At 41.4% G+C, this 72,089-nt stretch overlaps 1 protein-coding gene across 1 annotated transcript; it reads right to left on the bottom strand.

The window, feature by feature from the left end:
• Positions 1-14,451: 14,451 nt before the first annotated feature.
• SPTLC1 (serine palmitoyltransferase long chain base subunit 1) lies at positions 14,452-63,128 on the bottom strand. The gene is made up of 15 exons (XM_065406233.1): positions 63,032-63,128; positions 57,460-57,567; positions 53,745-53,839; positions 47,459-47,552; positions 45,061-45,133; positions 40,089-40,221; positions 34,937-35,066; positions 31,002-31,091; positions 30,076-30,183; positions 26,230-26,325; positions 25,836-25,932; positions 25,000-25,054; positions 19,234-19,351; positions 17,055-17,128; positions 14,452-15,271 (listed from the first exon to the last, which is right to left on the bottom strand). Exons 1-15 carry the CDS (start codon positions 63,095-63,097, stop codon positions 15,178-15,180), a joined length of 1,431 nt encoding a protein of 476 aa, XP_065262305.1. The 5' UTR covers positions 63,098-63,128; the 3' UTR covers positions 14,452-15,177.
• Between the last annotated feature and the right edge of the window lie 8,961 nt (positions 63,129-72,089).

The raw sequence follows: 72,089 nt of genomic DNA, 5'->3' as shown, positions 1-72,089 counted from the left end.
TCACCTCTTTCTGTTCACCAAATATCTGCAAACAGCTTAGGACTATTTTCTGAATAATTTCTAACAGTTTGTGATGTGTAGCTTGTCTCTGAACATTCTGAGGGTTTGCTCTAAAAATCTGAGTTATTTTGATTGGACACAAGTCACATGGTATGTTTCTGTTCTCTGAAAATAACTCTTACAAATCAGAGTCCCCATGCGAATACTCAGGAATCTGAAGTTTGCTTTCTGTGAATATTCTCCAATATTTATGGTTTCCAAGGTTATTAGAATATTCACTGGGGGCAAAATTCACTCTCATGCAGAGGGCCAGCAGCAGGCTAAAAAGTCCTACGTAAATCCTATTAAAACCCTCAAATTAGGGCTTAAATAAGATGTAAGTAAAGCATGGGCTTTGCGCTCACCCTCCACTTTGAGGTGAATTTCACCCAAAATGAACACAAAGTACATACGGCTTGTCTACACTTACATTTTATAGCACTCTAACTTGCTGGCTCAGGGGGATGAAAAATCACCCCCCTGAGCGCAGCAAGTCTGAGCGCTTTAAAGCGCTAGTGTAGACAGGCTCTCCCAGCACTCGGACCTAAACCCCTCGTGGAGGTGGATTACCAGGAGCACTGTAAGAGCTCTCTCCCAGCGCTCACGTGCGACTACACTCGCACTTCAAAGCGCTGCCACAGGAGCTAATTCATTTACAAATTCTAACGTAAATCATGGCAGAATATTTTTAAGCATTCATCCAGATCTTATAATGACTGGCTGTACTTAGTAGCCATTCCATCATCTTACCTCATCACACCCAAACCTAGCAAAATTATTAAAGGGAATCAAATCATTGAGAAGTTTGTCTCAGAGTAACCCTTCAGGCTTATAATTGTCATCCTTGCCTTCCTCGCCTCTCCCCACACCCTTCAATGTCTGTCTGTCTGTCTGTAACACATGTTTGTAGCCTCATGTTGAAGTTGGATTGAGCGTTTTTCAGAGCAGGAACAATGATTTCACTTTATAGCATGAGATAGCTAGCACATTTTTGGATGCTTGAATAATAGTAAAATACTTGTTCTGATGGAAGACGTATTTTGAAATTCAAGTCTGCCTTTGCAGCAAGTGCTGTGTCCAAAAGAAGCTATCTTTCTTCTTCCTCCCAGGGCCACAGTCATCCACTGTTTTATTTGCTTGATGCCTCACAGACTCACAGCTGCAAACAATGAATCCCTAGCTCCTGCATTTTATGATCAAGCCCAGGGAAAGTCCTCAGTCTACACAGTTTAGCCTATGTTTGGCCTTGTCATGTGACCTTTTGCCTTGGGCAGTGGCTCATTATTGTTTCCAGCTATCACTACATAAGACATTTAATTGCTTCCATTTAGCTTAAAAGAAAGGTGCTTAGCACCCTCATCAACTTTAACAAAGTCTGAGATTGTCTATTGTTAGCCATCAACACCTCCCAGTCTAAAAAATACAGCTTACCCTGACACTGTTTAGAAATAGATTTGCAGTCTTTGCATGCCAAGTTTCAGCCTGCATTGAATGTGCATGTACTTTGGTAAATACTATTTCTAGTGGAAATATGCATCTGACCAAAACACTGGCAGTGTAATGAGACAGTACTATAATATGCTCTTGAGGTGCTAGGGGAGATGTATCTTTTAAGATGCAGTCTACTCTTACTGTGCTGGGTAACTGAAGGCCTCCAAACTTATTTTTCTTGTAGTCTTATTATATAAATTACAGAAGCATCTAGAAATCCCAACTGAGATTGGGACCCATTGTGTTAGGCTTCATGCATACATGTAGTAAGAGACAGTCTTTGCCTCCCAAGAGATTTTAGTCTAAATATGGTGGCATTCACCCAGATCTAAATAGATCTCTTCAAGAGTTTATAATCTAAATGGATATCTTAAGTTTGAATTTTACCTCTTCCCAAGTTTTAGGCCTACACAGCCACCCAGATCTCCATGCTTGTGGTGGTTCTGTGTCCAATACCCACTCCAGGTGTCATAGTGCCATTCCAATTCTACCTCCTCATTTGGCTCCAACATCAGTGGGCTACAGCAGAAAAAACTGCCTTCCCCTGCTTGGAAGGGTGACTTCAGTTCTACCTCTTGGCTTTCCAGTGTGCACACATGCCTAAGTGGGGTGTGTTTAGCCCCATAAACAGATGAGGTGGGAAGGTTTTGTAACACCCTCATGGGTGTTGGACGGTGGATCATGAGTACAAGAAGATGGGGAGATGTGATCACAGCTGGCAAGAAAGTTGGGTGCAGGTCCATGCTACATTTTCAAAGGGCCCCTCAAATGGTTGCTTTGTTACTGAGTATCTATGATTTCTATTATGCATATTTTAGAATGATTCTAGCATAGAGGCCAGGAAACTAATGTTTGAACAATCCAGTTAGTATCAAGACAGAGTAGACCTATTTTTTATTAGCACAAAAACTGCCAATGAACATAAAACACAACAAGACATGTTCCCCCAAATGTTTCCTTTTATTGGAACACAAACAGTTTAATGCTCAAATGCTTTGGGTTAACCCTAAATATTATCTTTTTTAAGGAGCTTTCACAGCTCGTGTACATTTCTTGTATCTTAGGATGCAAAATACTTTTGCAGTAGCAGCTTCATAGATCAGTGAATGCCAACACCCCGCAACCTAGTTTAAAATAATTAAGTCCAGATGGAGTGACAGAAAGGAGACAGTACACCATTCTCTGCAGTGACCTAGATCATATTTCAAAAGTGTAAAATCAAAGCTACTCAGCCATACCTTCACTTCTTTCTTAATATTTTCCTTATGTATTTCACCTCCCATCCAAAAAATAATGATCTCTACCATAAACAGAAAAGGGAATTGCAGATTTCCTTAAAAAAAATGAAACTAAATACAATCACTTATTTTCAAATGTTGAAGTAAATAATCTTCTTTGGGTTTATAATCTTTGAGAAACTAATGGCATTAGGTAGCATGGAATTATGGCATTAGGTAGCATGGAATTATGAATTTTATAATGTAAATATAATTTTGCAAAGGAAATTATCTGGTTGCCATCAAAAAAACACCCAATCTATATTATTGATCACTAGCCGCTTTAAGAGGACAACTTCAATAACTCATTATTGAATTAAGGTGTGTTTTCCCTAGAAACCAGATGCTAAATTTTACTAAAAGTGTTGATGCAAGTTATTCTAGATCAGCTACTTTTAACCTATTTTTATGGAGCATCAACCTGCTATCCCTATTGAGGTGAAACCCTCAGGGACAGAACATTAGGTGCTGTAAAAAAATCAACATATCTTCAAGAATCTGGACCTTTAGCTTCAAAAGCAGCATTGAAATTTAGGATGAGACTCACGTGGATTTCACCTTAATCCCACCTGAATTTGATGAATGCTTTTCCATGTACTTTAATGGGAACAAGACTGGGTCCTATGTATGTTACTTGAAGAAATATGCCTTATGATGAAATACATGAACAAACTGATTTCATGCAAATATAACAACAAAACACCTTTGCCCATAAAATTGTCTGTATATGGTTCATGCAAGCCTAAAGTACTGAAATGTAAAGTGTCCCAACTAAATCTTGCAATCTGTTAACTTCGTAGTGTCAAAAGCTTAAACAGACTCCCCAACCATCATTATCACCATCCCCTTGCCCTGGCCTATATAAAGAAACCGGGCTAGAGTCAAAAGAGGGACTTAAGAAGCCTGTTGCCTAATGGAATTCACAAGCCAAGTCAGGGGCCCAAGCATAGTATGGGGAGAGTTAGGCACCTAAAAGGGGATTCATAGAAGCCAGCTCACTGACTAGGGAGCTGCCTAACCTACCCAATAGGAAATGCCAAGAAGAGGGATGGGTCTCACAATTATTTTTCTAAAAGATCTGCTCTAGGAATTATTTTCAGGAAGTTCTATGGCCTGTGCTATACAGGAGGTCAGAGTAAACTAGAATGGTCCCTTCTGAACTTAAAAATCTATGAGTCAAAGGGAATTAGGCACCTAATTCTAGCCCAGAGGGAGTTGCCTCCCTCCCTTCAGGATTCACAACTACCCTGAAGTTAGGACTGACCTGGGTTAGGCACCTTTCTCATAGCCAGCAGTGCACCGCCCCTCACACCCAAGAGCCCTATGGTTAGAGCACTCAGACAGAATGTGGGATACACAGGTTCAAATCTCCACTCTTCCTGATCCAGAGCAGGGACTTGAATCCAGGTCTCCCACATCCTGTGGGAATCCCTTAACTAGTGGTCTTTTGGGTGTGGGGAGGCACTGGTGGTAGCAGCAGCACCACCATCTCTGCCTGTGACAAAAAACGGACCCAGTGAACATTTAAGTGTTTCATACAAAGTGGAACAGCTTCAACAGGGGAGAGTCCCACACTAGAATACCCTCCATTAGGCCAATGGTCAGGGTTCATCGCAAAGAAAAAACGGGTAATTGAATGGACATGAGCAACACATCTCAAAGAACAAGAGTGACGAAAGGTAGGTAACCATTTTTTCTTCTTTGAGTGCTTACTCATGTCAATTCCATTCTAGGTGACTCACAAGTAGTATCCATGGAGGTGGACTGGGAGTTCATAGTCGTGCGGCTTGCAACACTGCTCTACTGAAGCCAGCATCATCATGGGCCTGCTGGGTAAGTGCATAATGAGACGTAAACATGCGGATGGATGGCCAGGTAGCAGCCCTGCAGATATCTTGAATCGGCACTTGGGCCAGGAAGGCCGACAACGAGGCTTGCACCTTAGTTGAGTGGGTAGTTACAATTGCTGGTGGAGGCACTTTTGCCAGATCATAGCAGAAACGGATGCAGGCAGTGATTCTCTAGGCGGACACTGGAAGACCTTTCATCCTGTCTGCCACAGTGACAAACAACTGCATCAATTTATGGAACGTCTTGTTCTTTTCGATGTAAAAGGCTAGTGCTCTCCTGACGTCCAGAGAGTGTAATTTGCATTCCTCTACTGACTTATGAGGTTTTGGAAAGAAGACAAGTAAGTATATGTCCTGCCTTGTATGAAACTGTGAAACTACCTTGGACAGGAAAGCCAAATGCAGTCTCAGCTGGACCTTGTCCTTGTAGAACACTGTATAGAGTGGCTCCGAGGTAAGCACCCTAATCTCAGAGACCCAGCGGGCAGACGTTATTGCGACCAAGAAAGAAACCTTCCAGGAGAGGAGGAGAAGGGAACGGGAAGCCAGAGGCTCGAAGGGGGAACCTATGAGCCGCAACAGCACAAGATTCAGGTCCCAAGAAGGGATGGGGTCCCAGATGTGGGGATAGAGTCATTCCAGACCCTTCAAAAAAAAAAAAAAAAATGAACCATCATATCATGAGCAAAGACCGACCTGCCCTGGAACAGAGGATGGAAAGCTGAAATAGTGGCCAAGTGGACCTTAACTGATGAAAGGGACACGCCCTGGAGCTTGAGATGTAGAAGATAGTCCAAGATCGACTGAAGCGAGGCCTGCTGAAACCGGATACCCTGATCCGAGGCCCAGCACATGAACCTTTTCCATTTGACCAGGTAGGTTGCCCCAGTGGAGGACTTTCTGTTAGCCAAAAGGACCTGCTGAACAAGGGCCGAGCACTTCCTGCTCTTCCGCATTCAACCACGCAGCAGTGAAGCCATCAGGTACAGTGCTGCCAAGTTCGGGTGTAGCAGACCACCGTGGTTATGGGACAGCAAGTCCGGCCAGAGAGGCAGCTGCAGCAGGGCAGCCACCAAAAGGTCTGGCAGTGTGCTGAACCAGTGCTGACGAGGCCATCAGGATTACATTGGCCTTGTCCTGTTAGATCTTCATGGGGACTCTGTGGATTAGTTGCACTGGCAGGAAGGCGTACACTAGAGCCCTGACCACAGGAGCAAAAAGGAGTCTGACAGGGAGCCTCTGTCAATCCCCTGAATTGAGCAGAACGCATGGCACTTCCTGTTCTCTTGGGACGCAAACAAGTCCACCCGGGGAGTCCTCCACCGCACCTTTGGAAGATCACACTGACCACCTCCGGATGGAGTGGCCATTCATGGCGAGAAGAGAAGGACCTGCTGAGGTGATCCGCTAACACGTTCCTGGCCCCAGGGAGGTGCCCGGCCACGAGATGAATGGCATGCTGCACACAGAAGTCCCAGAGACGGACAGCTTCTCGGCAAAGGGCTGACGACCTGGCTCTGCCCCGCTTGTTGATACAAAACGTTGCGGCGATGTTGTCTGTCAGGATCTGTACCACCTTGCCTTTCAGGTGGGTTAGGAAAGCCTGGTAGGTCAAGCGAACCGCTTTGAGCTCTCTGACGTTTACGTGGAGGGAGCAATCGTCCTGCGACCAGCGGCCTTGTGTGCTGAGATCGCCCAGGTGGGATCCCCAGCCCAGGTCCAAGGCATCGGAGAGCACAGTCAGCGACAGGGATGGGGCCACAAATGGATCTCCCTCCAACACGGAGCCAGGGTCCAGCCACCATTCCCGGGATGACCATATGTGATCCAGCACCTGACTACCAGGTCTCGACTGTGCCTGTTGGGGATGTAGACCGACACCAACCACGCTTGCAGTGGTCGGAGATGGAGCCAGCCATGACAGACCACGTAAGTACATGCTGCCATGTGGCCTAACAACCTCAGGCAGGTGCAAGCAGTGGTGAGCAGGTGGGCCCTCACATGAGAGATCAAGTCTGACATGGCTTGGAAACGGGCCTCTGGAAGGAAGGCTCTGGCCTGCATGGAATCAAGGACCGCCCCATGAACTCTCTCTGTTGCACCAGTATTAGCGTGGATTTCTTTTTGTTTATTAACAGGCCCATATTGTGGCAGATAGAACATACCAGATTGAGGCTCCTCTGCACTTGATCCCGAGATCTGCCCTGGATGAGCTAGTTGTCGAGATACAGATAGACGTGGACATTTTGGCGCCTCAGGTAAGCGGCCACTGGTGACATGCATTTTGTAAACACTCGCAGGGCCGATGAAAGTCCAAAGTGGAACGCTGTGAATTGGAAGTGGCGCCAGCCGAGGAACCGTCTGTGACCTTGGAAGATGGGAGATATGAAAATATGCATCCTTCAAGTTGAGAGCGGCGAACTAGTCTCCCGGATCCAGGGAGGGAATGATGGAGGCTAGGGAGACCATGCGAAACTTCAACTTCTTGAGATATTTGTTGAGGCATCACAGGTGGTCGAGGATGGGTTTTAGACCCCCTTTTGCTTTCGGGATTAGGAAATAGTGGGAGTAGAATCCCTTCCGCCTCGTTTCCCAAGGGACCTCCTCCACCACTCCCAGCTGTAGGAGGCTTTCCACTTCCTGAGCGAGGAGTTGCTCCTGAGAAGGGCCCCTGAAAAGGGACAGGGAAGGGGGGTGGGAGGGAAGGGCAGCCGAGAATTGCAGGGTGTATCCCAGAGATATAATGCCGAGCACCTAACAGTCCAAGGTTACTCGCAACCAGGCCGACTGGAAGGGATGTAGGCGGTTGAGGAAAGAGTAGGGTGGATCTGGGAAATTCACTGGGGCGTCACTCTCGAGCACACCCTTAAAACGAGCACTTCTGGTCCCCATGGTGTTTCGCCGGGCCAGGCTGAGCTGTGAACAGGAGGTGGAAGGGCAGCGATGACTAAAACCTGTGTCTCTGTCTCTTCTTCTAGAGAAGCCCTGCCAAGGAGGCCAAGGCCTAGTAGGAGGGGGCAGCCTGAACTGCTTCCTTGCTGTTTGCGGCGTATGCAGGCCCAGTGAGCGGAGGGTGGCTCGAGTGTCCTTGAGTCCATGCAGCCTCACATCTGTCTGCTCAGAGAAGAGTTTGCTCCCATCAAATGGGAGGTCTTGGATGGAGGACTGCATCTCCTGGGACAGACCCGCGGTTTGAAGCCAGGAGCTGCGCCTCATTACCACGGCCGAGGCGATGACTCTGGCCATCAAATTGGCTGCGTCCCAGGGCATCTGGAGGAAGCTCCTGGCCGCTGCTGTACCCTCCTCTATGATGGTAGTGAACTTTTGGACCAAGTCCTGGGCAGAGAATCTTTGAACTTCCTGAGGGAGTCCCACAGATTAAAGTTATACGTCCCCAATAAAGCTTGGTGGTTTGCTACCCTAAACTGAAGGCTGGCCATTAAATAAACTTTCCTCCCAAAAAGGTCCAGCCTCTTGGCATCTTTATTTTTGGGGTAGAACTTGCTTGCCTTTATCTGTCTCTCTCATTGGCCGCAGATACTACCAGCGACCCTGGGGCAGATGGGTATATAGGTATTCGAACACTTTAGCAGGGACAAAATACTTCTTTTCTGCCCGCTTGGAGGTGGATGGGATAGAGGATGGGATTTGCCAGAGGGCCTTAGCTATTTTTAGAACCCCATCATGCATAGGCAACACGACTTGCAAGGGGGCTGCCACCATGAGCACGTTGAATAAAGTGTCCAACTGTTCTGCCATTTCTTTCACCTCCAGGCCCAAGTTCACAGCCACCCTTCGGAGGAGGGCTTGGTGTTCCTTAAAGTCATCAGGTGGGCTGGCATGAGAAGGCCATGCTTCTGCCTCGTCTGATAATGAAGATGAGGATTAGACCACCAGGGAAAGGCCTCGGTGGGGGGACGTTCTTTGGAGCGGGCATCCACACCTCTGCCCCAGGATCCGATTCTGCTCCGCACTCTGAGCCCAGTGCCATCAGTTGCTTCTCCGAGGCAGCAACGGAGAAGTGGTGCAAGAAGGGCATCAGCATAACCGATATGCTCCACACATTCCAATGTGGCCACTGGCCTTGCTGCCAGGTCAGCACTGTGAAAGCTGAGGTGGTCTCAGGTGCCCACAAGGGCCACTGCTGTTGTGGCAAGAAGCTGAATTCCCGTTCCAATCCAGACGAGTCCCCTTCCGGTGACCAGGATGGGGCCGTCAAAGCTTTTGTCTGGCAGCTGACCGTAGCCAGGGGAGAGTGATACCTTGAACAAGAGGACCGTTTTTCCAGAAACCGGTGCTGGGAAAGGGAGATCGTTGCCATGCCAGTGACTGGTCCTGTAGTCAAGAGGAACGATGCACCAATGGAGATCTAGGCCGAGGGATCAGCTGGCGGGAGGACGATCGGTGCCGGACGTATGGAGCCCGACGTCTCCCTATAGATGAGCCGTGCCGATGGTGACCGCAAGCACGGTGCCAGCACCCTGGGTCGTCTAATGGGCGACCTAGGCTGCGGAGCCAGGGAACACTACCTCTTCTCTGGCAACTTATGGTGTTCAACTGCCCTCTGCGGCAGTCTCATGGCTGGCTTACCCCCATGGGTAGCCTTAGCCGGATCCAACACCGTGAGCAGTACCGGCAGTGCCAGGAGAGCTCTCTGATCCCTGGATGCTGGGAGAGCCTCAGATGTTGACAGCCCCGCCAAATGTCTGAGTCCCCACCACTCCTGGGAGGTGGAGACGGATCCCTAGGAGGATCTGGGGGGGCTGGCCGGAGAGGTATTGTGGCTCCGGAGAGGGCGGGCGGCCCAAACTTGGTCCCTTGCCCAACGCCCCTTTGATCTTTCTTGCTTGTGCCGGGGAGTACTTGCTTCTTCAGCTGTTTCTGGGCCACCGGCATAGGGGAGCAGTGCAGTGCACTGTGCACCGAGGCACTGTGCTGGGCGTGGAATCAGAGTGGGAAGATTCCAACGCCGGGTGAAGTGCGCCCTCCATGAGGAGGGCCCTTAGACGAATATCACTCTCCTTCTGATTTCTAGGACGAAAGTTCTTGCAAATACAACACTTGTCCTTCACATGCGACTCCCCCAATCACTTTAGACAGCTGCTATGGGGGGCCGCTAACAGGCATAGGCCTATTGCAGGCAGAACAAGTCTTAAAACCCAGGGACCAGGGCATGCCCCGCCTTGGGGCTAAGTCCTTGCTGGAACTCTAGTTCACTGACTAACACTACTTAACCCCTACTTAGGGGTGGTCTACACTAGGTGGGGGGCTCGATGCAAGATACGCAACTTCAGCTATGGGAATAGCGTAGCTGAAGTCGACATATCTTATTTCGACTTACCTTGGGTCCTCACGGCACGGGATCGACGGCCGCAGCTCCCCCGTCGACTCCGCTACCACCGCTCCCCCGGTGGAGTTCCGGAGTCGACGGGAGCGCGTTCGGGGATCGATATATCGCGTCTAGACGAGACGCGATATATCGATCCCCGATAGATCCCCGATAGATCGATTACTACCCGCCGATTCGGCGGGTAGTCTGGACGTACCCTTACTGACTAACTACTGTAAACAAACTTTATATAAAGCTAACAATGATGAGAGAAAACTGCTATCCACTTCCAAGGCGAGGGGAAGGTGCTCCGACTGTCACAGGTGGTAAGAAGGGACTGAGAGGGCATAGGGCTGGCGACGCCTAAAATACCGATGCATGAACGCGCACTCCAGAGGGTGCCACTGCCAACCCTATGGATACTGCTAAGGCAAAAATCTCCGATGACTGTGCACGTGGGAGAGGAACCCCTTATTACATCCTGGATGAGCACTCTAAAACGCTAGACTATTGGGAGCTCCACCACCACCACCATCTTTTGTACATGTCACACATACTCAGAGCATGCCTATAGATTGAGCCTCAAAGGCAAGATAGGTAGGGGAATGCCTAGTTTGTAAATCCCATAGGGGCTAACATGAATTTAGGTGCAAAGTAGTTGGGTAGCGTCAGGACTCAGGTGGCTTTGTGTATGCCCACTGCCTGGAATGTAGGCACCTATACGATTAGATGGTAGCGGAGCAGTGGTTATGAGAATGTCAGTGGCATCTAAAAGTTGGACTTAGAAGTCTAAAGGAGGAGTTAGGCACCTAAGTTCTCTGTGAATCTAGCCCATAATGCTTTTTAATAAATAAATAATTAAATAAATAAAAGCTAAGATGCAGCAGGCCAGATCTGCCTAAACTGGCACAGGAACATCTATTCCGGTGACAGCTAAAGCCCCTATACCTTGGGGAAGAATTTACTTGAACAGTAAGTGGCTTTGTAGCCTGTCTGTAGTAACATTCAGTACCAAATACCTCAATTAATGCTAGCTGTAACAATTCTACTTTACATCAACAAACCACAGGTGAACTATTTTCTTATTACACACTATCACTACTGGAAAAAGGATGGTCTGATGATCTCAAAAATAGTAATGTCAGGTTTTCAGTTGAGAAGAGAAATTTTACTTTTTTAAATAGCATGCAGAAGTGAGCAAAATGGGCCGACTTTTAATGCACATTAAAAAGAGGGAGAAATAACCCATGATTAAGTCCAGGTGTATTCCTGGACTTGGAATTTGTGGTGGAATTCCCTCACTTACTACCAAATGATGCTTCAGAATCTGAGCTTTAATTATATATTTTTTTAAAAATGTTCCTAGCCCTTCTAATTGCAAGGAAAAACCTTCCAAAGGTGAACAGAACATAAATCAATAGTAACCTTTGAGTGTGCAGATAGCCCGAAATAAAAAGTGTGAGAAGTGAATGGGGTATTGACTTGGATACCTAATATTTCAACATTGGTCAGTATTATGCTTACATGTTAATGTGTTTATTCTGAACTCCCAAACCATTTCCTACCTGCCCTTGGTGTCAAATGCCTCACATGTCCCCCACCTACTGTCAAATGCTTAACTTTGCCCCTGACAAGTTTAACAATTCAGTTGTGTGTTAATACAAAAATATGGCACACTGAAAACTGAAAGCCTAGTGGCAGGATAAAATTAACTTAAAAAGAATACTGTGTGCTTATTCATTTGTACATTTAAGTCAGGAATGCGTTCCCAGAATGGTATAGCATTTGGGTCTAGCTTGTTGCACAGTAGAAGGGCCTTTTATTCTGGTGCTCTGCCAGAGAGATTTGGGAGGTAGGATGCTCATATGATTTAGACATAGACATTGTCTCAAGAGAGCTGGGTTCTATTCCCAGCTGTGTCACAGGATTTTTCTGTGAGAGCCTGGGGTCTGTGCCTCAGCTCCCATCTTGAAAGTGGGGATAATACTCCCTTCCTCACAGCCAGGCCTATTCAGATTGTCATCTCTTCAGAGTCTTTTACTGTTTGTCCAATACCTAGCACAATGGGGTCTTCAGTAGTTAGGGATCCCTGGAGTGCTACTGTAATACAAATACTTAAGCCATCCCTTCATATTTGTGTGAAGGCCTCTATATGCAGTCAACTTCAGGTTACTATTCTTGTTGCCAGCAGCAAATAGTGTCAGTCATGAAGGTGTGCTAAACCATACAGTGTACTAAAACGCTTCTTATAAAATCGATTGCCCTTGTAAAACACACTACAGTGGGATTCACCCTCTTTTGGGCCAATGGTTTTCTTTGAAAGGGTTGCATTAGAAGTAGATGTTGACCTAGCTACAAGATGTGCAGAAACAGATTCTCCCATATCTGACTGCACAACAGAAGGTAAAGCACATGCACTGAATTAAGAGGGAGCAGATGAGGGATAGTGAAGTTGCAAGCTTGTTTCCCAGTGGCTGGACACCTCTGATATATAATGGAAGCATGTATCCTGAATGATGTGGTGAAACCTTAGAGAAAGCTCACTTGTGGGAGGAAATTCTTGTGGTGTTAGGCTACGTCTACAATATGAGCTAAGGGAGTCATTCCCCGGCTTGTGTACACATGTTAATGCTAGCTCAAGTATAAATAACAATGTAGCCATGGCAGCATAGGTAGCAGCAGCACTGCTTAGGCACGTCATGTACAAGCCTGCCTGAAACGGTGGGTACCAACTTAGGACAGCTAAGCCATGCCTTTGCTGACGCCACCTGTGCTACCATGGCTATGCTGGTATTTATACTTGCACTAGCTCAGTGAGAACTAGCGTATGTATACACGAGCAAGGGAATCACACAGTCTGAGCTCGCAGTGTAGGCACAACTGAAGCCCAAATTTAATTACTGCACACACAAACTGCTCCTATGACCACACCAAATGGCATGTCAATTGCATAAGCAGAAATTCTCTAACCAGTTAACCCCTGCTTATTTGCAAGTCTTCCCCATTCAAAGTGGTTTGTTTGGCAGTTGAAAAAATAAGATGCAGGACCTGAGTATCACAAAGGTTTTGGAGTCTAACAATGTAGAGTAATTGACAAGCAGCATTTTTGGATTAAGTTTTTTTTGAGGTTTTTAGCACAGTGTTTTCATCCCGTGCAAGTTTATTGTTGGGAGCACACAGGCACTGTTCTTAGAGCATGCTCCATTCACATCCTTAAAAAATATCTATGTGAGCTACCTTTCCATGTTATACAGTTTCCTGTAACCCAAGGCCTGTAGTCAAAAAAGGAGAGAATCTGTCCTTGTTCTGAATCAGGATTTTGGCAATAGCTGCGGATAAAATATACTGTCAACACTTGCAGAAGTAGGGCTCTGAATGACTATAAAATATTCCAAGCAGAACACAAACACCACACGACTTTGGTGGTGTATCTGAATGCAAATATCTTGATATACTTGGAAAGGCAGCACACAGACAACCTCACTATGTACTGAAAAATTTGACTAAAAAGTGTCTGATGTAGAACATTCCACACGAAAATTTAAATTTTGTAGTAATTTAACTGTGACACATGAAGTTTTGAATCAAATATTTTTAACTTTATTTAAACAAGGTTCTTTCCCAAATATAGCACTGTAGTCTTTGTAGCAGCAACCAAAAAAAGGCATTATAAAACAACCCAGAATACAAAAAAAGTGTTTTCAAAACACAATTAGCCTTTCTAAAAAGTCCTGGAGTACACAGTAATGGTTCAAATGTTATAAAAAAGTTACAATAAATTATGTCACCCTCCCTCAGTTGTTGTGTTCCAAGTGATTGGTGTTATGTTTGTACCCTCATCTGTGTTTACTGCAAACCTGCACATAACTTTAAGGTGGAGATTTTCAAAAGCTCCTAGGGGAATTTAAGTACATACGTTCAGTTGTATCTCAATGGGACTTGTACAACTAAAATCCTTTAAGCATTTCTGAAAATCAAAGTTTAAATTATAGTAATTGATAAGTAAACCAATAGCATAATTTAGAGATCAGAACTTTCACGTTGTTATTGTTGGTATACGGTGGGGGAGAAGGGGTCAAAATTTTGGTTAGTTTCCCCCCCGCTATTTAAAATCTCTCCTAGATCTCTTCAAACTAGTAGTTTTTAGCCCAGTGGTGGGAAACCTGCAGCCCGTCAGGGTAATCCGCTGGTGGGCCGCGTGACAGTTTATTTACATTGTTTACATAGCACATCCCTGAGGCCCGTGCTGCTTCCTGCAGCTCCCATTGGCCAGGAACGGCGAACCGTGGCCACTGGGAGGTGCGGGCGGCTGTGCCTGCGGATGGTCAATGTAAACAAACTGTCTCGCGGGCCGCCAGCGGATTACCCTGACGGGCTGCAGGTTGCCCACCACTGCTTTAGCCCCTTGGCTGCATACAGTATGTGAAAGGTAGCAAATTCTAAAACGAGATGTGAATTAATCATAAGAAAAACCTCATCCATAACAGTCAAACCTACATATACTTACAGATCGAATGCATTAATCAAACTGTATTTGGAGGCGAATCTCTCTTTTTGGAAAATGGACTATTAAGGGACAACGATTAAGAATTGGTTTCAAGGAATGGTTAACCAAAGAAATTTTTAGTATATAAATATAGGATGTACTTAATTATTTTAATAATAAGTACTTAGTATAGCTCAAAACCAAGAATTCCTTAATACATTAACTATTTAGCTTTTAAATATATTAGAAATATCTTGAAAGAGGTAATATTTTAAACAAAATTAAATTTACTTTATCGAGATTATATTAAAAAGTTCCTACATTCTCATAATGCTCAGCAATCTTTTGAGAGAAATGGAGTGATTTTCAGGGGACTGAGGAAAGTAAGGCCTTTACGAAAGAGGGGGGGGGGAAATCAATATAAAATACTGCTGTACAATAATGATATTCAATTTAAAACAGTACTAATAAGTAGAGTTTGTACTCTTTACATATGGTGTATGTCATTTAGTAATTCCAAAATTCATCATTCTTCCCCTCACCAGAGCTACATGATTCTGGAATGACCGTGTTAATAATCAAAGTTTCAAATCCATCAATAGTTGAGCCATAAACAGCTGGAACCTTTGGAGTGGATGCCAAGACACCATACAGTGGAAAACATTTTTTTCATAATGTCAGGATACAAATATCCAAATCAGCAGTTTAATTCAGTACAGACTGTGCAGCTTCCCTGATAATCGATGCAGCTTTATCCAATTCTTCTTCTGTTTGTTCCACTGTTACCACTACTCGAATACTGAAAAAAGAAAACCAGAAGAGTTGGCTCTTGTAATGGCAATGACACTTATTCCTTGCTTTGTTTCTTCTGTACCAGTTTTAATTTATATCAGAATTGTTGGGTGGAAAACTTGGTTCACACCAATTTAACAAGCTTTAATGTAAGAATTTTAGAATATACTACCACCTTAATTAAAACATAGTATAAATGCGTAAATAAAACAAAGAAGAAAAGGGCAGTGATCAGTTACCTGATCATTGGGTGCAGGAAGGCTGTTTCTTTCATTACCAGATCCAGACTGGTTTGAGAGAGTGAGAGTGTGAGTCTGTCTGTCTGGAGTTGCTTTGATTTTTTTTTAACGCTTATATAACCTGTACATTTGTGCATGCTCATACCTAACCACTTATTTCCCTTGTCATAGCTTATATATTTCATGCTATGTACATACTACATTTTTATATAAAAACACCCTTCTAATTGTTCCTTCATATCAATTACATGCAGATCACGCATATCAACAGTATCATTTTGCCCATTCACCCTATTCATATGTTTGCTATTTTTCCTCAACTTATCTACTTTGCTGTCTGGAGTACTTGTTCCTGACGTTTGGGGTCTAAGGTACTTTGTTCTTCTTAAAACAACCTGTTTAACTTTTAGCAAGCATCTGTTTTTCTTAACTTTTAGTTAAGACCAGGGCCGACGAGGGGGAGAGCTGGTACAAATTACCGGGACCCGGCGGTCCAGAAGGGGGCCCGGCTCCCCCTCCTTTGTCGGCCCTGTTTAGCTGGTCCGCCCTTGCTGGGGGGCCCGAAAAAATTCCAGGCCCGGCTTCCCCCCCCGCCCTAGTCAGCCCTGTTTAGCCGGTCTGCCCTTGCTGGGGGGCCCGAAAATTTTTTTTCACGGGGGCCCGAACCCACTCTCGGCGGCCCTGGTTAAGACACAATCTGACAGTTTAGAACATCTGGTCTAATAAACAAGATTATGTTGAACTGAGTAACTAAATTTTCCATTATTAATAAATGTTACATAAATTATTCAAGGTTGCTAAGGGTTTGGTTCATTTAATGATAAGTCCTTAACTTAACAGGCCCCTCATCCTAATAGACTAAAGCCTAGCCTTAACTCTTACTCAATTTATGTAACTAATATAGGGTAACCAGATGTCCTGATTTTATAGGAACAGTCCCAATATTCAGGGCTTTTTCTTATATTAGGCACCTGTTACCCCCCACCCCTTGTCCCGATTTTTCACACTTGCTATCTGGTCTCATCCTAAACTAATATGACCCTCACTCAATATTTTGATTCTCCAGCAGAGTGAAGGCAATGTTTGGGCCATGAACTCAGGCACAACGACAAGTAAGATATATGGCAAGATAGAGAACTTGTGAAGCAATGGCTCTCTAGCAAAGCAAATAGTCATACTATCTCTTTCCAATTAGGCATTGAGCATGTCACTTGCCTACCACACACCATCTTATTCCCACATTTAGATGTACTTTCAAGTTCAATGGGCCTCTTATGAAAACCTGCGTGATAAGCAGCCAGGGTAGTAGTGAAAACAATACAATGCTGATATTGAAGATTCAGTTTACTTTGATACATTATCTTGTAAATAAACCATTATAACATGCCATAATACCCATTTAAAGTTTATTGTAAGCAGCATATTTCCCATTCCTCACCTGGCAAACTATTAAAAGGCCTAAAACAGACAACTTTGTTTTTATAAAAGTCAGGTGGTTTTCCTCATGCAAGAGGGATAAAAAGAAACAGAGGTTTCTGAATTTCCACTCACCTCGGCGGCGGAAGACATTTCTCTTCCTTCTCCAGATAGCGGGCCTGAGTTAATGCAATACTTCTATTCATACACTGCAGACATATAAATAAGCAGTTATGCAACTGGGAACTTCAATACCACATTACCATTACATTCTATGAACAGTGGTTATTTAATGTCTGGAAGACAAACGTGGCAGAATCTCATACAGCACAGTCGGAGCAGAAAGAGAAGTATACATCAAAACCAACACCAAGTCCAGTATCAGAAGAGAATTATTAGCATTTCCCTAATTGGCTGTCATTAAGAAACATTCCTGCACACAATGCATCCTTTAAAAGTTTAAAATTTTAGAAACTCATTTGAGGCTTTTTAAAATATAGGTGGCTGTGTTATACTAGAAGAATAGAGATAAGGGGGGAGGTTTGACATTTCCTTCTACAGCTTCTGACCAGCTTTTGGGAGTGGTGAAGTTGTTTTTTAGAGAAGGAGGCCTGAAATGGAGTATGATGATGACTGCTCTCCTAGGTATTTTATAAGTCAGTAGGAGTTCTTACATATACATATAACAAACAGGGAAGGCTAAGGATAAGCTTCTTTAATTTCACATTTGTCCAAGTTGAGCTCAAAAATGTTACTTCAAATACGATTACATTGCCTATTTACAGAATAGTGATATTTAAAATAAAAAGGACTAAAGCAATCCAACTAAGTCTGTTGAGTATCTCTGCTTTGCTTCTATGGACCAGCATTTCTCTCTATCCTAGGATGCTTCATAAATTGTTGACCTTGGTTAATATATGCTGACTACACGTCAGTATATAGTAACCCTGTCTGTAGAAGTCGTTGCTGCTGGAAGTCAATACAACTATTGTGTCTAGATTTAAGAGAGGACTGATTAACTTTATGACTTAACATTTGTAGCTATGCTGGCAGAGAATAAGGTAACTGCAGTCTTTAAGGAATAAAAAGTTATTGTAGGTTATATATACCATGAGCATTATCTTATTCTTTAATAAAGACTCCCATGGAAAACAGAAGAGCGAGATCCTCAGCATAATGGCTCTACATTATTCAACTTGTACTAAAACCACCAAGGCAGGCAGTTACTGGGCACATATAGAAAACTGTTTTTTAAGAAACCTTTTAAATGTCACCGTTCATATTACAGAAGAGCACCTCTTTCAAAGAGTTACATTCTTCAAATTTGGATGAGTTAGATGAGCTCAAGCACAAAACAAGTACTATCATCCTCCCCTCACCCCAAAATGCACAAGACACATCACTCATCTATAACATACTTATACACTTCTCAAATTGGGTGTCTTGAGAAGTAGTGTATACTGATGATGGAAAGTACTTTAAGTGCTAAACATTATAACAGTCTGCCAAATAAGAATATGTTCATGGACTCAAATGTAAAATTCCATCCTGTAAAAACAAACACTTTATAAAAAAATACAGCAGCTGAAGCTCAAGTGGTTCAGTACAGCAACAGAACTCTACTCAAAGAATAACCTGCATTTCTATAAATCTCAGAAAAGTCCCCTCTAATCTGTTCATACACATCCATTCTCTTAAGTTAAAGAGAAACTTGTGTTTTAATGTGTCTATGACATGGATTAATGTTGTCCAGTATCAAGGTCAAATATTTTATTGATGATCAAAATCAAAGGAAGATGGGGAGGGAGACTGCCACTGTGGGGTGGATGATAAAGGAGACTTTTGCAGCTGGGGAAGTGAGTTTTTAAAAATAGAGAGATATATCTATCTCATAGAACTGGAAGGGACCCTGAAAGGTCATTGAGTCCAGCCGCCTGCCTTCACAAGCAGGACCAAGTGCTGATTTTGCCCCAGATCCCTAAGTGGCCCCCTCAAGGACTGAACTCACAACCCCTAGGTTTAGCACGCCAATGCTCAAACTATTGAGCTATCTTCCTCACCCCACTCCTGTGATGGTGTAAAAAAACAAACAAACAAAAAAACAATTTCCTCTATATTACCATCTCACTTACATTTTCAAAAAGTGAACACAGGCCTCTGCTGTTTTCCCTATTCAATTTCTATTTTCCAAATGGGGTCTGGAACACTCCAGTACAGTAATTCACCCAACTACCATGCCAGGACTTTGCACAAAATTATTGCTTTTCTAATAATTAAAGGGCAGATATGCTTTAATTGCAAAAGGGACACTTACATAATCTACAATTCTCTTGAGTAACTTCATATCATTCTCTCGAGATCCACTGGTCTCTTCCAACTGAAGGTGTAATGCTGGAGAAAATAAGTCTCCCACAACTATTAGACCAGAGATTCTGAAACAAATCAAATAGTTTCAGTGTACATCTGATCAGAATAAAGAAGCAAAGTGTATAAACAGACAGTGAAAAGATGCTATTTAAAGGCTTGCTCATTTTTTGGTGGTATTTCAGGAAAACTTACTCCCAATGTAAAACAATTTAGAATTTGTTACAAAACAAATTTGGACTCAAACAAAGCTTTACACCTTTGAACTTCTGTATACCAGCAATCACAATACAAAATTTAAACTATGTAGCCATGAATTACTCATGAGAACATTTATTATTGACCAAATCAAACAACCCACTCCACATTGTTTCTTTCACATAGAATGCTTACTCCTGGTGAATCTGGGCAAGATAGAGGATTTATTTTAATTCAGTTTTATTGCTTTATACAATTCCTATCCGTATATTCTTCATCTGCGTTCCTCTGCTTTCCCCCCTCCATAATTTTAACTTTAATAGCTTGTCCTGCTCAAAAAGAAAATTTACAAATCAAATGGGGAATCAGTTGTCTGCTATAGCCAATGTTAATTTTTAAATAAGATTTCATATCAATTGAATGCCCTTCCTTTAGAGTTCCTTAAGGTTTGTAATACACAAACTTAACATAACTCATTCCTTGATTTTCAAGACTCTGATCCTTTCAAGTCTTAACCCCTCCCCCCGCCCAAAAAATTCCACTTGAGGCAAGATGTTTAAGTGCAATATGTTTTACCAATAAAGAAGAAGACACCTAGACACCCAAATCATAATTTAGAATCAGTAGGGGGAGGGGGGAAGAATCACCTTCTCTGATGCAGAGTTGTAAATTCCCTATCAAGAAAGGTAATCAATATTGAGATAGGATGAAAAAAGCCAATCCTTTGCTCCCAAATATTAACAGCATATCACGTACATGCACTATTCTGCTGCTGTCAACCTTAACTTAGATTTCCTGACTTTGGTCAGTTTGTATTACACACAATGTGTTGTAAATGTATAAAGTATTTTTTATCCCCATATCAGTTTCCTATAAAAAAAAGGAAGCAAAAAGTTAGGGTCTCTTCAGAAAACACAAGTTGTCAAATCCATGGGAAAAAACAGAGTGCCACAGACATAATGAATAATGGAAAGAGATGTTTTAAGGTCTGAAATATGCCTTGTATTTCCACAAAGCTCTACTGATTTAGAGCCCAGTTCTGAAAGGGAACTGAAACTGGCCTTCAATCTTTGCAGCAACAAAACTGCACTCACAATTGGTGTCATGTAGATATAAAATCTGAGGTTGCTTCTAAAAAGAGAGTCATGCAGTTAAAGAGCAAATGTTTAAATATTGGCATATATCTTTAGAAATCATGGGGAAGACAATATGTGGCAACATATGGAGCCATGAGAAGCAGTCTGAGGTCATTCTGCATGTAGAATCACAAATGGAATATATAGCATGACAGATGTCAGTCATTAAGTATGTTCCATGTTAGTGACCTGACATTATAGAAGCACAATTCTAGAAATTAACAGGCAGGCACTGTAGTCAGACATGTTACCATACAGCTTAAATTAATAGATAAAAAGGTTTCCTTGCAGCAAATAATATTCTCTTCGTTTTAAGACAAAGTATATATCTGCTAGAACTTAATGAACAATACTTGCTACTAACGAGATTTTCTTTTTAAAGGATGTGCATCAATATATTAATGATATCAGTAGCTAATTACATAATATGAAGTCATTTTAATTTAAACTAGGTAAAGCATTCATGAACAGCCCCAAAAAGAAAGGAGGGGAGGGCAGGAGAGGTTGGGTAAGAGTTCATGTATTTTAAACCAGGAAATAGCCTTTGTATCACTGTCAATTCAAACTTTGAATCTCACTGACTTTGTCCAGACAACAATGCTTTGTATTAACTATACACCCTCCACTTAGAGGCTGCTTTGCAAAGCCCAAATTGATGTCTAATTTGAAGTTCTGTCAGTTACAACTCTAGTTAAATAAACCCTAATCTGACTCAAGCAGCTGTCTAACCAAGGATAAACAATAAGAAATGCAAAAGAGCCAGTTCAGCATAGCTTTGTCAGAGAAAGGGACATTCAGTGTGTGAAAGAAACAAAGGTTGGCTCTGCTTTTCTTGCAAGCTTTAGTTAAGTGAAATAACATTTGCGAGTCCACAGCATGCACAGAGTAGTAACATCCCACCCTCCCCACCCCCGATCTTAACTTTTCCAGTGAAGAGGCTAAATTATGGAACCTTGCATAAAAGTGTTTTCCACCTCTAATCACTGCCATTCATCCATTTTTTAAATAGGATAAAAATGCATACTATTTAAAGACAATATTGCATAGGAATCTCATCCAATGTCTTGTCTGTTACCTCAAGAAAAGGCAAAAGAAACTTTGGAGCAGAGAGTGATGGAATAACTTTACTATAGGGTTTAGGAAGAATTACATCCTCCTCCACTCATTAGCTAATGGTTGGCTTGTGCCCTGAAGCATGAGGCCTTATATATACTTACCTCCATATTTTATCATAAATAAAGGTAAATGTGGATTTTCTCATTATCCTTATGAAGATCTAAACCTATTCTGAATTCTATTAAGCTCTTGGTATCAGTGGTATCTTGTGACACTGAATTTCAAAGTGCCTACTTGTGCACTGTGTAAAAAAGGATTTTTTGCTGGTTTTAAATTTGCTGCCTTTCAATTTGCTTGTTTTTGTGTTGTGAAAAGGAGGAAAATCACACACTCCTTTTACCTTTCATTATTTTAAACAGTTCTATTGTACTTTTCACCTCTAAAAACTTATATCAATTCTTTTTAATCTTAGTTAAACTGTGCTTAATATGAGAGAGAGAGAGAGAGAGAGAGAGAGAGAGAGAGAGAGAGAGAGGGGAAAATCAGAAGTAAATACCATATTCCAGACGAAGGCACTATTGATTTATAATGGCAGAATACATTCTGCATTTTCTATACACTTTTTTTTTTTATTTTTTTTAAATTAAAAACATCCTTTTTTTTTTTTTGCGCTATTTTGGCAGTCACTGCATGTTTTCTAAAGTGATTATTAATTTAAAATCCAGCAATATGCAAGAGTAGTTCAAATTATTCCTTCTAATGTGCTTTTACGTTTGTCAGGGAATTTTACCTACCATTGAGTTGCCCACAACTAGCACCAGTCTTTCAGTCTTCTCTAGTGCTGCCAAACTTAAATAACTGTGTCCTCTACAAGTTTTGCCATCAGACACTTGCTCAAGCACTTATCAAGAAGATAAGAATGTAAGAAAGGCCATACCGGGTCAGACCAATGGTCCATCTAGCCCAGTATCCTGTCTTCCATAAATTGCAGGTGCCAGATGCTTCAGATGGAATGAACAGAACAGGGTAATTTCAATTGATCCACTGCCTGTCATCCAGTCCCAGCTTCTGGCAGTTAGGGACACCAAGAGCATGGAATTGCGTCCCTGACCATCTTGGCTAATAGCCATTGATGGGCCTATCCTTCATGAACTTATTAAATTCTTTTTTGAATCCACTTCTACTTTTGGCCAACACAACATCCCTTGGCAATGAGTTTGACAGCTTGACTGTGTGTTGTGTGAAGTAGTACTTCCTTATGTTTGTTTTAAACCTGCTGCCTATTAATATCATTGGGTGAGCCCTGGCTCTTGTGTTATCTGAAGGGGTAAATAACACTTCTCTATTCACTTTCTCTGCACCATTCATGTTTTTATAGATCATCATATACTGTCTCCTCCACACATACACACCCATCGTCTCTCTTTTCTAAGCGGAACAGACCCTGTCTTTTTAAAACTTTTTTTCATACCGAGGCGGTTCCATTCCCCTAATAATTTTTGTTGACATTCTCTGTACTTTTTCCAATTCTATTATATTTTTTTGAGATTGGGTGACCAGAATGCCATGCAGTATTCAAGGTGTGGGTGTACCATGGATTAATATAGTGACACACACACTTTGAATACTGCTGGCATGCTCTCTCTCTCTCTCTCTCTCTATATTATATATATATATATATATATATATATATATATATATATATATATATATATACATACATATATATATATATATATACATACACACACACACACACACACACACACACATATATACACACACACACAAATGGTTCCAAACATTGTTAGCTTTTTTGACAGGGATATTAAATACCAGTCCTAGTACAGAATCTTGAGGCACCCCACTGTTATCCATTTGTCAGATTGAAACTTGACCATTTGTTAATCCTACTCATTTTCAATTTTGCCCAGTTTCTAAACCATGACAGTACTTGTCTCACCCTGTGCTTAATTTTCCATAACGTCCTCTTTTGACGATTCTGTCCAAGGCATTTTGATAGTTAAAATAAATTGATATCCAGCTCTTAGACACTTGTTGTAGACACCAAGAGTTCTAATAAATTAGAGGTGCACATTTTCTCCTTACACATGGTTTGTCCCTATCACTTTCATCTACGTTTGTAAATATCTTTATAACCAATTTTCCTCAATACTGAAGTAAGGCGCTTGTCTGTATTTCTCAAGATTATTACTAACAGCTTTTTAAAAGGTAAATTCAAAGTTTCCAGTATAGTAGCTGATTTTAATGAGATTTTGTTACTAACAGTTTATCTATGTGACATTCAAACTTCTAGTATGTTCAGAGTGAATCTGTTTGAGTCTGCTATTGTTCCTTTACCTACACTCAATTTCTTAAAGAAAAAGTTTATATGGACCCTACATTAATACCTAAAAATATACTACAGAAGAATAGCACAGTTACATATCTGCTACGACCATTTTAACCTCAGTTACAAGTTTCAATCATCAATTATTTAGTGCCCCTCCCTTAAACTTAAATACTCTTACAACTAATTATATCAAGCAACTAGACATTGAGACCAAACAAACATCGTTATTGGCACAGAATGCACAATTCAAGAAGACCAGACTGTTCTGGACTACTTACATCACCTTACAATGAAAGCCTTAAGCAACAACTAACTTCATTTCTTTATCAGAACCATTAGGGGGGAAAAAAAAAAAAAAAAAAAAACTTTCTAGATTACAAAACTAACCACTAAAAGGCTACCAGAAAGAATACAGATAAAGCAAATACTTTTGTGAAATAAAAAGACGATTGTAATTGTTTGACCACTGCTAAAAATTAGTTGTCATTAAAACTGGTTTATAGATTACTGCAATAACTGACAATTTTAAGAAACTTTAATTTGAAATAGAAACTGAATTGGAACTATAGGAGCAGGTACGTATTTATTCTGAAAAATTAGTCAATTGACTATAAACACAAAGTATTGAATCTAAAACACTTACTGTATTATCAAAAATCTGTTGCCAGAAAAATTATATTAAAAACTCAATGTACAGACGCTCCTCGGGTTACGCAAGACCCGACTTACGCAAATTTGCACTTATGGAAATTCGCACTTACAGAAAAAGTTCATAAGCCAGAAATAGGATTCTCGAGTTGCGGAAATTTTTGCGTAACGTACAGGTATACGTTTCCGACGTACGCAAAATTGGAGTTATGCAAAGCTTTCCGGAACTAAACAGGGCGTCTGTAACTATAGAGGATATTATATTCGTGATACGGATCTATAAAAAGCTGAGCAAGTTGACAGTAGTCAAGATCAAATAGTTTACCTTCGTAAAGCTTTGTGAATCCGTTTGCATTTCTCTCGTAAAATCTGAAAAATGTCTAGACAAAAGAAAAAAGAGCCTCAGTCTCTTGCTGCATATTTCTATAAATCCCAAATAAACTTTGAGCCTCTCTACCTCTTCTTACAATGATCCTCATTCCTAAGAGAATACCATTTCCATCATGAAGTGACAAATGTGTTCTTTCCCCCCATACTGTTATTCCAGTGGAGTAGTTTCTGTTTAGAACTCTTTTTTGTGAGAGCCAATAAAAGGACAACACATGGAGAATCAAGAAACTATAGGCTGAAGGAATAGAATTGCAAAGTAAGAAGGGGCTTCAACCTTTGATAACTATGTCCCCCTTTTTTCCTTACTTTACCTTGAAAATTACCAAATATGTTCTGGTCAAATGGGAGGAAGGAAAATCAGTAGGACATTTGTTTGTAGTGAACAACAACAGTTTTTAATGAAGTGTTCAGTGTCTCCCTTCTCTGGCTCTTTCGATCTCCACTTCTCTTTCACTGTGTGTGAAAAAGGAAGGGGGGGGTGGGCAAGAGATGTATGGTGGGAAGAGACAGTGGGAGGGAAAGTTAAAGGGAGAATGAGTGAAAAGGAGATAATGAATGTAAGATGTGGAAAGAGTCAGTGGAAAGGGAGCAGAGAGAATCAACGAATGAAAGGAAAAAGTAAATGAGGAAGCGCTAGACTAAGAGGGTGAGGGATGGAAGTGGGGGAAATTATGCCCACAGGCTTTAATCTTGAGCTCAAACAGTTAGTGTTCCCTCTGAGCAGAATAACTTGTCACATTACAAAGTATTTGATTTTTCAGAATGAAATACCTGGATTCTCTTCCATGATATTGAGGGCCTCAATAGCAGCAGCAGCTAGTAGGGGAGGCAGAGAGGCTGAAAAGCAGTAACCCTGACCTGACAATCTCTGAGAAAGAAAATGAAAAGTCATAAACAAAGCTGAAAAGTTTTTATATCAGTTTTGCTTGTTCACGATAGTACAGAAAAAAATCTTTAAAGTCATTTGGTTTAAATTAAGCAAAAATCATAACTGAACAACAGTCTCTAACTCATCCACATAATCTTTTTGAAGTGGTCTTCTAAATGGAATAAATTCCTATGTAAATCATTTATATCAAGATGCAGCTTGTAAACAGAAGTCAAGTCACTGTCATTTCTTAGTAATTCAGTCTGCTACTCCATTTAAAAATAAGAGATGGCATACCTGATGGTCAATAACAAAAGATCTTCCACAGCAAAATCCTCCAACAGAAGCCAGGGAATTCTCCATGTTTGCACTAATCAGATCTATATCGTCAACCTGCCATTCAATTAACAGAATATATTATGAGAGAGGAACGAGGTGGATGGAAGTGAAGTGAAGCTTAATTAAATCAAGATCATTTACAATATATAAACTACGCTTCAAATTAACATGTGTACTAGGGCAAAATACACCAGGTTACACTCCCCCCCCCCCCCCACACACACAGTTTTAAAGCTCCTTGTTTGTATCACTTTAACACAGTTATGGCTGAACTGCCTCCATTTTAATTTTAAACTATGTTTATAAGGATCCAAATATATTTCACTTAAATGTTTTCAGGTATTGCAACATATGCAGCATGTAAAAATAAAATTATGCATTTGTAGGCCTCAATCTAGCAAAGTACTTTGGTACCTGATCTATTTTAAGCATGTGAGTTGTCCCAATTAAGTCAATGGGACTGAATGTGATTTAAGTTACTCCTGGGGGGATTCTGTGCCGATGCGGGGGTGCAGAATTCATATGGCCCGCATTTTTCTGTGCCCCCCGTGCAGAAAAATGCAAAAAAAATCTGCCAGGGGACACGTGCCTCTTCCCCAGCAGCCCAAGCAGCGCGTTTGTTCCAGCATGCCTGGAGCAGGCTCTGAGATGGGGGCTTGGTATATGTGCATGCGTGCCTGCGTGATCATCGTGGGGGGGGGGGGGGGGAGGGGAGGGGACGGGCCTGAGTGCACGTGTGTGCTAGTGACTATACTCCTGGGGGGATTCTGCAGGACTGCGTGCCTGCACCAGAAAACACCCCGCCACACACACACTTCCTGCTTTTCCCTGCAGAAAATGGCAAGGAAGCCTCACAGGGTGCATGACCATGTGTGCAGTTTTTTTGTTTTTTTTGGGGGGGGGGGGGGAGGGGGGAAGGAAGAGAGATTGTCCCCCAAACAGAAGCGAGGCATGGGGGGGGCACACAAGGTTATATGCCACTGCCCCCCTCGGAGGCGGTCTCGGGCTCTGCAGCTGAATGCAGCCTCCTGGGTCCTGGGCCAGTTGTGCTTCCCTTCTGTGTTCTGGGAGCCTTCCTATTTTCTGTGGAACAGTGAGTTCCCATGGTGGGGGTGGGGAAGGAAGAGGGGTGGAATAGGGCGGGGGGGGGGGGGAATGTGGGAGTGAGGGGAGGGGGATGGAGAAGAAAAAGGGATAGGGGAATCACGGGGGGGAGGGGGGGAGCAGGATCCCAGCAGGTGGCATCCCCACAGCAGCAGCTGGGGCTCCCCCATTAAGCAGGCCCATCGAACCCTCACCCTGACAAGCCCTACCCCCCCCTACACCTGGATCCCTCTGACAAGCCCCCCAGCACCCAGACCCCCCCACAGCCAGACCCTCCCGCCAAGCCCTATCTACCCTCACCCCCGGCTGAGACCAACCACTATCACCTGAATCCCCTGCAGAGTCCCATTGCACTTGCACCCAGAACCCCGAGTCCGTGCATCCAAATCTCCCACTGAGCTGCCTACATCCAGATTGCCCCACACAGAACCTCTCACCCCACACCTGGATCCCCCCACACTAAGCCCCTCCACACTTGAATCCTGCTGGCTGAGCCTGCCTACCCACACCTGGTGCACCTGGCCCAGAGGGGCAGGGTCCCGGGTGTTTCTGCGGCAGGCCCAGCCCTTGCACTGCCAGGGTCAGATGCAGCCTCACTGCCGAGTTCCTGTACTGGGGGAGGTTGGGGGCTTCAGGGTGATCTCCCACCTCAGTGCAGCCAGTGGCCTGTGCTCTCCACTGCCATGTTGGAGCCACATGTATTTATTGACAAATAAAATTTGCAGAATTTTAAAATATTGGGTGCATAATTTTTTATTTTTTGGCACATAATTCCCTCAGGAGTATTTAAGTACATGCTTAACTGGAGTTGGCTTTGGATCCTAGAAATACCTAATTGTCCCATTAACTCATTGGTTGCAAACAAGTTCTCTTTTTGTGAAGTGTGCAATGCAGCACATAGAAAGAAATGGTCTTTACCACAAAGAGCTTTAATTCTAAATAGACAAGACAGACAAAGACCCGGGATGGGCAAAGGGATTTTACAATAAGCCAAGCAATCAAATGATGCTTGGCAAACGTCATGGTAGTTCCACTTGCACTTTGTTTCTTCAAATTGGTTTTTTGTTTTGTTCCAAATATATTATGTGGGTTGGAGGAGTTAGAGCAAATGAGCAGGAAACAAAGGCAGGAGAAGTGGAGAAGAGATGGGAGCATGGAAGGCAGGGAGTGCAATGCTGGCCGGGGAGGGAGAGATCAGCGGAGAAAAAAGGATGCCAGAAGTCAGATAGAAGGAGACAGAATTTGACATTTCCAATGATCAGGAGGTTGTGAAAGTCGCTTCTGCTGAGGAACCACTGCCTCCAATGTGCACTTTTCTTCCTTCCCCAGCCCATGGCAGATAAAGAAAAGGGCCCCTTGTGGCATCACTATACAGGTCATGCCAAACCAATGTTCCCAAGCATAGGGAACCTGCTGAATCTGTGAGCACCGGGAAGTCCGACCACAACGAGCAGGGCTATGGCTAAAACCTATCTATAGAAAGTCTGACTCCATATGCCAACCACCCTGTGCCCCACCGAAGGAGAGTGAGGAATGGGGGAACAGCACATGGAGAGGGACTTTTGTGACCTTCCCCACCAGAATATTTTTGTGTTAATGTAAAATTTTGAGTTTGTGGTGGTGTAGGTACAGGGAGCAAAAAAGTGCCTGGGCCCAATTTATAAACTGAATGGACTTAATTTATCTTGAAAAAAATGGAAAGTATTTTTAGAGACTAAATTCAGTGAACTGTCAAATAGAGAGAAGTAAATTATGCTTTCAGTGAAAACTGAAATGCAACCTTAACTGTGGAGACACCTCCACAGTACTTTTCACTTTAGCTTTAAGATATCCTCTTTCAAGTCCATGTCTTGGTGTACTGAAGTGTGCCATGCCTGAGTACAGGCTAAAACAGAGATATTGGTACCTAAACACAGTATGATACAAATGTCTTCGGAGAAGTTACAATAAGTTGTCCTCATCTGTAGCATGGTGATATTTAATATTCATGCACTTTAAAAACATTCTTTCATGTAAGCAGGATTGATTATTTTTAAACAGCATTTCTTTCCCACTTAACATTTTGTTTAAGAGCAAAAGTATTCTACTGCATTTAAAATTAAGACATCTCTACTATCACACATGCAGGCTCACATTACTATGTAAACTGAAGAGTCTGTTGCCACATGTGTGTGAGCAGAGTATTGGACTAAAGACTCCCCAGTGCCAAATGTATTCCACCTCCAACCCCAAGTACAATGTCCTCATAGGAAAAAAATAGCATATCATATTCACTATTTCTCCCCTCCAGTCTAACAAGAGATGTAAATAAACCAGTTTTTATTAAGACTTTTCCTAAAAGTTGTTCACTCTTCAGAGAACTTTGTGCAAAATTCAAATCCAAAGTGAATGTTAATGGCAGATGATAAAAGAGGTCTTGTAAAGAGGAACAGTGCCAACTCCACCCACTCCCAATGTTGCTATTTAAACTAAAAAATTAAGTGGTTGTGTTTTCTATTAAACAAAAAGATCAGTATAGTAATTGGATAGCCAAATTGACTTAAAATTCCTACCATACACAGATGAACACTCTTAAAATCTGTAGTACTGTCATTGCCAAAAATATACAAGAAAACCAGTATCAGAACTTGCCCCAGTCTACAACTCTCTTGCTAACACATAATAGTCCCAATGAAAGAAAAAAAAAAGCCTGGCACTTACATTTATTCCAAAGTGTTCCGTAACACCTCGTCCATGTTCTCCAAGGACTCCAAAAGAAAGACTTTCCTCCAAAAAAATCCTCACTTTATATTTATATTTCAATTTTATCTGCAGATTTAATAGTATAAATGATACAAGACAATCTAATATTACTGACATTTTTGCAAAGAAATAAGTACAAGGTACATGTACAAAAGATTGAAAAATCACATGAAAAATCTTATAAAGTATCCTGAATAATGTAAGACTGTTAATCCCACTATAATACTCAGCCATTTTGTGTGTTTTAGAGTCCTGAACACCATTGCCACTGTTTAACGCTTAAAATAAGTATAGGAAATCTAAAATGCCCATAGTCATTTATGAGACCTAACTTGGCTTTTCTTTTTAAGAAACAGGCTATAAAATACTTTAAAATATTACATAAGATATTCACAGCATTCTCCCCATCATCATCAGGAACAGTGTTGTACACAAAATCTATGTTTAATAGATAAGGTTGTACTCCCTGTAGTCAAGCGTACTGTTTTCATTATTTAAGAGACCAGCCTCAATTTTTAAACTAAAACAAAAAAGTGATTTTAGTCTAAACCTATTAAGCAGGTATACTCTGTAAAAACAGATCATTGCTATATGATAGGATATGTATATTACAGAACTGCAAAATTCGGAACCTGATTATGAATACCTCAAAAATGTCAATGCCAACAATCCACTTTGTAGCTAACACAAAAGGGGATATAATATTCTATTCTATTTTAGAAATGTGATCATGAATGAAGGGAAGGTATAAGGTTTCGTGCAAAGCATTCACTGCCTTTGGCATTTCCTTACTTTTAAGGTTCAAAGATGCAATATTAATATTTTATTAATTAGTAATGTGTGTACATAACACACACAGCTTAAACAAAACTGAAACCACTTACCAATTCTGGAAGAGGACAAATATCTCCAGTATTCATATATAGCCCTTCCACCAGAATAAACCTTCGAGTTACACAGGCCTTACGAGGATTCTTCAGAGAAAATGTATGTTTCAGTATGTATGAAGTGTTCAACAACAAAAAAATACAAACTTCTATTAAGATAACTATTTGTTTTGGGGGGGGAAAAAAACAAACTTTTATATCCTAGTTGGAACTTAGCATTTCTGCTTTTATAACCATATTAAGTGTCTTACAGTTGGCTGACTATTTGGCTTTATTATTTTTAAAGTTGCCGTATTTAAGATTCTGTGCCATTGTGTAACAAATCAGGGACTGAATACCACCGATTCAGCTAAACTGCACACTTACACTAAGGGAATAATATTCAGGAATGTATATTTTGAGACCAGGTCTCTATCACAGAGAGTAGAAATGCTCCCTTAGCTGTCAACAGCGTTCAGGGTGTACTTCCTCTTTGTCACGAAAAGAGAAGTGGAAACAGCGTAATTTAAAGACTTTAAGGCTTTTCAGCATAAGGTTACCACAGTCAGTTTCAACTCAACAGAATCCTGTTACAAGGGCTCTTTTATAACATACCTCAAATATATTCTTATAGATTATAAGGCCAGAAGGGACCACTGTGATCATCTAGTCTGACGTCCTGAGTAATAAGGGCCCTAGGACTTCCCTGAATTAGTTCCGGTTTGAACTCTCTCTTTTAGAAAGACATCCATTCTTGATTTACAAATTTCCAGTGATGGAAGAATCCATCACAACGCTCAGTAAATTGCTCCAATGGTAGATATATCCTCACTGTCAGATCTGGGGGGGCACTTACCTTGGACGGCTCCCCACAAGCAGCGACATGTCCCAACTGCTCCTAGGTGGAGGTGCAGCAGCACGCAGAGTTGCCTGCCGTGCCTCCGCTTAGGAACAGAAGGACAGGTTGCTGCTTGCCGGGAGCCGCATGAGGTGAGTACCCCCTAGATCTGGCACCTCACATCCCCTCCCACTCCCCAACCCCCTGCCCAGAGCCCCCCCTCCCACACCTAAACTCCCTCCCAGAGCCCACGCCCCACACCCTCTCCCGTGCCCCAACCCCCAGCCCCACACCCAAACTCCCTCCCAGAGACCGTGCCCCGCACCCAAACTCCCTCCCTCTTAGTTAACCGGCATTCTTCATTTACCAGGACCCCCCATTTCCCCAACATGCGAGATAAAAAAAGCTTTTACTGTACTTATAGACCGATCAAGTTACCCCTTAAATTTCTCTTTGATAAGCTAAACAGATCAAGCTCCTTGAGTCTTGCCTATAAGGCATGTTTTCCAATTCTTTAATCATTTTCCTGGCCCTTTTCTGAATCCTTTCCAATTTATCCACATGCTTCTAGAAGTGTGTACATCAGAACCAGACAGTATTCCAGCAGTGGTCACACCAGTGCCAAAAGCAGAGGCTACATATCCTCTTTACTCCTACTCATGATTCCCCAGTTTATACATCCAAGGTTTGCATTAGCCCTTTTGGCCACAGCATCACATTGGAAACTAACATTTAGCTGATTATCCACAAGGACCCTCAAGTCTTTTCAGCGTCACTGCTTCTCAGGATAGAATCACTCATCCTAGAAGCATGGCCTGCATTCTTTTTTCCTAGATGTAGGATGTTCTATTTGGCTGTATTGAACAGGGCCGGCTCTAACTTTTTTGCTGCCCCAAGCAGCAAAAAAAAGCGCCGCCCCCAAGCCCCCCCGCCGAGCGCCGCGCCGCCGGAACCACCCCCCTCCCGAGCGCCGCGCCGCCCCCCCGCCGGAACCCCCCCAACGCCGCGCCCCGCGCCGCCCCCCCACCGAGCGCCACGCCGCCGGAGCGCCCCCGCGGAATGCCACGCCGCGCTGCCCCCCGCCACCCCAAGATTGGCCGCCCCTTACCAGGTGCCGCCCCAAGCATGTGCTTGGTTGCCTGGTGCCGGCCCTGGTATTGAAACACACAGTTTGCTTGGGTCCAGCTTACTAAGTGATCCATGTTGCCTCTGTATCAATGACCTGTCCTCTTCATTATTTACTACTCCCCCAATCTAGGTATCATCCGCAAACTTTATCACTCAAAGCTATATTTTCTTCCAGATTATTGATAAAAACGTTACATAGCATAGGGCCAAGAACTGATCCTTGTGGGACCTGACATATTTACTCAATGATTTCCCATTTACAGTTACATGTTGACACCTATCAGCCATTTTTAAATCAATTTTGTGTGCCATGTAAATTTTGCATTTTTCTAGTTTCTTAATCAAAATGTCATGCAGCCCAAGTCAAATACAGAAGCTTTAGATTATTATATCAACAGTATTTCCTCTATCAACTAAACTTGTAACCTCAAAAAAGGTTAAAAGATTTTTCCATAAACCCATATTGATAATAATTAATTGCCGTATATACACTCAATCATAAGCTGGTTCGTTTATAAGCCGATCCCCCAAGATGGATAAGTAAAATGGAAAATTGTTATGACCCATTCATAAGCCGACCCTATAATTCAGGGGTCAGCAAAGTTTGGCTCCCAGGCCAGCAGGATAAGCCAGTGGTGGGCCGAGATGGTTTGTTTACCTTGAGCGTCCGCAGGCATGGAGGTAAACTTAAGTAAACAAAGTGTCCCGGCGCGCCAGCTGCTTATCCTGATGGTCCGGGACAGCAACTGGTGGGGAATTTTTTTTGGGGGGCAGAAACTGGGGGTCAGGGGGTAACCCATGTGACCACCCCCATGACCCCACCCTTAGCCTGGGACCCCCACATTCTCCCCATCCCATCCCTTCCCACCTTATCTGGGGAGGGCCAGGGGAAGATGTCTCTGGCCTGGCTGGAGCTGCTCCGGCAGGCTGGGCAGCATGGCCACAGCCTGCTCTGCGGGGCGGGGCCGAGCACCATGGCCACAGCCTGCCAGCCCCGGAGCTGCAGCTGCTTTGGAGGCTGGGGGGAGAGCAGCGTGGCCAGAAGCGGAGAGACTCTGGCCCCGCCTCTTCCCTTCTGGCTCTGCTGGCCCGGGGGGAGAGGCTGTGTCCCACCTCTCCCTCTCTATACCCGTTCATAAGCCGACCCCCTTCTCTGGTGCTTCCCTTTTTTACTAAAAAAATTCAGCTTATGAACGAGTATATACGGTATATTACTCTCCTTTAATTCTTCGGGATCAAACAGACGGACTGGCCTATAATTACCCAAGTCTTCCTGTTTACCCTTTAATATTGGCACATTAACTTTCTTCCAGACTTCCGGAATTTCATCAGTATTCCAAGACTTATTAAACAAAACAAAAAAACCAACCCCAACATCAACAGTCTAAAGAGCTCTTTGGCCAGCTCTTTTAAAACTCTCAGATGAAAGTTACTGGACCTGCTGATTTAAAGAGGTCTAGCTTTAGCAGTTGCTGTTTAATATCCTCCCAAGTTACTGCTGGAATGGAAGTATTTCATCATCATATTTGGCTCCAATGATAGTTTTTATAAAGAGGGAATATGTGAAGAGTACATGAGGAGAATCATCTCACCTCTTCTATAGTTTTCTGGTCTATACTTATTTATTTATAATGTTAGGGCTGTTCTAACAGTTTTGGTACAGATTTACTTATAGCGGTTTAGAAACTGACAGGTAATCAGTGTCACCCCTAGGATGGGGGCAGTTACACAGATTTCAAAATAAGTGTATAGGTACAAAAAACTGTGTTTAAAACACAAGCCCTTAGTGACCACCCCCATCACCTACTCTTGACAATGACAATACAATTATGGCAAGCGAACACAGCAGCCAAATCCAGTTTAACTATATAAGCAAAATTAAGCATTCAGCAGTGATTTATATAAAACAACAACAGACTACGAGTACTGGATCTATTCAAATATATAACCTACTTAAGAAGGGCAAAAGACTACAAAGAAATTTTACCTTTTGATCTTCAATCTCTTGTTCTTTCAGAAGTTGCTCAAGGTCAGCCATATCATTATGTTTAAATAACTTAATGTTACTTCGCGATGCCTGTAATCCTTTCTGAATAGCAAAGCAGGCAGCTTCATCTCTATAAACACAAAATACTCTTTCATTTTGCGCTTGGTTTGTTAATCACTTTTAAATAACAGCATAGGTCAGTTACCTTTTTAGGCCTGCTTTGCTTTTAAACTGCCTTGTATACTTATGTGTATAAATAAAATCTATGTTTTATTACACAATTTTAAATAATTTAAAATTGGTTTCTAACACCTGTTACCCTCTGCGGCTATGTGGAGACATCTGTACACTTTAATCGTGAAATGTACAATTTAGAGTTTTTCTCTAAAGCAAGGACCAGTGCACAGAAGTCATACTAAAGTATTTTCTGGTTTCCAAAATACACTGAACTGTTCATATGAAACCACTACAAATATATGTAATTAATTATTTTCATTGAGAAGCCATTTTACTGTCTTTGCATCTAGGATGACTATCAGGCTTATTCTGTGGTTACCTATTTTTCATTGTGGCAGTTAAGGCCGACATAATTCCCGGGCCGAGACCAACATTCCATAAATAGGGGTATTATACTCCTACAATTACCCGTTGGTTCTTCTCTTTCTACCTGCCTCAGTTTTAAAGCACAGCAAGTCTGAGAATGTGCTTGACCTCTCTTACCAGTCTTAAGAGTACTCATACTCATTCTTCCTCTTTTATTCCACTTCATGGTGAGCATTTGTCCCAGTTTTCCAGGCCTGATAAGCCATTTCTTCAGACTTAAAGATGCATATGTAATTTCCCCACCACTAAATTACGTTTTTTGGTAATTTCTTAATTGGATATACTCAGAATTCCTTTTGAAGTTGCAAATCCCTCCTTCTGCACATACTGAACAACAGTAATTTAATTTTCAAACATCAAATCTCTAACATGATGCCATGATACACCTTTTTTGACAGTGATAAATACGGTGTGCTACTGAAGCAGAGACTCTTAGGGTACATTTACACTTAAGGCAACATGCAAGGTACAGACACCACATGCCCAGGTAGCATGAGTATAAACAGCAATGTAGATGGTGAGACACAGCTTAGGCAAGTAGGGTGCCCTACATGCCTGAAGCCTTAGGCCATATGTCCTACATTGGCTCTCTACATGCCCAAGCAGTGCCTCTCCTGGCTGCAATGAAAGGCTCTGGCAGCTCTGCAGCACGTAGCTACATGCTGCAGTGACAAACAGGGATGCAGCCTGACTCTCACTGCAGCGTGTAGGTACACATATGGTGCCCATACTTTATACACCACAGTAAGTGTAGATATAGCCTTACTGCAAAAAACTAAAAATACAAGTGTACAGGTAATAAATATGCTGAATTCAGCATATCAAGCTTAAAATATTCTGGCCACTCAATGCAGTACATTTTAATTTGCTTTAATTTAAAATGTGAATACACAAACTGCAGCTCTTACTAAAAAGTCAAGAGAAACAGGTTAGAGAATGCAGCCTTAACCTGCTATTTATTGCATGGGTATATGTTCTCGCAGAAAATAATCTAACTTAAACACAGCCTATTTTCTCATCACAAAGTGGGATACATTTCTTTGGAGGAAAGAGGTTAAGTCTGAAGCTTTTCTGTTTATCCAGCAGAACCTTTCTATTGTAGCTTTGTGGTTGCAGAAGCATTTTGCATGATAGGAGAGGCAAGATTTACTAACTCCCAAAGAAAGCACTCTTTCTTCATTAACTTTGAAGTGTTTAGTTTTGTTATTTTAGAGACATTTGATACCAATTTTGTCAACTGCTCTCCATACTATTGCAATAATTGCTTGTCAGATTGTCATCAACTCATTTTTATTGACAGTGTGAGTGAGGTAATTTGAGAGTAACCATAAGTTGCCAACAGTACTTAATACAATAACTTCCAAAGATTTCTATAAACTAGTTATTTTTGCCCATAACAAGAACAAATGTTATCACTTACAAGCTTAGACTCTCTACACATCAACTTAATGCATTTTTAAGCATGCTAGAATCACATATATAGTACATTTGGGTCCTGATTTCTTATCAGATGCAGTTAGCTCTATAACTAAAGTTTCAAATTTTTTGCAACATACCAGGTTTAAAGATTTAGGTTTTCTAGACTATCTAGATATTTTTCTTCCTTTAAGCACTGTGTGCAAACCACTATGCATCAGGAATCACTGCTTCAAAGCCATGTTTAAAAAGCATACCAGAGTATAAAGCACTATTTTAAAATAGTTTACCTAGTAAATGGGGACCAGACATAACTATGCAAACTATGTTAATAGTTGAACGTTTTCTATTAAGATAGTAATTCCAATGTTGACTGGGCCAGTATTAGAGAAAAATAGTAAGACTGCTACCCTATTTTAAAGGGAGCCAGATTTGGATACCATAGAGAATATTCATTTACTCAGCACAGGCCCAAACCAATAAGATTCCATGTCACCCCAAATATATCGTCTTCCTAAATGCATAAATTTATATGCAACTCCCATTAACAATAAAGGGAGTTTCTCACAGACAAAAAGTGATCATACCTCATGGTATGTAACATGTCCTGGCCCAATCTTAATATTCTTACAGCACTTTAAAAATGGTACAAATACTATTTACAGGTATTTTTATATTTTAGCACAAAATAGGTTATAGTGCCCAGTGCTAGTCTTCAAAATAGGTGTGTAAAAATGGCACCTTAATTATTATAGCCATTCCTTGTGAGTATAAAATTGTTGGCTAACATTAACAACAGTTTATTCCTGTACGCCTGGTGGAGCTAATACAACTAGAAGGGAGTGAGAGTATTCTTTTCCCTTTCACATTGATACAACTGTTCATTAAGTTGTAATTTACTGATATCAGAAGGCATAATCAAATGATTATACACATATAGGTTATATGTGTATAACTGAGGGCACAATTTGTCCTGCAGAAACTTTTGATCTTGTGCAAGAAAAAACCCAACTTGACTTGCAGATCCTAGGCTGACTTTGCAGGGCTGGCAGTTAAAACAGGGTTGCCAAGTGTCCAGTTTTCGACCAGAACGCCGGGTTGAAAAGGGACCCTGGCAGCTCCGGTCAGCACAGGACCAGCCCACTAAAAGACCCATTGGAGCCCCCACCCCATGCCCCAGCCCGGAGCCCCCTCCCACCCTGAACCCCTCAGCCCCAGCCCAGAGCCACTTCCTGCACCTCAAGCCCCTCATCCCTGGCCCCACCCCAGGGCCTGCATCCCCCACCCCCTCCCACACCCCAACCCCCTGATCCAGCCTAGTGAAAATGAGCAAATGAGCGAGGGTGGGGAAGAGCAAGTGACGGAGGTAGGTGGGGATGGAGTGGGCAGGGCCTCAGGGAAGGGGCAGGGCAAGGGTGCTCGGTTTTCTGCAATTAGAAAGTTGGCAACCCTAAGTTAAAAGTAAAAGTTGTTTTTTCTGAAGTTGAATATGTTTTAGGTGGAAATTAAGATAGACAATTAGGCATGGAACTGGTTACTTTTAAAAAGTGTGTCAGTCGATTTTTAGAGTAGAACTAATTTTTGAAGTTAAAATTGAAGCTGATTTTGTTTTAGAAGATAAAGACTGCAAACACCTTGAGATTTTACAGAGAAATAAGATGAGTACATTACATCACACCCCACAATGGTGATCCGCAAATAATTTTGTAAGTTTCTATCAGAAGTGTAGTTTGTGGTACAACCCTCTTACTTTCCTCTTTTTTTTTTGGTAAAAAGTGATTGCCATATAGGTAAGTGTAGCGCGAAATGTCACAGGGTAACCAGAAGGCAGTAGAAATATTTCTGAAAATGATTTTATTTTATTTTTATTTATTATTCAAGTCTCTTCAGAATGAGTTCAGTACCTCACAGAAGCTTGCCCTCAAGCTCTAGCTGCTCCATTCAATCTTGCTTATGATTAAAATTCTTACTATGTCACAGTGTTAGTTCTTTCAAAGATAATATTAGTCTTATGATATTTTTGGCATGACAGAGCATATCTGCATATCTAAGTATAAAGTGACCTATAGCCCCACTAGCTCAGAGAGCAAGTACCTCGGAGTTCTCACCTTCCATAGACAATTCAGGATTTAGACTGGCATGAGTGCTGTCAGATTTAAATTGTCAATCTGGGCTGGCCTCTCTCCCCTGACCCTTCTAACAGTTACGAAGGCATCAGTGCCCTGCAGGCAAGACAGAAAAGCCTGCCCATCTCAAATTAGCTGCCAACAACACTGCACAATGTCTGATACAGGAAAATTAACCGCTGTACCCTTGCTATTCCTTGCATACAAGGGGACTTGTTTTTCCCTCCTTAGGTGGCAATTACTGCCAAAGTCTGATTTTCTTGGGTAACAGCAACAACTGAAAGCTAGCACATTTGGTCTGAAGAACAAATCAGAAGAGATAGGAGTTTTAGGCCCATTGATCAGCTTACATGTTAAATATAATTATACAAACAAGGTTAAATTGCTCTAAAAAATGGTTTTATAAAAGTTTTCCTTTTATTCTTAGGACATTACACTTTTTCATTTTAATCCAATCTGACTTTCAACCTACTGATCAAGCTTAAGCCATTTCATGACAACTTCTATTCATTGTAGACATTCAACTTTAGAAAATATGTCCCAGATTCTCCTCTCCGTTCAGGCTGCTTTGCAGTGTGCAGCTGACCAGAAGTGGCTCTCCTGAAGTTGGCTATGCCATATTTAGGATCATCTCAGTGGGGCACAAGACCGTGTCTAGTGGCACAGAGTTGTTTTACGGCTTCCCCACCACAACCCATTGAGTTCACCAGTAGGTGATACAAGTTAAAGTGAGTTTCAAAATATTCTAATTTAAGCCACGGGAATTACCTAATACACAGCCAACACACATAGCCATCTTTGCACCCCTCCTCCTAAACTGCACTGTATGCTCCTCAGGCACAACTGAACATTAAATGTACAAATTTATGTGGAGATGCAGTTATCTGGCTAGAGAATATCAGACTTTTGAACACACACAATCAAGGAGTTCTTCAGGATCAGAGTAATATTCTAACCCCTCCCCCGAAATTTTACTCTGGGATCTCTGAAAGGTAAGTGTTACTTACACAAACACTATGTCCCCTCGCTTTGAATATGCTGGAATAGCACTGGCAATTGTGGCAAATCCATATGAGTATATAATAGATTCCTCTGTCCTCATAAATTTTGCTAGTCGATCTTCCAATTCCAAGTGTACATCTGAGAAAAAAAAAATTTAAAATTCTTAGGCAAGTTTAATTGTTCTGCTTTTATTGCAGAATGGCTTAACAGTTTGTACTCAGAAATTAACACAGCCATGTACTGAAACAGGAATTTGCTAAGGAAGAGTGGGGCCTCATCAGCTGTTACCTGTGGTAACAGTGTCACAGAAAATGAATCATTAAACACCAAAGCTGATGCATCCATCCTTGATGGGCACTGAGTGGTGTTTGTCAAATTCAAGCATCAGAAGTTCTAATAGTTGCCAAACCATATGCATATTTGTAAAACTAATATGCTTGTGTACTCAGAACAGCAGTGAGAATTTCCTTACATTTAGACTAAGTACCTTAGGGCAGGGACTGTCTTTTTGTTCTGTTTGTACAGTGCCTAGTGCAATGAGGCCCTGGTCCATGACTGGAGTTCCTAGCTGCTACTGCAGTGCAAACAGTAACAAGCAATGCAATTTCCAGCAATTAACTAAATCCTGGCTGGCTGAACTTCTGTCCATCCTAACTCAGAAAATCAAAACAACCCAATATAATTGCCCAACACAGCTCATGCCTTATTGCTTTGTTTTCATATGAACTGAGAAGAAGCGAAAAAAGGTAGACCATTCAGTAGTCTACAAACATTCTACTGCCCCAAGACTGATGTGTCTGTTATGGTATCAACGTTAAAGATGCATGTTTTCATATTTAAGGGGGGGGGGGGGGGCGGCCCTGGGAACAACACAGGAATTACAGCAATTCCTGGATTTGACCCATGATCTCCACATTATGTGAATCAAACATATACCATTCCCCAGAAGTATATTTCTACTAGATTTGTGTGTACATATTACTCTTTGATCCAGATCAAGTGGATGAAGGTTATAGTGGGAAGACCTATTATATTCAATTTTATCCAGTCCTTTCCATATTTTAAAAACTGGAAGCCTTGGTCTACCCCACCTTAATTTGCCTAGAGTATCACAGTGCAAAGAACTGGCTTTCAATCTTAAAATTCAATTTTTAACCACAAACCCTTTGCCAAAAAAATATTATTTCTGGCGCTTAGAACCTACACTGATCAACATCTTCCAAATGGAGACAGCTGGAGTACCTCCCTAAGTACTTAAAGGGTGAATACTGGTTGTGGTCTTTGGAAACACACTCAGAATGTAGACTTTGTAGAGGTTTAGGAGTTTGTTTTCAGAAACTCTGATAACAGTTTTCCTTGTTTTCAAATAATTGCTGATCTACCAGACTCAATCCCCCAGACAGTCTGGAAGCTGGATGAACTTTGACTCAACTAGTAAAAGAGGAGCATGGGTAGGATCTGTTATCTGGCAATGAACACCCAAAGGAGAGGCCACATGAAATATATAATATAGCATTCAAAAACAAACTTCCTCATGGGGCCTCATCAGCTGAAGTGTGCAGGATATGGAGAAAAGCTAGAGCTTTGAGTATCAGCTATGAATTGCCTAGAGCAGTGGTTCTCAACCAGGGGTCCGGGGGGGTGGGGGGGGGGGGATATGAGCAGGTTTCAGCAGATCCGCCCAGCAGGGCAGCATTAGACTTGGGTCCCAGGGCAGAAAGCCAAAGCCCCACTGCATGGGGCTAAATCCCAGGGCCATGAACCCTGCCACCCATACAAAGCATGTGCAACTTAACTTTGCAGGGCCCCCTGTGGCACGGGGCCCTGGGCAGCTGCCCTGCTTGCCACCCCCTAATGCTGGTCCTGGCTTTTCTATGCAGAAAAACAGTTGTTGTGGCACACATGGGCTGTGGAGTTTTTATAGCATGTTGGTGGGGGCTTCAGAAAGAGAACGGTTGAGAACCCCTGGCCTGGAGGGGGAAAAAAGAAAGCTTTCTAGAGAGGAGTATGTGGATGACTTAAGCCTTTCAATAAAAATACTTGATCTTAAAGCTCAGAACATCAGGCAGCTATCTGGGGAATAAGTGAGAGAAGAGGATGTGACGGGTTGGATCACAGAAACCCCCTTGGGAGCTGCCACCTGATGTGCAAAGACTACCTCTGCTCCTGTTTTCCCTGCCAGCTCAGGACTCCAGCACCCTGTCTTGCTGAGCCAGACACTCCCGTCTGGCTCCAACACAGACCTTGGGTCTGAATAACTTGCCCCAAAGCTGCAAGTTTACCTGAAAACAGCTCACAGAAGTGTGCTTGTCTTTAGCACTCAGATGCCCAACTCCCAATGGGGTCTAAACCCAGATAAATCCGTTTTACCCTGCATAAAGCTTATGCAGAGTAAACTCATAAATTGTTCGCCCTCTATAACACTGATAGAGAGATATGCACAGTTGTTTGCTCCCCCAGGTATTAATACATACTCTGAGTAAATTACTAAATAAAAAGTGATTTTATTAAATACAGAAAATAGGATTTAAGTGGTTCCAAGTAGTAACAGACAGAACAAAGTAAGTCACAAGCAAAATAAAATAAAAATGCGCAAATCTATGTCTAATCAAACTGAATACAGATAATCTCACCCTCAGAGATGCTTCAGTAAGCTTTTTCTCAGACTGGACACCTTCCAGGCCTGGGCACAATTCTTTCCCCTGGTACAGCTCTTGTTCCAGCTTAGGTGTTAGCTAGGGGATTCTTCATGACGGCTCCTCTCTCTCTCTGTTCTCTTCCACCCCTTTATATATCTTTTGCATAAGGCGGGAACCCTTTGTCCCTCTGGGTTTCCACCCCCCGCCCACTGGAAAAGCACCAGGTTAAAGATGGATTCCAGTTCAGGTGACATGATCACATGTCACTGCAAGACTTCATTGCCCACTTGCCAGCACACACATATACAGGAAGACTAACAGGTAAACACAGCCATCTGCAGACAATGGTCCTGGTTAATGGGAGTCATCAAGAGTCCAATCCATCATTAATGGCTCACACTTTACATAATTACAATAGGCCCTCAGAGTTATATTTCATATTTCTAGTTTTAGATACAAGAGTGGTACATTTCTACAAATAGGATGATCACACTCAGTAGATTATGAGCTTTGCAATACCTTACAAGAGACCTTTTGCAGGAAGCATATCCCAGTTACATTATATTCACTTATTATCATGTTTTTATAAAACCATATAGACTGCACAACGTCACAGAGGACATCTAGCTCTATAGATTAACTGAACTTTAACTTACAGATACAAATACCACACACAGTGAAGGGGCTCTATATACAGAAAGCATTGTTGTTTGCAGCAACCAGCAATAAATTTCTCATTAAAAATTTAATACTTGACAACCATGATAAATTACAAAAGTGTTGCCAACACGTAAGAGTCCGAACACTCAGGTCTGCTCACTAATAACTATTATTAGCTGGCTATCACCTTGGATGGAGAGGAAGACCAGGTATGTCGTGACATCAATGAACAAAGTCTGCAGGATTAAGTCTAAAAGGCTGCAATAAAACAATCGTGCTCTGGCAGATATGAAATATTTATCAAATTTAAACATGTAAGGTGATTGCCTGATCACTCAATAGGGCTGACCTGACTAAATGAAATACCTAAGCCGGCCTTCTGGAGAAAGCAAACATATGGTTGATGCCAAGGGAGATCTCTACAACCATCTGGGTTAACAAAAGAATCCATGACTCCCAGGGAGTGACATGAAAGCTCACAAGAAGAGAAGACAACATTTTAAGCCTGTAACTATCCTGCCTTTTACGTCTCCTGAGTGGAGACAGCAAAGGAATAATAAATGCCATAATTCTGTAATGAAATATTAGAGAGGCTAGTTTCACAACTAAGCCGATTATAAAAAAAATCCTTCATATTGAGTTTTGTCACAACTAGAACTCTTCCCACCACAAAAAAAGTCTTAATGTTTCTTGTAGAGGATATTTCATTCTGAATACAGTATTATACAAATAAGACAACAAGTTTCATCATTAGAATTTTACAAATATACAGAAGTCAGACTGCCCTCTTGTGGTCTATTTAGCATTTAATGAAGGAATTTTAAGTGCATTTCTACTTCAACCATTTTAAACACACTTCCCAGTATGACAAATTCCACGGCATTGTAAACAAGTGAAATTTTGAAACATAAGGAAGCTTCTAAAAAGAAAAGTATACTAAACAATTTACTTAGCAAGGGCATATAGAAATTACTTGCCGTTACTGACGGTATGTATTAGAAGGCAGTTTTACCTAGTGGACAGAGCAGGGACTAAGTCTAAATTGTGGGTCCTAGATTATCACTGACTGATCTAGGACAAGTCCAGTTAAACACTATACCTATGACTTAAAGTAAATATATGCATTTTTATCAAGCTACCATACTTGAATTGATAGCCTTTGCTATTGTTTAATCAATCTCAATTAAGTTTTTTATCATTTAATTTGTGTTGATTAAACAAAACAGGGTAACTAGTAGTAATGAAAATAGCTACTTTATTACATCTTTTAAAACACTTAAATATGTCTCAGTCTTGACTGGATTGTGCATATTCCCTCTTTTAGACTCAAACCCATTATCATTTAATTGTACTTATTTGGACTCTAGTTTATCCACATTCTCCCTATGGTGCCCTAAATGCAATAGGTCAAATTCAGCATTATGACTTGGCTAAAGGATCTATGTTAGCTGGATTACGCAAGAAGCGCCTTTTGTTTAAACACTTGTTTAAATTTAATTTTAGCAATGATAAGCACCACACCAAAAAGTCTGTTGTGTGTCAGCCATTCCCTGCATTGAAAAACTGAGACAGTGTACAGAGCAAATATTTTGGAAATACCCACTACCTCAATATGAAAATCTTATTTTAAAGATGAACTAAAAGTATGTTAGTAACAGTAAAGCAAAGTTATACTTACCAAAAGTGCCGTAAAACCCTCTAGGTCCACAAGTGCCAACTCCGTACTTCCTCAAAGATGCCTGGGCTGCATTCTTTAGTGAAAACATTACATGAGAAACATTTAGCTTATTTCTACAATAATATTATCTGCACAATTCAGATTGTCAATTTTACATAATTGTCAACATTGCTATTCTTGTTCCATATAATTTATATAGCCATAGAACCAAATGCAATTAAAATGTTGTACAATAACTTAACTAATTTTGTAAACTCATTTGCCAATGAGACTTCACTATTTTAATCAGGTATTTAAGCTTAGTTTACTGTATAAAAATACTATACCGATGGTGCACTGAGGAAAAGAGTACCTAGTAGGTACTAATAATGTAACTTTAAAATCAAGCAACTGTATATGATTCCATGCCTATTGAAATATTGGCCATTTCAGTAGTACTGTTCTAGCTGAAGGACAAATTTATATTTCACAAAAAGGCAAAGATTACATTCTACTTCCACCTCAGAATTGTATTTACTTTTTCCTTTATTTCCTTCACACAAAGAGGACCAAGGGAAGGATTTTCAAAAGCACATAATGGAGTTGGCACCACTGCAAATCTCAGTGAGACAACAGTTGCCTTGAGATGTTTAATTTAATAATAATTTAATGGTCACCTACTAATTTAAGAACTTTCATTTTGATGACAACCTATAGTAAATGTCACCCTATATATTTATGTGAAATACCAAAGTAAAATATATTCCTTAAAACTTCAGGTGCATGAAGAGAACTAGCTGAACTCTCTCTCAAAATAAAGTTTTCAAGCTGACACCATCCACCAATGACTGCACTATACACAGCTATAAACTATTTATAGTCTTCTCTGTTTTTATCAATATCAGTTGGGGAGAGCGCCCCAAAGTGCCTCTTCTACACTTGAGGAGAAGGAGGAAGTCACTTCTATCAGATTACCTCCTTTTTAGTAAGAAAAGGAACATTAGATTAAACATTAATTGAAAAAATATATATATATTCTGGTCTTGCAGTGGGTGTGCAACAAGATTATATATAGTTCTGAATACAACCTGAACAAGTTATAAAAACTGACTTGACTTTATCTTCTTATACAGAAAGCAGTTTGAATGGAATACTCAGGGCCATGAAAAGATCAAATTTTAAGTGCATCGCTCCCTTTCCTGCAAAGCATGGGTATGATCCTGTTAACACCTCACTATTTGGCACAATGCTTACTACCATGAGTAGTCTCACTGAAGTCGGTGAGCGTACTGAGAGTAGCAAGCACTATGCCACAAAGTAAGATGTCCATAAACTCCACTATCAGATGCCACTTAGAATCTCAAAGTTTGTGACTACACTTTTCTAGAAGATACCTCTTGAAATGTTTTTAAACAATTCTCTTTGTAGTCTTCATTTTTGGTTACAAATTTAAACTTTGTCACTTTTTCTAATCAGAAAGAATGACAGGGTAGAAGAGGCTGTTTATTTCCCACAGAATTCTGTTTGGTTGTGCAAAAATTGCTAGGCCCGTATAAAAGCAAGGATAATCAAAGAAGGGGAAAATGTTAATCATCTACCCAAACTTTGGAAGAACTTACATATAGGGAATTGTCCTTTTCAAACCTATAAATGCCTCAGAATTGAACACAATTATGGATACAATTTTGTCACAGTAAAATCAGGCAAAATTCATGGAACAGTCATGGTAAAAAATGTACAAAATCAGTGTATGGTCACAGCAGGGCTGAAGCCTGAGCCTGGCCACCCACTGCTGAAGTCTGAGCCCCACCACCCGAGACTGAAGCCCCAGAAGTCACGGACATCTGTTAAAGTCACGGAATCTCTGACCAAATTGTATCCTTACTTATAATACACAAACTACAATGATGCATATACTGCCATATTTAAATGCTGGTTAACGTTTTGCCATTTAAATTCCTAGCACTTTCACACTTCCAGTATACACTGGAAATAACTGAGGCATAACACAAGTTATTGCAATCCCTTTATTTCATGTTGTTACTGGACTGCACTCATGTGGAAACACCTCACCCAAGAACACTTATTTAATATTTGCATAAGGCTTTGAATATGTCTAAATATAAGTGCTAAATGTTTTTAATTTTGGTAATTCCTATGAAGTAGGTATGTAAAGATCTTTTCTTTATAAATAAAGAAATGTAAACAGAGGTGAAGTGACTTGCTCAAGGTCACATGGTAAGTCAACAGCAGAACCAGGCTTAGGACGTGATGTGGATGAAGACTACTACTGTGCTAAGTGTTTGTGAGGTTCACATATTTTTAAGTCATCCCCAAACACAAGGTAAAATGCAATAGCACATTTTAAAAAAATCCCTTTGTATATAACTATCTATGTGCAATCATATAACCTACTCACCTTCACTCTTTCGTTATCCAGAAGTCCAAGAAAGTTAAATGATGCAAAATTTATACATTCCTTGCCATTCACTATGATTTTATGACTTGGGGAGCTACAAAAATATAAAAACAGTGCTATAGTTAAAAGTTAAATATTTGTCACTTTCATAACGGTCAAACAGTACACTGACTGTGTTTTAAAACATATTAAGATATTAATTAAAACGTTGATTTCCCCCCCCTATTCTGCCATGTTTTCAAAGTCATAATTTTACTCTGAACCTAAAGCCATGTCTACACTACCACTTATATCGGCAAAACTTATGTCACTCGGGGGGGGGGGGGGGGAGGAGCACAGGCGGTTTCACACCCCCGAGTGACATAAGTTTTGCAAGCATAAGTGGTAGTGTGCACAGTGCTATGTCGGCGGGAGAGCTTCTCCCACCAACATAGCTACTGCTGCTTGTTGGGGGTGGTTTAATTATGTCGAAGGGAGAGCTCTCTCCTGTTGGCAGAGTGGCTACACGAGATCTTACAACAGTGCAGCTGCATCGGTACAGCTGTGCTGGTGTAAGCGCTCTAGTGCGGACATAGCCTAAATACAATACAAACAGATATACTAACCACAGCATCTTGTCAAATTCCAGTTTGGATAATTACATTCTGCCTACCTAAAATCCCCTGTCCCTTAAACTAAATGCAGTATTCTCCAAAGTTCTGTTCCGAACTGTTTAGGATTGCTGCTTGTTGTTTAAATAATTGCTGGTTCACGCCACAAAGGTGATGTATTTAAGTAGTGGTTAAAACTTCTCCTTTGTATAATTTGCAAAGTGCATTTGGGATCCCTGGGATCCCCCCACTTCGGACCCCTAGGATCCTCCCACTTCGCTAACAAGAGTTAACTAAAAAAAACAATAGTTTTGTCATAAAGCAAGATCACCTTTGCAAACACCTATGGAAAAAAATTATAAAAATAAAAAAGGCACCAAGTTTATGCAGACACTCAACACAAGATGCTTTAGAATGCTTGGGAAATCTGACATGCTAGATTTCATTCTGTTTAATTCATAGAAGTTACAGTAATTCCAGGAACAGTTTTTGCTAGGAGTCAGCCAGCCAAAGAACCAGGATTTGGAAGTAAAAATCAAGCGATGACGACAAAAAATAGTTGTGGAGACGAAAATGTGACCAGAGCAAAATGTTCAGCAAAGTTTAGAACACGCAGCCTGTAACCAGGAGAATAATGAAATCTTTTACACTGCAAGCATTTTACCAAACACCGTTACTGAAGCAATGAAAAATCTGACTATTTAAGAGCTTGCATTAGCACTAGCTAACTCAGTTTGACTCGCTTTTCCTAAATTTAGGCATCAGGCCAGAAACCCTCAATGTCTAGCCTACAAATTAATCAGACCTCTGTGTTCTGTACTTTAGAACAGTTATTACAAAATGCTAAAGACACTACTAACTCAACATTAAAGTTTCACTTACTAACAAAGTGACAGGAAGTGAAGTACTGACGTTATGATTGAAAAACACTAGTTCTTCCTATTTATGCACATGCTGTACAATATGATCCTATACTATATGAATATAAAATATCATTGCTCCAAGCTTGTCTAACCAGGGAACAAACAATAATATATGACCTATACATACACAATCAAAACCAACCAAGGCAGCTCAAATATCCTCAGATAGTTGCTTCAAAACTGTTTTCTGACCCTAATTCACCAAACAATGTTTATACATTTTGAATGAAAAAGTTTGGAGAACGTTTTAAGTTGGACAAACCAGAAACACAAAAAAGAGGCTAAATTTGAATTCACTACAAATTGTAAGAAAAGTTTCAGCTTACTGCACACAAGCGTTCATAACTTTGAAAAAAACATGGATTCAGTTTTCTTCAAAACTTGTTAATTCAGAAGATTAAAACAATGAGAAAAGTCAGCAAAACAGTTTTGAAAAGTGTTCATTTAACTCGCTGTATGTCCATCTGAAATGCAACTCTAAGGTCCTGGCCATTTAAACATGCCCACAAGTAACCAGACAGGTTTTAGTAGTCCCATTGAGGTCAAAGGAGTTTTCATGTACATAAGTTTTTGCAAGATCAGGGCGTAACTGTGCAGGTATAGGCTTACTGCAATGATCAGTACATTCCCAGATGCAATTTTTAAATGCTATTAACTTTGTAAATCAAAAATAATTCCCCATCACTCCCCAACCCGTCAGGCCCAGTAAAGACACACACTGTTCATTGAGAGCTTGCCATGGACAGTCTCAAAACTGTAGCCCTACCGAAGAAAGGTATGGTCAGATTCCTCTCTCTCATATTTTAGATTGATAAGATTTTGTTCAAGCTTCTAAAGAAGCAATATCCTTGCTTGGGCAAAGACCAAACATGGAAAACTTCAGTCTAAATGTAATTTCACTGCAAAGTTATAAGCATATGGAAACAGGATACTGCATTCTGTAAACTACTTTGCAACCTCAGTTATAGCAAGTGCTACAAGACAAAAATTTCACAAAGAAGTGTGGGGATGTGGAGCAGCCTTAAAGCATTAGGGGTTTTTTTATGCTCCACAGTTCCTACAGTATCATCTATAGGACCACTAGTTATAATCAGACATTGAGTGGCCCACATTCTTACTTTATATAAAAACAAAGAATTCCAAGTGATGTTCATGGAATCTACGTGTATATTGATTGGATAATGTCTTTTAGGGTCCTAAGATTCCAAATCTGTGCTTAGGGCTTTCACCGATATTTACGGGAGTTGCATGTACAGACAAAGGCAAATACTGAATTTCATCTTCAACATAAAATACAAAGATATATCAAAAGTTATAAGAAAACAAGTAATAACATTTTATTAAAGTTAACGTAGAACAAGTACTAAAGTCTATAAAGTTTATTGTGGACTTTTTTGTTTCAGGGATATACTTCATTTTTAGCATTTGTGTTTCCAACATTTCATTATTTTTCCCTTAATCATTAAGGTGCACATTTGCTGAATGATAATTCAGCATGATCCTGTCTAAATAGGCTATCTTGCAATTAGTTTCCCTACAAAGCATAGTCTATTATATTTCATGAATCAGTTAATTCAACATAGATGCTCTTAAAGTGGTCTTTACACAGCTTTAAACAATAATTAATTTAAAATTGGTTGTTCTTTGTTAGGAAAATGCTCTGCATCGCTGGTTTTGCTATCATTAACAATATTAGCTGCTGGAACTTTTGGTTAAGTAACAAACTCATCTGTTCAGGTCAGACAAGAATCTATGTAATCAAACTGAATATGGCATTAACACGAGGTATAGAACTGTCTTCCACAAAGGAGAATACCCCCACCATAATGTGTGTTAGACTAAATCAAGAGGTTTTCATTCTACTTTTAGCAGACAATATTTCATACTTCCTAAGGTACTGTCGGCTACATATGCGTCAAATCCACAAGCTATATTAAATATGGCAATAAAGAACCCCCACCACATACCATTATAATTAAGAGATGCATTACAGACACTTTTGTGGAAGACTAACATCAAAATCACAGAAGGAAGACTGCCATTACTGTCAACAGGATACCTGAATCACTAATTTAGCAGGGAACAAGATGGCTCTTGAACTGCCAATAGGATATGGAAATTTTCACTTGTATATTAATTCTGAGATGTGAACTAGGCTGACAGCCCAAGTTACAATCCAATGGCTGTTCAATGGCTCATGGAAAGGTAGCTAGTTGGTGGTCTTAGTGTTACCAGGAAGGTGCCAGGATTCTCCCTCCTCATCCCCTAACTATTAAGTGTAGCAGCCCTAAAAGGTTTTGAATAGTTTATTTTGGCATTTTTTAACTCAAGTGAAAGATTTTCAAACACTGAATATTTTCCTTCACTCCATACCCACCGAGATATTTTGATTGTTTCCCCACACCCTTTCCCAACGTCTTTAAAAACAGCTCTGGACAGGGAAAAAGTGACCAAAAGTATCCACATCACAGAAGCCACAATTAAACTTGGCCCCCATTTTTTTTTTTTTCCTTTTAAAAGCAGAGCTGCTTCCTCTTTGACAAGTAAGCGGCACATTGCCAGGCCAGCAAGCGAAAGCAATCACTGTGCTGCTTGTGCCACACTTGTTTCATGAGTGGATGATTTTAAAATTACTAGTGTTGTTAACCTGGCATCTTTCGTGAGCACTAAAATATACAGGGAAACCCCAATATAACGCACCCCGCGATAACGCGAATTTGGATGTAACGCGGTCATAAGGTGGCTCCGGCTGCCCCAAGCAAAAAAAAAAAAAAAAAAAAAAGAAAAGGGGGGGGGGGGCGGAGCACCGCCGAAGTGCAAAAAAGAAAAAAGAAAAAACCGCCAGAGCGCCGCCGAAGCGCCCCCTGCCCCAAAAGCAGCATCCGGAGCGCCACGGAAGCGCCCAGGGGCAGTGGTCAACTGGGGGCCCCCTGCGCCTCCCTGACTGTGTCCCCAGCAGAAGCGCAGGGGGTGGAATGGGGGGACCCTGAGTGCCATCCCAGGGAAGGAGCAGAAAGGGGTGGAACCATGGGCGGGGCAGAATGGGGGGCAGGCTAGCAGGTGGAAGGGGCGGGGGGGCACTTGCTTTGTCCCAGGGCCCCAGGAAACCTTAATCTGCCTCTGGCCCTGAAGTGTTGCACCAAATCGCCCCAAATGTTGAGAGGCTCAGGGCCAAATCGCCAGCTTGACAGCCCCTATTAGCCTCGCTGTCCAAGTAACACCTGAAGGCTCTACAAATCTAACCAGGCTGCCCTTGCTGAGATGCAGGACACCCCTACCAGCATCAGTGACTCAGGCACAAACTAACCCCCTCACACACACACAGAGCGCAAAAAAGAAAAAAGAAAAAAAAGAAAAAAACAGCCAGAGCGCCGCCGAAGCACCAAAATAAAAATAATAATAATAAAAAAAAAACGGCAGGAGCGCTGCGGAAGCGCAAAAAAGAAAAAAAAAAAAGGGGGCTGCAGCGCCGCCGAAGGGAAAGAAAAAAAAAATGGAATGTGCCTTCCCCACTGCCTCTTCCCCCCTACCCCCGCGTCTCCTTTTGGCGAGAAGAGCCATTCTCCTCCCCAGCTGCTCCTTGCTCTTCCTCTGCCCCTTGCACGTCTCCCCTGCTCTCCCCAAGTGTTTCCCTCTCTCGCTGCATGGCTGAGAGCCCCCGCTGCTGGAGCTGCATCCTTTCAGTTACTGTTATGGGCAGTTCCCAAAGGCAAGTCCTTTTCTGCCCAAGAGAAATTGACCGGCTTGAAACTGACCGGCTTGAAATGGTAAACCTCGCTATACTGCGACCCCGCATTTAGCGCGATCGAATTTTTTGGAGCCCAATCATCGCGTTATAGCGGGGTTTCACTGTACCTTTATTTTTAAATGCTACCAACATAAAAGTTAAAACAAAAAATGTACCATTCCTGCAATACTATGATGTACACTGTAGAAGTGCACTTATGTTTGAATTGCATCTGTGTTGCAACACATATGGGAAATATCGTGAATCAGTATCACTCTTATGAGAGCTTTTCTGTCTACACGGTGCATTAGTCCGCACCAGGGTGTGTCACACTAATTGGCTAGTGCACATTGGTGTAGTCCCATTTCAAATTTATAGACAAGCCCTAAGATGTTATAGCCAAGATTTCAAATGACTCCACTTTTGAGAGCCCAGCTTGAGATACCTTAAAGTAGTCTAATTTTAAGAAAGTGCCAATCCTCTAAAAAAATCAGGTCCCTCCAGTTGGAAACCCAAAAATTACTAGTCGCTTTTGGAGATTTAGGCCTATACCTTTACAAAATTTGCTTCATTTTGGTTATTAGTTGTCAAACAGAAAAGGATCCTGAATAAGATACCAAGATGAAGCCCAATTACCTAATACTTTACCATCAGTGATTAAAAAGAGAATTAGATACAATAGTATAGAGAATCTCCTCAGAAGTTAATTCTGTTTCAACAAAGATATAATGAACTTTGATAGGAGGTTTCAGAGTAACAGCCGTGTTAGTCTGTATCCGCAAAAAGAATAGGAGTACTTGTGGCACCTTAGAGACTAACAAATGTATTTAAGCATAAGCTTTCGTGGGCTACAGCCCACTTCTTCGGATGCAATTATGATAGGAGGCTTTAGCATCAGTGACAAACCCAGTCCTGTAATCCTAACATGCAACTCACTCACAAAGATATTCCAGGAACATTAAAATCCTCATATGTTTAAAAACAGAGACATTTGAAAAGAGATTTATATTGAAGTTGAACACAAGACTATTTTGTGCTAAATTTACCCTGAAACAACACTGTAGTTGAGAGCTGGATGATCTTTTGATACAGGAGGAACAAGAGGTTCTGGTTGCCACTCTTCAATCAATTCTTCCTTTTCCTGAAAGGATCAGAAGTCAAAATACCCAACATTTAGTATCTTTCAAATATGATTTCCATTATAGCAGATTATGGTATGATAAGCAGATGGGTATAGTTCTAGCCAAAAGAACTATATCAACATGTGGCACCCTTCCAAGTCAATGCTGAACTACACCTCTACCCCAATATAATGCTGTCCTTGGCAGCCAAAAAATCTTACCGCGTTATAGGTGAAACCACGTTATATTGAACTTGCTTTGATCCGCCACAGCACGCAGCCCCCCCCCGGAACGCTGCTTTACTGCGTTATATCTGAATTCGTGTTATATCAGGTCGCGTTATATCGGGGTAGAGGTGGGTGTATTACGACCAAATACTATACAGAGGGGCTCTGCACTACTTGGGGTGACTTTGAAATGAGAGATCCTGGCCAGATCTGTTCATTAAAGATCTCATGGCATGCTTTGTAAAAGAAAAGGTGTTGACTCAGCATCCTGGTCAAAATTTTAACTAAGGCAATTTCTTCCTGATTACCAACTAGCAAAATTACCCTCTAATTTAATATTAGATACAGCATTCCTCACTTCCTGTCCTCAACCATTCTATAGAACTATTAAACAAACAGTTCTTGCATTAGAGTGCTAAGTGAAGTGACACAATAGAAGCAACAATTACTAATCAAATTAGCACAATCTGCACATTGGGTAACATCAATAGAATAGCATGTCATAACTACTAATCCTCACAACACATGCAAGGTAGGCAAGTGTTCCTGTCCATTTTTCAGATGGAGTAACAGAGGTCATGTCACTTGCACAAGGATACACAGTGAATCAGAGTCAGAACCAGCATTAGACTTCAGGAGTTGCTTAGTTCCACCTAGTCCTATACGCTCTAACCCCTGAACCACAATGACACTAAGTAGAGCTATGATATAAGCATTAGCTATAAAAGGGATGTTAAGTTTGAAACTACTTTTAACTTATTTTAAAAGACTAACTAAATTTGTAGATACTGAGACTAGAACTGACAACCTCCACTCTTTGGTTTTATAATTTAAGTAATTCTCTTGCAATGAACGATCCCCATACACAGGATACGGGAAATTAACTAAGGCTACATTTACACTAGGATTGATGTTGCCAATATATCCTATTATTGTTCTTAGCACTAGTGCAGAAAAGGCTCCAGAGGGCTGCTGGCATTTTAAGTACCACGCTGTCTAGCCCAGCTACACAATGCTTAAAACGTCAGCAGCCACTAGGGCCATGAGTTCTAAAATGTAACACCTCCCTTAACACTGTTGAAGAGTAACATTTCCTAAGAGTTATTTTCCAGGTATAATAAAATCCCATCCTTGCAAAAAGACAAAGAAAACGAGACACTCCTGATGATCTATTCACAAATGCAAAACAAAAAAGCTTTAGGATATTGGATTTTCACATTATTATTGTAATTAAATGTCAATATAAACTGTAAGGCTAACGGAATATTTAAAAACTACATTACCTACTTATTGATACTTATTACAGGATTACTATTTAAGAAAATCCATTATTTCAGTAACTTCAATTTTTGTATGAAGATTCTGATGCAGAAAACTCATACTTATATTTAAAGAAAAAATTTCAGTCTAAATGACAAAAAAGATTAGAAATTGGAAAGGGAAGTGTACACAATTATAAGTTTATTTTGTTGTAGTTTCAATATTTTCTTTTTATTTAGACGATGAATGACTTTGTTTTTGAACTGTGACTGTTTATAGAATACATTTCATATTTGAAGAGGACAAGACCTTCTGTATCAAAATATAAATGGCCCTATGTTTCAGAAGAGATTTTCTTAAAATTGCTTTAAGAAAATGTTTAGATAAAACATTTGATCTTGTACATGTTGTATTTCTTATTGGAACTATGCCCAATTGCCCTATATTTGAAAGGAAATAAACTGACATAAATGTGTGCAACAACATTAAGTCTAAATATTTGTTTAATATTTAGAAATAGCTACAATCATGTTAGAATGTGTGCTTGGCTACTACTGAGATTAAAAGCTAGTGTGCTCATGAATGTAATTATAGCACATGCATTAGATTTCTTCAGCAGTATGCAAGGTTTTAAGAATTCTTATGAAGTTTCATCAAGTATTTAGCTAGTGTCAATGCTGCTAGCCTAGCATGTTAAGGGTGATATGCTATGGATTTTTTTTAAACTAAATATCATAGTTTTAATACTGATCTCTCTGTTCTCAAACTTTCAATACAGTTTATTGCTGTGCAGCATTGTCTAGCAATATCCATATTCACCATTAACACATAAGCAGACCTGGAAGATGATGCCTGAAGGGTAAAGGCAGTGTCATAGTGGTGGACAGAAGGTGAATATTTAAAATTATAAAATAAAATTATATTGGTTAAAAATCTCAGGAACCCATGACCCTCAATACAATAGCCTATTCGTGGCAACACTTCTAGCCTAAGCAGATCCACTAAGGCCTCTCAGCCCCTTATTGACTACTAGGCCTGGTCTACACTGGGGGCGGAGGGGATCGATTGAAGTTACGCAACTTCAGCTACATGAATAACGTAGCTGAAGTCGATGTACTTAGATCTACTTACCGCGGTGTCTTCACTACGGTGAGTCGACTGCTCCTGCTCCCCTGTCGACTCTGCCTGCACCTCTCGCTGAGCTGGAGTACAGGAGTCAACAGGAGAGCGCTTGGGGATCGATTCATCGCATTTAGACTAGACGCGATAAATCGAGCCCCGCTGGATTGATCGCTGCCCGCCGATCCAGCCAGTAGTGAAGACATACCCTTAGATACCAGTACAGAAGAAGTCATGAGGTCCTCCCCACCATTATCACTAGTTTTTAGAATATAATGGCTTTGAGTACCAGGTGAAGTAGGAGAACCAAGAAAGAGAAAAATGAAGTACTGATGTTTAATTCTGATACTTACACATGCTTAACTTACGTACATGTGTAGTCCAACTAGAGTCAATGGGACTACTAGTGTTTAGAGTTAAGCAAGAGTACAACTGTTTGCAGGAATGAGTTTAAAAGTTAAACAGAATTTTATCCCCACTGATGTATAAAGTTCTCAATCCTCTCTTAAACTTGCTAATATCTGAAGTGTTAGGTGCCAGTATTTTATGCTGACATTCTATTTCCAGACTGATTATTTAGCAATTGCTTTCCAGGACAGCAAAATTCAGCATGAATTTCTCCAATATTGTGTTTTTTTGTTTTTGTTTTTTTTTAAATCTACCTGAAGTTTCCATTGTTAAAACAACTCTGTTCACAAAGTAGAGCTGATGCCAATTTCATCTCTCTAGAAATTTAACAATTAATTCAATTCCTTCAAATTTCTGATTTGTAACTTTCTAAAAATTAAGTTTTCCTCTAATTGGTGTAATATTATTTCTGATCAATTATTTTTCCTGCCCAAAACAAAACGCATATTGAAAGATCTCTTACTCCATTTTGGAGTCACTAGAAATATCGCCTTATCCCAGTGGTTTCAATTTGTGAGGTGATCACACCACATTCCGAGTGTCACAACAGACAAATGTATTAGCACTATAAATTGTTGCTATAAGGAAAAAATCTGCATATTGTGAAGAATGTTATTACAATATACCTTAGGTGTGAGGTCAGACCGTTCTTGAAGTTTATAGGTTTTAGAGAAAAGAAGTCTGATTATCCACAGTATTAGAATTCCTTCCAAAATAAGATGGTAAGCAGGAGCCTAGAAATTAAAAAGAGTCCATATAAGATTCAGTTTTAATTAGCTGGTATTTTTCCTTTCCATTATTATATTTCTAAAAGAAACAAAGTTGCCTTGTATCAACTAGAACTGTTCATATATACCTCCTTTATTTAATATATATATATATATATATATATATAGTGTTTTATGAAAGTTCAAGGCTTTGCAGATCCTGCCTACTGAGTGTTAAAGTGAACACGGATGGTCTTATCCTATGTGATAGTGGAAGACATAATAAGCTGCTCTCAAAGTTGATATGTTAGGCAGTTTCAGTTCTAGAAAGGTGCATGAGAGGATTAGCAAGTACATCGCAGGTTAGCCTAAATTACACTGGCAAAGCTGTGGATAGGGAGTTTGTATGGAAGTGAATAGCATACTTTACTGGCTCAGGGTCACTTTTAACTGCATTAAATTAATACAAATATTTAAAACAGTATACAGACTCACCGCTAGACAGACTACATTTGATTAAATCTGTAGCCGAATTAATAGAAATTGCATGAGGCTAAAGCCTGCCCATGTAAGGAACAAGTTCATACTAGACATAAACCTAATTCTAAAACATATCAACGCTTGATAGCTCGTTTAGAACATGGGTTTAGCTATGTTTAGCTGATGTTGTGAAGGCCAAGACTATAATAGGGTTCAAAAAAGAACTAGATAAATTCATGGAGGATAGGTCCATCAATGGTTATTAGCCAGGATGGGCTGGGATGGTGTCCCTAGTCTATGTTTGCCAGAAGCTGGGAATGGGCGACAGAGGATGCATCACTTGATGATTACCTGTTCTGTTCATTCCCTCTGGGGCACCTAGCATTGGCCACTGTTGGAAGACAGGATACTGGGCTAGATGGACCTGTGGTCTGACCCAGTATGGCTGTTCTTATGTTCTATTTTAACAAGGGTCCAGTATACAAAGTGGACATCAGTTATTTTTCAAGAACCTGATACATCTATCCAATCCATATAGGAATATAATTGTGAGAAGCTATTTCCAAAAACAGTTTAGTATTTTGTTAGTGTAGGGCCTACAGAAATGGAGGAATTGGAATACAGATGCACTGAGAAACAAAAGTAGTAACAACTATCAGTACAGATATTTCGATAGCCACAATAAAGGTGGTAATAAGGACATATGCAACACATCACTTCACGTGATAACAGAAGGTGGCATTTGAAGAGCACTTTTCATTTAACCAACATGAAAACTAAGGCAGAAATTTCCCCAAGGTCACACGTTAGTAGAAGAGTTGGAGATGAACCCCAGATCTCCCGATTTACAGCTCCATACTTAACCTCCAACACTCCTGTTCAGTTCTACCAGTGATAATATCTAGGGCCCTACAAAATTCACGGCCATGAAAAATGTGTCACAGACCGTGAAATCTGGTCTTTTGTGTGCTTAGGTGATCAATGCATCGGCAGTTGATTTAGCGGGTCTAGCGATAGCTCTCCCGTCGACGCCTGTACTCCACCGGATCGAGAAGAGTAGGGGGAGTCGACGGGAGAGCGTCTCCAGTCGACATCGCGTAGTGTGGACCTCGCAGTAAGTAGATCTAAGCTATGCCAATTTGAGTTACACTATTCATGTAACTCAAATTACGTAGCTTAGATCGAATTTCCCCTGTAGTGTAGACAAGGTCTTAGTAAACAGGGAACTGAGAAGAGAAGCATTCTGAAGATACTCTTCTGTATTTCACTGTTCAACTTCTCTATTAGCAGTTGGCTCTGAAAGTGATCAAATGAAATCCAAAACCCACTAGCCATGGGGCAGGTTGTACTACCTAAACAATTACCTAACTTATTTTGGCTCACTTACAAACAGAGTGCTGACTGAAAGAACTGTAGATTCAAGAAAATAGCAACTTTGTACTGAAGTAAGAATGGGAGACACTGAAGCGAGCTTCGATTTTAATACATGCTGCAGCTTTCCCCTCCCCAACATATTTTGTGTGCATGTATTTGTTTAAACCCTTTTTGCCAGCATCTTCTGCAAATTCTTCATATCAAGTCTCATTCTGATGACATCAGGTTAAAACTTACCTAAACTATTTTTTTTTTCCTTCAGAGATGGTGCTGGAGGAAGGTTCTAAACTCAGATGTTTTTAAAACATCTGGACCATGGGCAGCCAGTGACCCAGCTGACCGGGGACGTTAACTCCCGGCCCTGCCCCTTTTGCCTGAGGCCCCGCCCTGTGTACGCCTTCCCCTCACCCGCAGGAGCCCAAAGAACCTCCACTGCAGCCCCCCGGCCCCAGCACTGGATGGCCGGTGGGCAAGACCCCAGAACGCTGCAGCCTCAGCGCCCACAGCCCCTGGGCAGTGCGGCCACAGCGCCCCCAGCCTCGGTGCTGCAGGCGGCCAGACAGCGCAGTCGCTGTGCCCCCAGCCTCGGTGCTGCAGGTGGCCGGACAGAGTGGTCCCCGTGCCCCCAATCCCGCTGCTCGGGCGGCTGGGTGACGCAGTCACCGCGCCCCCAGCGCTGGGGGTCAGGCGGCTGGGTAGCATGGTTTCTGCCCCCCTGGAGCACAGGGCAGGCAGCGCGGCCCAGCACCAGCCATCCCAAGTCCCTGCAGGAGGCATGCTGGCCTGGGGGCGGGGCCACAGTAGGCTATTTGGGGAGGCACAGCCTCCCCTTGCCTATGATACCAGACGCCCATGATCTGGACATGTCACTTAAAAAGGATGAGCTTTACAACCAGCCATTTACAAATGAAACGTGTTACAGTAACTCCTCACTTAAAGTCGTCCTGGTTAACATTGTTTCGTTGCTGATCAATTAGAGAACGTGCTCGGTTAAAGTTGCACAATGCTCCCTTATAACGTTGTTTGGCAGCTGCCTGCTTTGTCCACTGCTTGCAGAAAAACAGCCTGTTGGAGCTAGCTGGTGGAGGCTTGGAACCAGGGTGGACTGGCAGCCCCCCCATCAGCTCCCCTAAGTTCTCTGTGCGGCAGACGCCCAGCAGGCTATCAGTTGCTGGGCAGTTCAGCTGTCCCTTCCCCCACTGCTGTGTGCTGCTCCTGCCCTCTGCCTTGGAGCTGTTCCCAGGAGCCTCCTGCTTGCTGTGCGGGGGGGCGGGGGAGAGAGAAGAGGGGTGCTAATGTCAGGGTGTCCCCGGCCCCTCCTGCCCCCCAGTCCTTTACCCCATCTCCGCAGAGTAGGGGCTCAGGACGGAGGGAGCTTGTGGCAGCAGCTGCTGTCTCAACTTGCTGGTCTACTTAAAAAGGCAGTGTACTTAGAGTAGGGTCTGCGTACTTAAAGGGGCAATGCTCGTCTCTCTCTCTCAAACACGGGGTGTCTCTCTCTCTCTACCATGCTGTCTCCCCTCTCTCCATTCATGCTGCCTTGTAGAGTATGAGGCTACATTAACAACGTGTTAAGCCTTGAGGGCTCAGCTGAGTGCTAGTTCATCATTTAGCAGCAAGGCATTCCACCCTCTGACTTTACCACCTCAACCAAGCTCCACAATCATTATTGCTATGTACAATATTAAATTGTTTGTTTAAAACTTATACCATGTGTGCGCGTGTGTGTGTGTAGTCTTTTGTCTGATGAAAAAAATTTCCCTGGAACCTAAACCCACCCTATTTACATTAATTCTTACGGGGAAATTGGATTCGCTTAACATAGTTTTGCTTAAAGTAGCATTTTTCAGGAACATAACTACAACATTAAGGGAGGAGTTACTGTATACAGTGCACATCGCTGGCAATGTATCTTTCACTTGTAATCTGCTGGTCTTTTAAGAACCATGTTAAATGACCAAGCTGTAGCAACAACTGGGGGAAGAGAGAGACCAACCAAAAATGCCATTAATGTTAGAGTTGCTGCTTCTTCTGTGAGCAGTACTTTTCATTGCATGACCTGCTAGGTAACTCAAACAAGATTCCTTTACATGGAAGTAGGTCACCACCTAGATTGTGTGTGGGATAGAAGAGATTAGAGCAACACCTTTACCTATGAAGTGGCAACCAGGTCATCAGTTTGTTTCTAACACAGAAATGCCTGTTTCTAACCGTCTGGAAATAATTACCCATTTCCCAATTAGCATAAAATGACAATAGAGTCCCTTTTAAGGGAAAATAAATTCAGAGTTTGAATTCATAAATCTTTGCCTTTCAATAATCGTAACAAAGTGTAAACTAAAGTCTCTTGTCTTATTGCCTCGACTCTCTTACCAAAATGGTAGATTTTGCCTCAAAAAAATAAACGTGGCAAAAACAGTGTGTACCAAAATATAGCACAGAGTTTAACAGCAGAAACATCTTCACAATATGGAACAAACTGCCTCTAAGTTAGAAGTGGCCTATAATGCTGACTAGCACATGGCATAAATTCTCAAGGTGAATGTGAAGCCCCACCACAGATGGATACTAGATTTACCTTGAGACACACAAATGTCACCATACTTTAACTTTGACCAAAAAATGCATAGCATATGTCAATATAGGAACTGCTATTAAGGACCAGACCCAATGTCCATCTAGTCCAGCGTCCTGTCTCTGACAGTGGTTGGTACCAAACGCTTCAGAGAAAGGTGCAAGAACCTCACAATAAGCAGACAGGAAGTAATCTATCCCCCACATTAGGACTCATGTTAGTGTCTAATAGTTGGAAGTTGGTTCATACATGATGCATGAGGTTTAATATACCATCCAAAACTTGATAATAAATTATGACAACTAAGGATTCCCAGGAGTCATATAAATGTTCAATCTCTTTATGAATCTTTTTTTTTTAATTCTTGGCCTCAATGATGTCCTGTGGCAGCAAGTTCCAGAGTCAAATGACAGGTCATGTAAAAGACTAAGTCCTTTTATCAGTTGCAAATTTCCCACTTTTTATTTTGGCCAAACATCCCCTTGTACTTGGATTAAGGCACAGGGAGACACTCCCGCTCTACTGTCACTACTGCATTTGTTATTTTTTATACTGTGATCCCCTCCCCTCCTCTGCAAGGTCAGCAATCCCCCTTCCTCACACCCTGAAGTATCCAGACCACTAAGTCATTCTCCTTGTTCTTCTCTGAGCCCCTCTTAGGTCTTTGAGAAGTGACCAGTCAGTGCTGCCTGCTCCAGTGGTCTTATCATCAGCTCTATCATACCCTGCTGGACCGATTCACTGCCCCGCTCCTTGTGCGGCCAGTACAGCCTGGTGCTTGGCTCCTGCTGGAATCACCAATGCCACAGGGTCCCCCAACCCCCCGCCAGTGCCCGCCCCGGCGCGGCCCGGCCCGCCAGTGCTACAGGTACCCCCCGCCCCAAAGCAGCCCCTCACTAGTGCCATCAGCGCGACACAACACCTCCCCCTCCCCCCGCGAGCTGGTGTCACCAGGCGGGGCCGTCACCCAGCGCCCCTCTCCCTCATCGCCCCGGCCCCGCTGAAGGAGAAGGGGGCGGGGGATGCCGGACCCGTCTCGAGCGGGGATGGGGGAAGTCTCACCTCATAGAAGGCCTGCACCATCTCCACCAGCACCCACTGCTGCCCCATCCCCACCGCAGCCGCCATCGCCAACCGCCGCTTCCGGGCCCCCTGAGCGCTCACTGACGTCAGCCGGCGTGGACAGGAGAGAGCGAGCGGCTGATACGTCACCAGGCCGTGGCCACGCCCCTCCCCGCCCCGGCAGTCCGCGTGTTCTAGACCAGTGAGAGGGAGCTGGGGGTTGGCAACAGCTGTGGAGCGAGAGGCGCGCGCGGCGCTTGCCGCGGGATTCAGGGCGTCCTCTGACGGCTGAGGCGGGACTGCGGGGGGAGCGCAGAGCAGAACAGACCAGCAGGCGGGTGGCTGGTCTGGCCGGAGCCACGAAGCGGGGACTGCGGGGGGAGCACCACACGGGCACGCAAGATCGAGAGCTCAGTTCATAACTGGCACATTGTCAAAGCCCCGTGTCAGCAGTGAGGTCAGGGAGGCAGATGGGTTGGAAGCCCATGATGAATATTCCTCAAGGAAACACACTTTAGTATTAATTACAAAGAGAAGGGCACAACTAACCGGCCATTTTTGCTAACCTGCACTAGATATTGGCCCAGGTTCACACAGGGTATATTCCAGCTGGGACAGAGGGTTTTAGAGGGAAAGTCCCCCTGGGGGTGGGTATAAATAGTTTTCCTGTATATAAGGACAGTGTTTTCCCCTTTTGGAATAGGTGAATATAGACTGTATACCTTGTGTTATTTTTACTTAGTACATTGTTTTAAGCATTACAAATCGCAGTATGCCTCTTTTTAACTTCCATGTCCTTGTGCCTGTTGATTTATACAATAATTATAAGGATCATACAGCAGGAGAAATTTAGTTTACCACTTATTCTGATTTAATGGTGTCTTACGCTTGACAGAAGCAGAAGTGGATAATCAAGCTTGACCTATAACTATGCCAAACACAGGTACAGAATTCCAATTTCTGCTGTAGATCAATGAAAGGACAGCATACAGGGGAGATACTGAGCAGTGATAAGGGAAATATTAAGCATTGAAAGAACAAAACACAACTTTAAACATTCTTTGATCCCAGAACTGGAGGAAAGAGATAGTCATGCTAAGTAACCTTTCCAGGATGAAAATATAACAGCCATGCTAATCTCAGGGTCATCGGAGAAGAATAAGAGTACTTGTTTTGGCACATTGACCCTGTTAAAGTTGCTGGACAACACAACACTTAGTTGCTTCTAGAATCATAGGAGAAGAGCTCTAATACCCCTCAGCTTCTTACTTAGGTTTTGAGATGCCAGTTTATAAACCTGAACACTATTCATTTGTTTCTTTTTCATGATGTTGGGGCCACATGCTTGAAACTTGCTTTAAAACAGTCTCTGAGGTTAGTTTTGTTTGTTGTCACTAATTTTTTTTATTTAGAACATATTGGGCTTGGTCATTGCATGAGTGACTTTATCCTGGAAATACCCTGTAATTACTAAACGTCCTAAAAAAGTTATATGAAATTATATGATTGGTTCTTGAGTACATTATTTGGCACGATGGCTAGTAGGATGTTGCTGTGTAGAATCTTTCCATTTCTGTTTTTCTATAACAGTTTTGATAAATGTGTCAGATGTTTCTAAACAAGCACTTACAAATCAAAATTTGCTTATTACCTCCCTTCACCCTTCCCATGGCCCTCCTCACAGTTCAACGTCTCTTTATCCCAACTTAACCAGTTCTGAATAGTAGAATGATTTTATTGTACTTTAAGATACTGCTTAGTGAAGAGGGAGAAACAGTAACAGGAAACTTGGAAATGGCAGAGATGCTTAATGACTTCTTTGTTTCGGTCTTCACCGAGAAGTCTGAAGGAATGCCTAACATAGTGAATGCTAATGGGAAGGGGGTAGGTTTAGCAGATAAAATAAAAAAAGAACAAGTTAAAAATCATTTAGAAAAGTTAGATGCCTGCAAGTCACAAGGGCATGATGAAATGCATCCTAGAATACTCAAGGAGCTAATAGAGGAGGTATCTGAGCCTCTAGCTATTATCTCTGGAAAATCATGGGAGATGGGAGAGATTCCAGAAGACTGGAAAAGGGCAAATATAGTGCCCATCTATAAAAAGGGAAATAAAAACAACCCAGGAAACTACAGACCAGTTAGTTTAACTTCTGTGCCAGGGAAGATAATGGAGCAAGTAATTAAGGAAATCATCTGCAAACACTTGGAAGGTGGTAGGGTGATAGGGAATAGCCAGCATGGATTTGTAAAGAACAAATCGTGTCAAACCAATCTGATAGCTTTCTTTGATAGGATAACGAGTCTTGTGGATAAGGGAGAAGCTGTGGATGTGGTATACCTAGACTTTAGTAAGGCATTTGATACGGTCTCGCATGATATTCTTATCGACAAACTAGGCAAATACAATTTAGATGGGGCTACTATAAGGTGGGTGCATAACTGGCTGGATAACCGTACTCAGAGAGTTGTTATTAATGGTTCCCAATCCTGCTGGAAAGGCATAACGAGTGGGGTTCCGCAGGGGTCTGTTTTGGGACCGGCTCTGTTCAATATCTTCATTAACGACTTAGATATTGGCATAGAAAGTACGCTTATTAAGTTTGCGGATGATACCAAACTGGGAGGGATTGCAACTGCTTTGGAGGACAGGGTCATAATTCAAAATGATCTGGACAAATTGGAGAAATGGTCTGAGTTAAACAGAATGAAGTTTAACAAAGACAAATGCAAAGTGCTCCACTTAGGAAGAAAAAATCAGTTTCACACATACAGAATGGGAAGAGACTGTCTAGGAAGGAGTACGGCAGAAAGGGATCTAGGGGTTATAGTGGACCACAAGCTAAATATGAGTCAACAGTGTGATGCTGTTGCAAAAAAAGCAAACATGATTCTGGGATGTATTAACAGGTGTGTTGTGAGCAAGACACGAGAAGTCATTCTTCCGCTCTACTCTGCTCTGGTTAGGCCTCAGCTGGAGTATTGTGTCCAGTTTTGGGCACCGCATTTCAAGAAAGATGTGGAGAAATTGGAAAGGGTCCAGAGAAGAGCAACAAGAATGATTAAAGGTCTTGAGAACATGACCTATGAAGGAAGACTGAAAGAATTGGGTTTGTTTAGTTTGGAAAAGAGAAGACTGAGAGGGGACATGATAGCAGTTTTCAGGGATCTAAAAGGGTGTCATAAGGAGGAGGGAGAAAACTTGTTCACCTTAGCCTCTAAGGATAGAGCAAGAAGCAATGGGCTTAAACTGCAGCAAGGGAGGTCTAGGTTGGACATTAGGAAAAAGTTCCTAACTGTCAGGGTGGTTAAACACTGGAATAAATTGCCTAGGGAGGTTGTGGAATCTCCATCTCTGGAGATATTTAAGAGTAGGTTAGATAGACATTTATCAGGGATGGTCTAGACAGTATTTGGTCCTGCCATGCGGGCAGGGGACTGGACTCGATGACCTCTCGAGGTCCCTTCCAGTCCTAGAATCTATGAATCTATGAATCTATAAGATATTAATGATACTTATTATGCTATGTATTCGCTAATGCCATCTTTGCTATTATAATAGTCTTTTAAAATTATATAGTTATTTAAATTCTATATCTATATAGCTGGATAATAATGCAACACCTGTTAAAAGTGACAGTAGGAATAACTTCTCAAGGTGAACTGAATAAACAGATAAAGAGACAAAATAACTTTAAATATAGGAATTTTGAACGTAAATGCAAGTAAAGGCTAAGTGCTGCATAGCCAACTGTTAAAAGTCAACAAATGAGTTTCACAATAAAGGCTGTTCAGGAAATATGGAATGTGCTAGATTCTGGTCTTAATTACAGCTGTGTTCTGGACTTTGCAAGATAACATGGCAGCAAAAAGGGGGAATGATGTAGTTGTGGGCTGCATACACAAAGGCATCAGGAACAGGAAGGTAATTGTCCCCTCTCTGTGTACAGCTCTGAGGCAACTGTATCTAGACTATTATATTAATTTGTAGGTACCTCATTAACCAACAGATGGTGACAAATTATAGGGTGTGAACCCACAAAAAAAGAAAAATAATTAGTGACAGGAAAGAATGATGTGAGAAGAGATGAGAGAGAAATAAGTATAGCTTTTCTAAATGATGACTATAGGGGGGAATATGATAAGAGTGTACAAATATTGAAGGTTGTAAACACCATAGAAGGAAATGAATTTTTTAGCATAATTAAAAAAGGAGTGTAAATAGGAGAGGTCAATTATAATTAAGAAATGGATATTTTGTTATTTGGTTCAGGTTTTTAGAGCCCTTTCCATGATACTATCTGAGCACCTCTTGTGAGTTAAAAGATGACATTGTTCCCTCTTCCCTGTCATCAAGAATCCAGCTTAAGTGGTGTGCTTTGGTTTGGTTTTTAAATGCGTCTGGCAGAATGAGGGTACTATTTTGTGAAACATTTGGTTAAAAGGCAGGTTTTGTTTTTAACTCTGACTTCAGCAAGATTAGAGATGTTCTTAATGCTTCTGGCAGTGAATCCCACATCCTTGGTTCTGTCTCTCATAGTCATGTGCCTATCCCAGTTGTTTGACAGTTTCATTGTTCCAGTGGAATACAGTTGTTATGGGAGGTCATGGTCACAGAAGCAGAGGCAATCACTCTGGTATCTAGAACTAACTTCCTTTAGACTGAGTATCAGTTAAATCTTCCAGAGTGTGGGATTCATTGGGCCATATAAGAATGGCTATATTGGGTCAATCAATGGTCCATCTACCCCAGTATCCTGTCTTCCGAAAGTGACCAGTGCCAGACGTTTCAGAGGGAATTAACAGAACAGGGCAATTATTGAGTGATCCATCCCGTGTTGTCAAATTACAGCTTCTGACAGTTAGAGGTTTAGGGTCACCCAGAGCCTAGGGTTGCATCCCTGACCATCTTGGCTAATAGTCATTGATGGACCCATCCTCCATGAACTTATCTAATTCTTTTTTGAACCCAGTTATACTTTTGACCTTCACAACATCCCCCGGCAATGAATTCCACAGGTTGACTGCATTGTATGAAGAAGTACTTCCTTATGTTTGTTTAAAACCTGCTGCCTATTATTTTCATTGGGTGACCCCGGGTTCTTGTGTCATGTGAAGTGGTAAATAACACTTCTGTATTCATTTTCTCCACACCATTTATCATTTCGTATCTCCCTTTAGTTGTATCTTTTCTGAGATGAACAGTCCCAGTCCTCATACAGAAACTCATCCATATCCTTAATCATTATTTTGCCTCTCTCTGTACCCTTTCCAATTCTCTTATATCTTTTTTAAAATGGGGCCAATCAGAACTGCACCCAGCATTTAAGTTGTGGGCGTACCATGGATTTATAAAGTGGCATTATGATATCTATCCTTTTTCTAATAGCTCCTAACATTCTGTTAGAAATCTCCCAGAAGTGGTAGAAAGCACATCAGATGTGACTTTTAGAACTAAACTCGATAAAGCACTAAAAGAACAGGGAACAATCCTGTACTGGCAGGAAGAAGGACTGGATGATCTAATTGGTTTCCTATAAATTCTATGACCAAGTTCAGCTGGGAGTTTGGCATTCAGCCAAGAAAATATCAGCATCAAGCAAAGAAGGTGTCCTAACTCAGTTGAGAGCTTAGCCTCAAGCCAAGCAGGCATGCCCCAACACATAGTAACAATGGAAGGCTATTCTGTGGGAAGAACGTGTAAGCCTCAAGAAATAAGAGTACTAGAATCTCAGGTTCCACAACTCTTGCCTGATGATACCAGGAAGGAAAGGAAGGTGACTGTTTACATTGTTATTTAGACTGATCTAGCATGATCTGAGACTACAAGCTACTGCATATTACAGAGTTATAAGTAAAGAACTGAGCCTACCCTCTGATAAAGCCACTTTGAGCTATTTCAGTGGCACAAAGCAACCTTAAAGAAAGCTGCCGTAACCAGTCAACTGCTTTTTTTCATGGCTCTACACCCCCTCTACCAGTCCCTCTGGTATTGGGGAAAGTGTTGGGCCAGGAGGCGTAGTAGTCACAATATGCTGCATTCTAGTTATCCCTGACCAGTGTCATGGCTCCTTGGGGATAGTTGCAAACTGGCATAAATTAGAGCAGCCTTGATCCTGTTCTAATTTATAATGGGGGCTGAACTGACCCCCAGTTGCTTCTGGTGCTGAGGGAGTGCAATGGTTGTGTACACCTACCTTTGTCCCCTTCTAAGATCCTGCACTAACAAGAGCTTAGCTGGACCCAAAGATCAGGAACTAAGTGCTTATTTACAAGATTATATATTTTTAATAGCTGTACTATAGACTATATTTACTTTCTACTTCTGTTTGGATACAGTGCGTATTTTACATACCCTATCCTTCTGAGCATTAAAAATAGTAATAGATCACTTTTTAATCCCGATAACTATTAACCACCAAAAACAACAAGGAGTCTGGTGGCACCTTAAAGACTAACAGATTTATTTGGGCATAAGCTTTCGTGGGTAAAAACCTCACTTCTTCGGATGCGAAGTGAGGTTTTTACCCACGAAAGCTTATGCCCAAATAAATCTGTTAGTCTTTAAGGTGCCACCAGACTCCTTGTTATTTTTGTAGATACAGACTAACACGGCTACCCCCTGATACTATTAACCAACAGTTATAAGGTTATGAGGAATTATAACTGAGGAAGGATTCATCCTCAAATCTATACAAAGCTAGTCTGTTGATTAAATATAGAGGTATCAAAAAGACAACTCTTTGGCCTAAGTAATTTATTTGGAAAGCCTCTCCAAGCTGTGGGTCTTTGGCTTCTATGTAAATCAAGCCTATGGTGTCCCGAGTTGAGTACCTAAAACTTGAAGCTTAAAAATTAGTGACCACTTTTGAAAATTTGGTCATAATTTGTTCAGAAGCAACTTTGGTCTAAGTCAAGCTTTTCTGATACTAAGCCATCCCGCAGCTGGTTTAGATAGAAAATGAGACGCTACAAATCTTGCTGTCTTCTTTGGTTGTTACCGGAGGCAACATTGATAAAATATTCTGCATTGTAGGAAGTAAAAGAAAAAGAGTCAGAAAAATATTTTCCCTTTTTTATTTGTTTAACAGATGTCTTTAACATTAATACATCTTTTATGCTTAAGAATTTATTTTTCCAAAAGTATCATCAGTAATGCTCCCCATCCAGCAAAGATATATAAAACTCAAACACTTTGAAAAAAAAATTCATGCTCAGCTGGATTTATATCTCCATCATCTCCTGTCTTTTTTGATTTCTCTGAAGTGATGAGACTTGGAAGGAACTTATCATCTGATAACTGGGTTGGACCTTTGACATATCCCCTTTTTCCTTTTGATGTTTTCACTGCTTTAAAACAAGCTGTCAATGAAAACTTGGGCAAAATCTGTTTTACAAATGCCTGTGCTAAATCACATAACACAAGGAAGTTCAAATGGAAGGAGTTATTTAATCCATTAATACCAGCTGTTGGAATTTCCTAAAGCTTGCAGTAAGGGTTGTAATGCTAGTAGGTTAGATGGCATCATGAGTGCTTAAGATTCACAGCCACTAGTATAAATGAAGCAAAGGATGGTGATACAATCATGTTTATCATAACAAGCACATGTAGGAATTTAGACTTGATGCCATCTCCAAGATAGCATCGAAGTTTCATAGTATTGCTTTCCTACTGTTAAAGTCTTTTCTGAACCTGATCTGTGATGTGCTGAGTCATTTCAGCTTGCAATGAAATTAATGGGAATCACAGAAGCTGTGCATTTGCAAGATCAGGGCCCTGAGAGAGAGAGGCATTCTATGACATTACAGACAACTGGTCTGTATACAGCCAAAAAAAGAGAAATTATCATATACTGTTAGTCAAATTAGTATTCTAATATACTATAGAAACATGTTATAAGTGATTATTTACTTAGCTCTCTTTCACAAAGTGTGCACACCCAATGCAGTGGGCACATATATAAACTATAAACTATAAACAATTAGTACCCATGTCTGATTAACTGAAACCCACCTAAAAAAAACCTGTAAGATGCTTCCAGACTTAGAACTCTCCTACCATTTCCATTAACAACAGGTTCTTTGAGTACTTCAGAATTTGATAACGGGTGTCATGCCAGAAAACTTCAGAAAGAGGGGAGGAATCTATGGCACTTGTATGTTTCTGAACTATTCCGTTTTAGAAGAAAGAATACTCAGCCTCCTGGAGTAAATGGATTAAAGTTGTACATCCTGGAATTAAAAAGAAGTGAACATGTTTTTTGGAGAAAGGAGCTTAAAGGGAATGAAAGGAGCTTTGACAATGATCCATAACACTAAGAACAATCCATATCCATTTAATGGCATTACTGGAATATAAAGGGAAAACGTGCCCAGCTGTAAAAATATATAAGAATGGGGCAACACCGGGAATAGTCAGTTTTCATTGGATTAAAGGATTCTATTTCATATTCTACAGTTTTTACAGCTTATGAAATTTCTCATTTGGTTCATGTCTCCCTCTTTTTTTTTTTTTGCCCTAGTTAGTGTAACCTGTGTCCTAAATCCCTTCTTCGTGTTTCAGTGGCAACACCAGTGTTGGGTGTGATGCAGATGACTAAGGAACAGAAAGGGACAGATTGCACAAACTTCTCTACTGTGTCGTGCACTCACATAGCTACTCCCAGAATACCTCTCCCCCTCCCCCCCCCATGCCCAGTGATTACCTCTACACACAAGGAGAAAAATTTTGCACTCCTGTATGATGATGTCTGTCTGAAGTAACTCCATTGATTTAGTGCCACAGTGGAAGCCAGTGTTACTTCAGAACAAGTTTTGGCACAAGGTACAGTTCAGTTATTCAATGGACTAATATAGTGTAGTCAAGTACACTATCACTCTTTAAGCCAAGATTTTCAAAAGTGACTAGTAATTTTGGATAGTAGTTTTAGGATGCCCAGCCTGAAACATCAAGAAGGGGTGTGTTTATTTGGGATTTAAGGTATTAACTCAGATCTGGTGTTACAGGCTCCTCTACATTCTTAAGAATAACCTCCCCCTAGCATTATTAGTAAAGAGAG

The sequence above is a fragment of the Emys orbicularis genome, chromosome 6 (assembly GCF_028017835.1).
Source record: "Emys orbicularis isolate rEmyOrb1 chromosome 6, rEmyOrb1.hap1, whole genome shotgun sequence".
Classification (NCBI taxonomy): domain Eukaryota; kingdom Metazoa; phylum Chordata; order Testudines; family Emydidae; genus Emys; species Emys orbicularis.
This window is presented reverse-complemented; position numbering and strand designations above follow the sequence as displayed.

Bases quoted from the DNA above. Each gene is read 5' to 3' on its own strand.
- SPTLC1 (XM_065406233.1), bottom strand. From the start codon at position 63,097: ATGGCGGCTGCGGTGGGGATGGGGCAGCAGTGGGTGCTGGTGGAGATG. The intron at 45,134-47,458 runs GTGAGTAGGTTA...TTTTCACTAAAG, and splicing joins TGGATAACGAAAGAGTGAAG to AATGCAGCCCAGGCATCTTT. The intron at 15,272-17,054 runs GTGAGTGGAAAT...TTCTTTTTTCAG, and splicing joins AAATGTCTTCCGCCGCCGAG to TATTCGAGTAGTGGTAACAG.